General features: G+C 34.2%; 1 protein-coding gene across 1 annotated transcript; it reads left to right on the top strand.

Annotated features, from left to right (window-relative positions):
• The first annotated feature begins 8,076 nt into the window (after window positions 1-8,076).
• LOC145255811 (polymerase delta-interacting protein 2-like) lies at window positions 8,077-54,887 on the top strand. Its single transcript, XM_080114508.1, has 11 exons — window positions 8,077-8,232; window positions 14,253-14,316; window positions 17,972-18,069; window positions 21,816-21,915; window positions 29,331-29,400; window positions 34,845-34,952; window positions 36,426-36,562; window positions 44,332-44,358; window positions 45,802-45,927; window positions 48,733-48,812; window positions 54,624-54,887. The coding sequence occupies exons 1-11, from the start codon at window positions 8,111-8,113 to the stop codon at window positions 54,739-54,741; spliced, it is 1,050 nt and encodes a 349-aa protein (XP_079970634.1). The 5' UTR covers window positions 8,077-8,110; the 3' UTR covers window positions 54,742-54,887.
• The last annotated feature ends 7,441 nt before the right edge of the window (window positions 54,888-62,328 follow it).

Below are 62,328 nucleotides of genomic sequence, written 5' to 3'. Positions count from 1 at the left end.
ATACTGTGAGCTTCTGATTTTTGCCCCTCAACTACTACTCTTATGAACCTATCAGAAAGAAATGATTAAATGAGATTTCTCGTCTTCTTATTCTACAAGTCACATAGTTGGAAGGATGCTGGTGTTGTTCATCCAAGGCCTGTGACGGTGGCAAAGCTCTTGCAGGATGGTAGTTGCTGCAGCATCTCTTGATGTCCGTATAGAGATTACGATTGACATTGCTCTGTCTTTGATATTGCCGCTTGACAAATTTGTGATGGAGCGATTCCAAACATCCTGCAGACAGATGGCAGCTTTGGGATGTAGCAAGCTTTCCCATGGCATCTCTGTTAATCTTTCAAGAGACTGTTTACTGCACTCAATGCAATACACTACGCTCAATGCAAAATAAATAAATAAAATAAAATAAAATAAATAAAAATACTACGGTAAATGTGGATGAGTGTAAAAAATCTTTTCATAATCAATCAAAATGGCTGACTTTTAAAATTTTGACATTCGAATAGAAAATAAAGCAAAATTTTACCCTTGCTACCAAAAAATTAAAAGTGAGATATGATTAGTTTTATACGTCAAACCATAAAAAAATATTTTTAAATAAAATATTTTATACTTTAGAAAAAGGTTCATTCTATTACATAAATATAACACAAAAATGATTGTCTAGTTCTTAAAATGTGTTATTGGTTACCTAGTTCTTGACCATATAGCATAAGACAGAACGAATAACCATTTTTTTTTTGTATTGTCATGATATTGAAATCTATCAATATCGTATTAATAAAAATAAATAAATTTAATGGCTAAAATCCCAAGACACAAAGGAATTGAAATAATCAAGTAAACCGTTACCATAACAGCAACGGCAACATTGAAGAGAAAAACAATAATAAAAAAAGAAGAAGAAAAGAAAAAAATGCTGATATATTTAAAATTCAGAAAAAAAAAAAAACGTGTTCAGCGTTTTCTTTCAGAAAAAGTTAACCGTTAAGAAATTAAAAACGCTAATCAGTTGCAGTGAAGGTCTTGAGAACGATAGACATCTATGCGACTCCACAAGAAGTATAAAAAGGAAAAACATATTTGTTGTCAACCAGCATAAAACTAAAGATTGGTTTATCGTTCACTCTTTTGATTTGTCAATTATAAAGACATATTGGATCACTTTAAGAGAACTATTAAATACGAAAACTCAGAGATTTCGCTAGTGCTTGATAAAAAGAAAGTATATCACCTGAAAGTGTTGGAATTTTTTTTGTACCAATAATGGTGCATCCCCTCTGTTTACATTTATTATTGTTTATCTGGTTCTTATATATGATTTTTTGTATTTTGTGTCCATCATGATTTTTAGTTTCGTATATTTTCGGTTTGTACGAAACTCCCTTTAATTTGGAGAAAAGAGAAATGCTAGCTCTGTAATGACGTCATGAGCTCAGCGTGTATTTCGTCCTCTTTTGAAATTCTGCTGACCTGGAGAGTGAACGTGTTCATTGCCCGGTGCTGAAAATGGAATTTTGATGAGCCTCCTTGAAAGAAGTAAACCCGGCAAGAAATTAATACCCGGCTGTGACGAGACAGGCTTCTGGAAACTACGTGACTATGGCTCTGCACATATTTTAGGAGGAGTGGAATTAAAGAAAATACCTTTTACGTGACAAGATATTATGGAATTTCCTATCCGGACAAGCGACGAGGTCTTGCTCCTGTAATACCTGTGTGTCTACGGTTTTCATGCAACATGGAGGGAAGGAAAATTCTAAAAGAACTTAAAACAAAAAAAAGAAAAAGGCACGTGCCTGACAGGCTTTCAATTGTGAGTACGCTCCTAAAATTAATTTCATATGCGAGTGTGATTAGGAGATACTACTATTTTGTATATTCTTGTTGTATTCGTTAATGGATACACACAACTTCTTTATAAGAACCAGCAGTGTTGTTATTTTTTCATTACATGTTACTTTTTTCATATGCTACCTTGGCGCTTAAGTTTAATGCCCACTAAGGGAAAAATTTGCAACTTATTGTAAATAAAGTTTCTTCTTCGTTTCAAATCAAGACCTTTATATTTGATTCTTTACCCCCTCCCCCTCTTTTGTTTCATGCTTTTTTTTTCAGCCTAGTTACTTTAGCGTCGAATTTATCTGGAAGCAGGATAAATTCCGACAAAAGAAAGCAAAACGAGGAAAATAAACAAATAGCAAATCAACCAGAGTAACCTCCCTTGATATATTTTAAAGAGACATAAAAGAAAAATAATGATGAAAGGGACTCAACTCTGTAAATTATCTTTGTTATAAACCCGTTTTTTTTTTCTCTCTATTCTTTGTTGAGAGTTTGGTATGCGAGACATATACATATACAAAAAAAAAAAAAAGAGACAAGAGAAAGAAAAAAAAGGAAAAAGATGTGGCTTATGAACTTAAATATATATTATCATCTTTTGAAATTTGTATATACTACTCATTCGTTCTTTGATTCTGTTCATTAAAATAAAACAAAAAGAAAAAAGGAATATATATATATATATATATATATGTTGAATTGATTATCTTTTCATGTTTATTTATTTATTTGCCGACTATTATACATTCATTTCAATTGATGCCAGATGTGGATCAGAATGTTGATGATGTAAAGAGAGAAGCTTGGTTTTAGATGCATTAAAAGTAACCAGCCACTCCTTACCCCATTGTACTACGTGCTCAAGATCAGAGGAGAGAGAATTGGAGAGAACTTGGTCGTTTACTGTCTTAGATGTGCTACCATAAATGGTAGTGTCGTCAGCATAGATGTCTACAAATGATGTAAGGATGTGATTTGGAAGATCATTAATATAGATCAGGAAAAGAGTTGGGCCAGGATGGATCCCTGCGGGACACCGGCATTAATACTGTGAGCTTCTGATTTTTGCCCCTCAACTACTACTCTTATGAACCTATCAGAAAGAAATGATTAAATGCGATTTCTCGTCTTCTTATTCTATTTATTTATTTGCCGACTATTATACTCATCTTTTATAGTCGTTGTTTTACAGCATTTCAGCCAGGTTGTTAACAGCGATGATGATAATGTTATATTAGGAACCAGACAAACAATAGAGATTTAAATTTTAAATGATTAATTTCTCAATTTTTTATTTATAAAAACAAACTTAACGAGAAAGCAAAAACAAACTAAAGTGTTCAAAGTTCGCAAGGATGTGAGAATGTTCAGGAAAGAAGTTTTTTATCGTAAAGTTAATGTTTGTAACTTCTTAGGAGAGAAAAGTCGGGCGCTAATATGAAATTGTGATGAAATAAGAAATGCAAGTGTTAATTCTTGCTGTTGGTGCTTCCATGTGGAGAAGTTGATGAATGATGAAACCACTGTCAAAAATTTTCCCCACTCTTTATCTGTGCCTAAATCAAAATGTAGATTACATGAACAAAGCTTCTTTCTTAGAACTGCACGCCTGTGGAACTCTGTTCCGTCTGCTTGCTTCCCACCTGACTACAACCTGGATGTCTTCAAGTCCAACGTAAACAAATTCCTGATGAACCGCCCCCTTAAGCAGACATTTTTATTAAACCCCCACACTAACGTACTGTACATGCAATAACTCTTATCCCTGAGTGACTTCCGGGCCTTGATAAGTGGTGATCACCTTGTAAAAAAAAAAAAAAGATGCGCATGAAAGTGGTTTTTTACGTCGGGAAGGAATCTGACGGAGCTGATAATTACCCCATGCCGGTGACTGACTGTCTCTGGGCTCGACGTCTGTTTGTCGCGAAGGCTGACGTTTTTATAGTCATGCCACGGATGTAGTAAGAAGCAAAGAGAGAGTTTTTAATCGCTGGCTTGAGTTTGCTTTTTGATTGTTTGTTTTTTGTGCTTTAATGTGTTGTAGTGAATCGTCTGTTTGGTGTATGTATGCATGTTTTATATCGATTTTAATCTGAGAAAGTTGTGAATGTAATCTAGTTGGTGTTGTATTGTTGCAGTGTTTCGTGTAATAGTTATTTGCGTTTATATGCTGCCTGAGTTGCGTTTACTGCGATGTTTGTGATTTGTATTTTGGTTTTTCTTTTGCTGTGCGGCCTTATCTGGCGGCTTTCTTGGTTGAGGTGATGTGATTCTATTGATGTATGTATATGAAAAAATGGGCTTTGAAGTTGTCGTGTGTATCTAGTGAGTTCATTTGCATTGCATCGACAAACGGATTTTTCTTAGCGTCGCCTTTATTGTCACTGTCGCAGCTGCTGCTGCTGCTGCCTTTCTGGTTTATTCATGTAAATATGGAGGGATATGCGAATATAGCAATAATAGTCCGCGAATAAATAAATAAAATATACAAATTACTCATCACAAAAGAATTCCAATAATTAAATGACATTTTTTTGTAGTTCCAAAGTGGCCGAAATTTAATATATATTTTTTTACTAAGTAGGCTGGACATTGTAGGAAGTCACCTATTGTAGGAGTGTGAGTCAGCGTCCACTAATTCAGAATCGGGAGCTATTAATTTTTAAGACCGAGGTTGGAGGTGCAGGAATCTCTAGAAGTCGAAAGTAGTAGCGTATCCGTGGGACCGTTAAAGGTAAATTTAACGAGATCTCCAATTAACAGAAGGAGGTTTTCACCAAATTACATCCTCATAAATGCGAATAACCCCAGAAAATAACGACACTTGACAAAGAGCTTGAGATCGCTGTATTGATATGAAATAATAACATTTATTTACGTGTTAGAAAAATATTAATTCAAATCGCTCCAACAGGCAAGGCGGGTTGAGCAATACCATTCCTCAATTATTGGGCATTTGCACACGACCTCCTTGGCCGCATATCAATCTCTGACTGCCGGGTACCAATACCCGTTACTGGAAGTGACGTCACCAGAGGAATGACGTCATGAGATAGTCCATTAATTCCATGGAGAGGTGTCTCCAACACGTAGCTAAATGAGAATCTTGCGAGAATGACATGAAGACTACTGATTTTTATGAACAGAGTGTCACACGTGGCGTGAGATGAATGTGGTTATTTTCTGAGAGGTAAACAGTCATTAAACCATGTAAGTGAAATGCGAAAAATTAGTTTGAAATAACATTATTAAAAAGAAGATTCAATAATTCAATAATATTTGTTTCAATTTTTTTAATTTATTTATTTATCTGATTTATATATGGTTCCTTTTTCAACTGTAAATGGTATATTTATAAAAAAAACAAAATAAATAAATATTATTGGATTATTATTATTATTTATTTATTTGCTTACTAATTATATAACAGTTATATCCCATAGAATTAGTGAATCTCTTGAAAAAGGCTTCCTTTCTAGGGCAATTGCTCTTGACATATCAAAGGCCTTTGATAAGGTATGGCATAAAGGCCTACTTTACAAGATTTCCAGCTACGGTATTACTGGAAATGTTTTCTCAATTATTAAATCATTTTTCTCTGATAGGTTCATAAGAGTTGTGGCTGATGGGCAGAAATCAGAAGCTCTTAGTATTAATGCTGGAGTCCCTTAGGGGTCTATCCTGGGCCCAACTCTCTTTCTGATCTACATCAATGATCTCCCAAAACACATACTTAAGTCATTTGTTGACATCTATGCTGATGACACGACCATCTATGGCAACACACAAAGGCCGTAAATGACAAAGTTCTCTCTGATCTCGAACGCGTGGTACAGTGAGGGAAGAGGTGGCTGGTTACTTTTAATGCATCTAAAACCAAACTCCTATCTTTACATCATCAACGCTCTGATCCCCATCTGGCGTCAATTGAAATGGATGGCTCTTGTCTTGGGGAGGCTCCATGTTTTGACAAGCTTTTGGGTTTGACCTTTACTCCTAATCTGAAATAGAACATGTGCATCAAGTCTGTTGCCAAGGTCACTGGGAAAATGGTGGGATCCTTCTACCGCTCCAGAAAATATCTCACTGCTGATGCAATTCCCTATCTATATAAAAGCCAAGTACATCCAAGGATGGAGTACTTCTGCCATATCTGGGCAGGGGCTGCTAAAAACAGCCTATCCTCTCTTGGCAGAGTACAAAATAGACTTGGTGGCTTAGTGGGGATGCCCTTTTCTCTTCCCTGCAACCTCTCTCCCACAGAAGAGACGTTGCGAGCCTGTCTTTGTTTTATCGTTATTTCCATGGCAAGTGCTCGTCTGAGCTCCAGTCTTCAAAAACGCTGAGGATACTCTACTACTTGGATGTGGTGATTTTCTACAATGAGTGTTGGAGAGAAAAACTGATTTGATTTTTCATGGCAAATCTTTATATAGAGACATTCTGGAATGTTCCAGCCAGTTTGCTGTAACTCTACGTACAGAACGTAATATTGTTCCTTAATTAATATCTCTATGCACAGAACGTAACATAGTTCCTTAATTAATATATATATATTTTTTTTTTACATGGAGGTCACCATTTATCAAGACCTGGAAGCCACTCAGGGATAAGGGTTAATATATGTGCAGGTGAGCAAATCACGATGTTGTGTGCTTGCGTGTTCTTCATATGCAGCATGCGTATTGAAAATGGTGATTGCTATGAAAGTGTCTCTGCCGAAGATTTGTTCCGGACGTACGTAGCGGTTGCTACAACTACTAATATATATATATATATATATATATATATATATATATATATATATATATATATATATATTAATATTAAATGCGACGCTCGCGGTTTGTTTACAAACAATCGTTTGAGCACTTTACAAGTAGCGGACGGATGTTTATTTAAATAGACATTCGAACAGATTAGTTGCGGGCACCGCTTCCGTGGTGAAGGGGTAGAACTGCCGACTGTCATCACAACGGTTCTAGGTTCGATCCTCAGCTTCGGATAGGTGCTAGTCTAGCGGCACTGATGAGTTGTGATACAACGAAACAGGACTGTATGTCGATGACTACAAATATATTTTATAAAGCCCCCCTCTTTGGGTTGAGCACTGTCGTAAATAATCTCACTCGCTACTTAATTTGGCAGAAAAATGCGACGCTCGTGGTTTGTTTACAAACAATCGTTTGAGCACTTTACAAGTAGCAGACGAATGTTTATTTAAATAGACATTCGGACAGATAAGTTGCGGGCACCACTTCTGTGGTGAAGGGGTAGAACTACCGACTGTCATCACGACGGTTCTAGGTTCGATCCTCAGCTTCGGATAGGTGCTAGTCTAGCGGCACTGATGAGTTGTGATACAACGAAACAGGACTGTATGTCGATGACTACAAATATATTTTATATATATATATATTTTTTTTTTTTTCTTGTATTACAACCCTATAATTTTGTTGTGTTACCAACTTGAACTTAGGTTTAGTGTTGGAGTTAAAGTGCGTGTTTTTTTGTTTTTTTCTCCCCAAGATTCTGCGTTTTTTTTTTCTGCTGAAAATGTACAGCGAAGGGGTGGGTGTTTAGTTCTCTCTCTCACTGCAAAAAGATCAGAAAGTGGGGTTCAGGAGTCAGCGCCCGCTAAAGAGAGGCACTCTGACCTGCAAAACGTGCCTGGACAGTCCCGTCGGCATTTCCCGGTGAGGGTGCCCCACTGCCCCAGGCTATTAGCAATAAACTAACCCCTGCTCAAAGAGAGAAGACAAAGCCTGGGAGGGTGAACCTCTTAGAACTGCACAGAACTAAACTCAAAATCGACAGTGACCTGACCTGATCATTACAAGAATGGTCTGATCTCGATTTTAGGGACCCCCAAGCCCAGGATAAGGAAACTAAGAACGTTCTCATGCACTTCTGTCATATAAAAGAACCGACCAAACTATTCTTGCTCTTACACGTGTTAAGCAGTAATTAAAGAACCATTTTGTGTGATAAATTAACCTTTGCACCTCCTTCCTCCTTCAAAAGAAATTATACAAAAGAATTGGTGTAGGTATAGAGATCACCTTGACTTCGTTAAAATTAAACACATAAATAAAATAAATATTACTCATTTTATAAATAAGAAAAAAAACAACAACATAATTTAAAAATCTTCAAAATGTTTTGGATAGCATTTGTTTAGAATTTAAATTAAAAAACCAAACAAACATTTGTTCAATTTATTAAGCGCGGACTTAACATTTCACCTCGATCCTGACTTTTCAAGATGGCAGCGGCCGTCGTAAGGCGATATATAATTTCGCCGATCGCTTTACGAAGGAGATTTGTCTATGAAAAAACTTATAACAAGATTATCCCTTCTACACATTGCCAGTGTTTTAGTTCAAGGTAAATTATAATTATATATTAACAGTTTGTTTGCAATTGATATAAGTGAAAATTACCATCTACACAAAAAAAAAATGTGTTTTTTGTTGTTTTAAAGTTCCTAACGAACGAATATTGTGTTTTACATTTTTGTTTATTTAAATAACATTATCTCCTCTTGGTTATGTTATTTTAGTATTTCTATAGGAGGGGTTACCATATCGACCTGACTTTTTCACATTGCGATTTACGGAATAAATCTGAAATAATAGAAGTAGTATACGATTTGGAAACCGCGAAAAAAAAAAAATGGAGAAGGCAGACGACACTTATGAATGCAAAAATGGTGAGGTTAGAATTGGTTTTTGATCCACCACCACCATCCTCCACAACGCACAGACATAAAAAGTTAGGGTTTGTATTACTGCACACATAGATTCGAAAAAGTCGTTAAAAAACAAATATATAACAAATAAATGTTACCAAAGGCAAGATAAGTTACTTTTCTAGATATTTTTTAGTGTTTTTATTTAATGTAACATGTTTATTCAGCTCGAAAAACATACAGTGTTTACCGATGTATTGGAAAGTTAAAAATGGCAACGAACACCCTCTTTGACACGGTAAGTTTGGGAAAAGAAGTAAAATAAAAAAAAAACTAGACTAAATACTGTTAAAACCCCGCCGAATATATGTCAGCCTATGTCACGGTAACATATATTCAGCGAGTTTCTAACAGTATTTTGTATAGTTTTTATTTTTAACTCCTACAAAATGCTTAATATTTGTGCAATATTTTCAAATCGGTTTTAATCTGGCGATAAAATAGCTGGCAAGAGCCATGTTTATATTAAAACTTAACATTTAAAATAAAATTTAAACACAATTAAAAAAAATCTATGTTGTAACAGAACATTTTGAAATAATGGAATTTTAATCGTTTTAATATTTAAAAAATTAATGTTTACGAAGTTTCTTTTTCTTGGCAATTCAACCGATTATAGTATATATTAATTCGAAAAAACGCTATTTAAAAAAAAAACATTAAATTTATATGATTTTTTTAAGTGCAACTTCAAGGTAAATTTTTGTTCAATACATGTATTTAAATTTAAAAAAAAAATGAAGTTTTACTTATTTGAACTCTTATGTTTCATAAATAGAAATTTTGATAGATTTAAATATTTTGTTCAAATTTCGAAAAAATAAATATGGTGGGTGGGGGGGGGTACACGTACTAAAAAAAAATATTTTCCCTCATATATTTTACAGAAACTGCATTTCATATATAATTTCATCCTAAAATGGTTTAAGTATCGTAAATTTCACAAAAATCTGACCATTAGTTGATTTTTGCTAGATTTATTAAACACGGGTATGTTTTCACGTTCGAAATGCTTACTACATGGGAACGTTATTTTTAACGCGTTAATTATGTAAACACGATTTTCGTCTCGCAATTTCATTATTTTCCTACAATGAAAAAGTTAAAATAAAATTATTACTAGTTTATTTTGTCCTTTTAAATGGTGCAAAAGTTATATTGATAATATTAATTTATAAAGTTACATCGTTTTACATATGGGGGAGGGTAATTCTGTGGTGAGTTTTGGAGGTGCCTAGTGCACTAGTACTATAATCTGTAATATGATTTTTGTAATCTATGATAATCGTCGGAAAAAAAAGAAACCTCAAAAAAAAGGGGGTGGGGTGAAAAAAACCCCCAAAAAACAAGCATTTTTAGAGGGTGGGCACTTTTATAGGTCTGCCAAAAAACTTTATTTCATGAAGTTCTGAATTGTTTAAAACTTATTAACTTCAGTTATTGTTTGTTATAACATTAAGTGAAAAAAAACTTTTGGCGGACCTGAACAAACTTTCCCCCTGCCGTATATAATTAATTCCTTTTCACGTTTTCTTATTTTATTCTGCAGATTATCGTTGATCCGAGACTTTCGTATTAGCAGGAAAATTTTTTTTAAAGTTTATTTAATGACTTTTAACGTAGGGATCACTTTTCAATTATAACATTCTAGTAAATCGATACTCCACTTAGTGGGGCCCTGTCGGTGGGGCATTAGAATACGCCGACTGCCCCCCTGCAGAGGGTAAAAGTCCCTCAATGGGGGTTCTGGATATGACCTTAAACTATATCCAGTGGTGAGGCCCCAGCTTGTGGGCTTTGGGGAGTGTGGAGCCACCCTTTAATTTCCATTGCTCCCAGGTCCACTCTGACCCGGAGTGGTAGTACCTGTTAGGGTCCCAACTATGGGTTAAATAGAAACCCGACGTGAAAACAACAAATATGTTCTATTAAAAAAATTTTTCTTCAAAATCTTTGGATTCTGCATTAAATAACCCGAAAAGGGTTGATATGCCGTAAAACAAAAACAACCAACCAACCAAATCCACTTAGTGGTCAATCAGCATAACTCTCCTTATTAAGGTTTCACGTGTCCACTGTGGTGTAAAATGAAATAGTTCAAATGTTTTTGTAAAAACATAAAAGGTGCTTTGGTGAAAGTGCACGGGGCGGGGGGGGGGGACCACCCGAATACTTTAAGAAATTAATTACAAGGAGATTGAAAATAAGAAAATGCCTTTTGTAATAAACACCGCCAATCTCCCCATGTTGAGAACTGATTTCGGAATAACCCCCCCCCCCCCCCACAATCCCCCATTTTTAAGAATGGCTTTCAGAATAAACACCCTTTGGAGGTGGGACAACTGGACAACCAATACACATGGACTAGGAGCTTATGCATTTTTGGTACCACGCTAGTTTTAAATAGTCTTTTCAGGTTAAATTCAAACGTTAAAATTGAAAAGTGATCCCCCACGTTGAAAGTCATTCAATAAACTTTTTTAAAAACTTTTTCCTGCTAATATGGAAGTTAAATCTCAGATCGACGATAATCCGTAGAAAAAAACTACCCCTGACAAACGACTAAGTCCCACTCCTTCACAGTAGATATCCCTAGGTGTAAGAAAACCTTTTACTCCAATGGTTTCTTCACCAGAACTGCTAGACTTTGGAACTCCCTTCCGGGATTCTGCTTTCCCAACTATACTGACATGCAGAAGTTCTCTAATCAAAAAAAAAAAGCCTGGACTGGATTCTCAGCGACACTCTCCGCTCTAACCACGTTCCATCCGGTTCTCGAGAACTCAACGGCTTGACTCTTCTCAAACATCTTAACTCCTGGCCTTCTATTATCTCATTTATGCAAATTAATGCGCGATCGAACCTGATGATTTGTCGCGCTCTCATCTACCATCGCTCGGGTTTCGAGTTTGCACATGCAGCCCACCCCCTTGACTGCAGTCACACTACAATTTCCACTTACACCCCCCTGATCTCATGATCATAAACTGGGTAGGAAAGTAGTATTCGTCTCCGCTAGACACGGCTAGCACTCCACACTCCGCTAGGCACGGCTAGCGCTCACTACTCTCCGATAAAGACAGATACTACTTAGCAAAAGTGGATCTACACGGCTAGACACAGAAATTAATTTTTAAATTTGTCATTTAAAAACGATTTTACATACAAGTCGATTAAATCGCATTGTAGTTCTTTTAACAGCGACTACTTTTTCTTCAAAAACAAAATCGACTTGAAGTGTACTTTCATCAAAATAACTGTCATTCAAAAACGACACCTTTTTTCTCCGTTTCAGCACGACACGATTTCATGTTAAATTCCATATTTAAAAATAACTTTTAAATACCTACACGTCGTTGGAATCACATTTTAAGTTCTTTTAACAGCGACGACTTTTTTCAAACGCAATAAAATCTGACTCGAATTGCACTTTCATAAAAATGAAAGTCGTTTAAAAACGACACCTTTTCTTTTCAACACAACAGGACTTCATTTTAAATTCCTTATTGAAAAGCGAATTTAATACATACAAGTCATTTGAATCGCATTTTAAGTTCTTTTAATAGCGATGACTTTTTTCAAACAATAAAATCCGACTCGAATTGTACCACTATAAAATAAATCCATCGCTTAAAAACGACACCCTTTTTCCTTGTCAGCGCAACAGGATTTCATTTTAAATTCCGCATTGAAATATGACTTCTATACATACAAGTCATCTGAATCGCATTTCAAGTTCTTTTAATAACGATGACTTTTTTTCAAACACAATAAAATCCGACTCGAATTGTACTCGAGTAAAATATTTTTCGTTTAACAATAACTTTTTTCTTTTCAAAACAACAGGATTTCCCTCTAACTTCCTCGTTGAAAAACGACTTTAATACAAACAGGTGGTCCGAATTAAATATTTAAATTCTGTTAGTGTTAACAGCGACGACTTTTTTTTTTTTTTTTTTTTTTTTTAACAAATATAAGCGAATTTCATTCCAAATTCCACGTTTAAAAAATGCTAAATTTAATACAAACAAGTAGACCAAACTGCATTCCAACACGTTCCTTTGACGACGATAGTTAAAGAAATCCCATGAATCCCACTGGGATTAACAAACAAAAAGACAAAAAAAGTCAGACTCGCTTCATATCTTCAACCTTCGCAGTTTGACACAACTCCTTCAATTCTCTCTTCGACAACGCTTTTCAATTTTTAACGCGGCTTTTAATTTTTCAGGTTCGACGCGAATCATTTAAAATTTTCCATTTCATCTCGGCCGCATTGGTTCCATATTTAAAGCCGAAATAGCTTCTAATCAAAAAAAAAGCTTGGAGTGGATTCTCCCCGACACTCTCCGCTCCAACCACGTTCCATCCGGTTCTCGAGAACTCAACGGCTCGACTCTCAAACATCTTAACTCCCGGCCTTATATTATCTCATTTATGCAAATTAATGCGCGATCGAACCTGATGGTTTGTCGCCTTCTCGTCTCCCATTGCTCGGGTTTCGAGTTCGCACATGCAGCCCACCTCCGTGACTGCAGTCACACTACAATTTCCACTACAAGTTCAAGTGTCATGTGAACAAACATCTCGCTACTCATCTCCCTTCATAAAGCCCCTGCAACTTATTTCCCCGATAGTAGCCCCCCCCCCTTCAAAGTAGTACTATGCCTTGTTTGGGGTGAAAACTGATTAAAAATTAAGAAAACGTGAAAAGGAATTAATTTTACGGCAGTAGGGAAAAGCCCAATAAGTTCTGAGGGGGGAAAGCTCGTTCAGGTCTGCCAAACTTTTAATGTCCCCTACAGTCATGTAAAAGTTCCAGCCCCTTTTTTTTTTGCCTTTTTCACTAACGAGTATGTACATCATGCACACTTTTTAGTATTTTCTTTGCTTTTAATTTGAATAAGCACCAAAAGAATAAATATAAAGTTAAATTGGTTAATGATTTGGAGTGGGTGGGTAAAGTTTACAAGTCCCTGCTTGAAAACAAAATGGATGGTTGAAATAGGTTCATGTAAAAATGGAAAATAGCTAAAGCTGAAAGGAAATACGAAACCAGCGCACTCATGAATGTGTTGTGTAATTATTTAAAATAATTATTGATATTTTTTTTTTTTTTTTTTTTTTAATGAAAGTACCCAGCATATATAGACACCTCGAACCTTCCCAAGTTAAGAACGACTTTCGGAATAAACGCTCTCCAACCTTGAAAGCCGTACTGAACATGAGGAGGTTAGAGGTGTTTATTTTAATAAAAGGAAAAAAAGGGTTTGTTTTACAATCTATGGAGATACGAAAAGGTATTCAAAAATTCAAAAGTATAACAAATGTTAGCAAAGGCAAGATAAGTTACTCTTCTACCTACCTAGAAAAGTTTTTAATGTTTCTACTCACTTTAAAATGTCAGTGAAAACATAAATTTATAACATTGGATAATAAAGGCCTTAATATCCAGAAAACTACTTGTTTGCCCCAAATTTAAATATGATATTCGTTTTCAGTATACCAAAAAACCTATAAAGGTTAATTTAACAGTGAATGTTGAGTTGCAGTAAAAGTAATAAAATAACGTCTTGTCTTTCAGGGAACTTAAAGGTAAATTAAATCGCACCCTGTTATTAATATATAATGAAACTTTTTTTTTTTTTTTTTTAAGATTGGCTGAAGTTGGTCTGTTGGAAACTCCCCGAGAACGTGGTCGTGCATATGAAACAGGACAGGTGAACAAATTTAATATCAATTAGGTGGTAAAGACCCCAGTAAATGAGCCAAATAAATGTACATCGGTTTCTTTTAGTTGACCTTTGTACTTTAGGTACAATTCTTTTTTAAACTAATCAAATAAATAAAAAATTTGAATTTGTGATGCTAAAAGTTAAAATCCCTTAAAAAAAAATATATATAAATATTAATGTAACCAGGTGGTTTTTTGTTTTTTTTCTCCCACAATCCTGCTTCATGGGATCAATTAGTGTAACCATGCAGTCTCCGGTCCCTAAACGCAGGGGCTAACCCTTAGTCCAAAACACACACTACCTTAAGTCTATGTAGCTATGTCGTTAACTGGTTGGTTGGCCATTTGTTGTCAGATGCTGTGGTTGAGTTCTTCTTGTAGGTGATCTGGTGAATGGTTGGTGTATCGCTTCTCTCAGTTCAGTCTGGACTGGTTGTGGCATCTGCTCTGTAAATAGCTGTTTTGAAATCAAAGCAATTGAATAATAATTTTCTTATGAACTAGAACAATTATTCATAAGATGTTTCCGGTTACACTTTGTGCAAAGGAAAGTTAAATTCTTCAGTTCTTAATAGTTTTAAGATGCAGGATTTTTTTCAACTTAGATTCGTTCAGATAGTATCTCAGTCAGAGGAGGAAGAGCTTTTTCACTTTGCTCTTGGGGAGATATTCAGCCATGAACAAGAGCCCAAAGCTAAAGTGTACTCTTCGACAGCTAGCAAGCAAGTTCTTTCTTCTGCCAAAACCAAACTGTGTTATCAATTTGTTGTTTCCCCTTCTCTCTAGGCCAGATTACCATTTCTTCTTCTGATCTCTATTCTTTCCTTCTCTCTTAAACCCCTTTTCCTCTTTCCTTCTCTCTTAAACCCCTTTTCCTCTTTCCTTCTCTCTTAAACCCCTTTTCCTCTTTCCTTCTCTTCTTTGTTCTAAAGCAGTCATTCCCAACGTGGGGCCCGGCAATATTTTGGTGGGACATGGGCAGGACGTGCACCCTTGTGCTTACTATACCATATTATATATTAAATATCACAAAGGGGAGGCATCAGGATTTTAGAAATGCCTAGGTGGGGCATGGTCCAAAATAGGTTATGAATCACCGTTCTAAAGAAATTTTATTATCATAGCAAATCTTCCTGTGAGGTGAGTCCCTGGCTTAATACAAGCCATATGGTTTAGCATGATCTTTTTATGTACGTCAAGGCAGACCACATGGCACCAAATGTCTACTTTACCTTGTTGAGAAATTTCTTTTTTCCTACAATATCGCAATAAAAACATATTCTATCATTTCCCCAAAATCTGGGCTCTCTTAAACCTTGTGTCAAACACCTTACTATCACACTCTTAGCCCATAAGCAAGGTAATTTGGTATTGCCCGATGCATGCACCAGTGTTAAATTAAAATCAAAGGTCATTATTCCTTGTTAAAATAAAATGTATTTATTCAAATTTATAATTTAAATCTAAATTGTATAATTGTAGAGAATGAAGTGGTTTTCAAATGAGAATTTAGGGCACTTGAAGTGTAGACAACCTGAAAAATAGAATTTTCGATTTTGATAGAGACAATGATTTGTTTGTTTATTAAAATATTGTTTGTTTTTATTTTTATTTATTTTTTTTTTAAATGTACCAAAAAATAAATACTTAGTACCCCCCCCCCATTTTTTTCTCCAAATCGTTCTCTACATTAAAAATTGAACTTGTGATGAAAAGCAAAACAACTGATGCTTATTATTTATTTATGTATAATTTACGCATGTCAACCGGAAGAAACCGGTGTGCAGCCGAACTCATCTTTCATTTAGCTCATTTACTGGGGTCTTTAAAACCTATTTGATCCTTTCTTTTTCCTTTTTTATGTATCTCCTCGTCGCATAATGTCTGAAGTTTAGGTTAGAAAAGAAGAAATCAGGGTAATAGTGCAGAGAGTGATCCGGACGTAAATAATGTTATTTAAAAAGCCATTCTTAACATGGGGAGGGTGTTTTGTACCTATTCTATACTTTAATCTTACAATTGAATAAAAAAATATATCATAAAACTTTTAATTAAACTTGGAAATACGATTTTAAAAAATAGCGCGGATCACTCTCTGCACTAGCACCGAAATCAGAATTTTATATTTTAGAAGCAGGACTCCCTGACGTTGCCTGGAGCAAAAGTGTAACATTTCTGTATTTCTGCAGTTTATGGACAGTGAAGTAGGATTTTCAACTTAAATTGCACTTTTACGATATCATATATTAAATTGTTAGGTGAATAGTTATCAAAGCTCTACCCCTCTTCCATGTTAAAAATGGCTTTCTAAATGTTATCTCAGCAATGTTTGTAAGGCGAAGAAGTACTTGTATTTCTATTAAAACTTCTCTCTTCCCCCTCCCCTCTCTCTTCTCAATCCTATCTTCTCCATTCAGCCCCCTCATCTCTAACTGCACATGGATGCACATGTATATAGAGAAAACTCTCCTTAATATAATAAATTCTTGGAGGAATGAGTTGACATTTTCTTTTCAAATTAATGCATGAAATGGCTGATAAACCAACCTTCTGACAAAACCTGGCCCAAGAATAAATATTTTTTTTTTGTAATTTTAGATATTATTCATCCTGGGCAACACCAATCATGAATATACCAACTTTGTAGTTGTTAGTTTTAGGGCTTTAGCTGGACATGTCCCTCCATACCTAGACAACTGCCTTTTATATAATGGACTAGCAGGGCTACACGGCAATGCCCGGGAACATGCAAATAGGAGGGTTTAAGAGATAAACTTTGCGCTTCTTCGTTATAATAGTGAAATTTGGAATATTAAATTTCAAGTAAAACCAATGGTATCTATTTAATTATTGTCGCAGTAATGAACATATCCAAAAATTATGAAAAACGATAATGTAGAAAATTAATTATTAATGAAAGCTGTTTTCAAATTCAATTAGCATTAAAGTTTTGCTAATGTAACAGTGCGTATGTGAAAATCAGCAGCAGCCGAAGGATAGCTGGCTAGTGAAAATATTTGCAGCAGCAGCAGCCGTTAAAGCACATATGCAAATTAGTAAGTGTGCACGACCTTGTGTCACAAGATAAAGAGAACCCCCCCCCACGTCATTGAGGAGAGAAACAATTTGCATGCCACGGAAGATAGACGTGTAAATATGAGGACGAGAAAGTGCTAGCTAGTGCCAGCATCAAGTGGCAGGGACAGAGACTTTTAAAAAGCACACGTGTGGGAAAAAACTTTGGAAAAATAATGAAATGCATTATTTTGGAAGAAGCATAAATAAATGCATTTTATTTGCACTTTAAAAAAAAAATGCAGTTGCATTTTTATTTGTTTCTTGTTTTAGTTGATTGTTCCTTTGCGATGGTACCAGACAACGTGTGGGTCCGAAAGGTTTGAAAAATAACGACACAGTTAAAAAGTAACGACCACGTTACACTAAGAGTTTCAAAGTTTTCTGAAAATAATTACTTGCTTTGTTAGGATTCCACATCTCCCGTTCGCTAATTGTCTTTGAAAATTATTTTCATTGATAATTAGTTTTCTAGCTTATCGTTTTACGTGATTTTTTTTAATATGTTCGTTTCTGTGACATGACAAATAAATACCATTTTCTATTGTATTTCTTTCTTCTCACAGCTTTTTCTTCACAAAGTTTTTGGCTATAGAGGAATTGTGTTGTTTCCATGGCTAGCAAGAGTTTACGATCGTGATGCGGGAACAAAGATCGAGGAAAAGTAAGTGGAAAAAAAAGAAAAAAACTAAGTCTGAATTTAAAAAAAAAATTTTTTTAATTATTTCTGAAAAAGTATTGTCCTGCTTTTCAGTTTTGATATTATCATCACTGATAATGCTATAAGTCGACAGGAGCTGCTTATAAAAATTGTTTAGTTTTGTTAGTTTTATGAACATAGTTTAAAAGGTGCCTTAAATAAGTTTCTGGACTTTTTTTTCATATAGTACACACATGAAACTCTAGTCCCCTTCGAAGTAATCTCCTCCAGCTGCAATGCACGTGTACCATTCCAACAACTTCTGGAAGGCCCCATGGTAGTCCTCTTGTGTGGTCTTGTCAATGACTTGTGTCGCAGACTCTTTGATTTTCTCAGTTGTCTCATAATGACAGCCTCCTAAGGTTTTCTTTGAGCTTAGGGAATAACCAAAAGTCACAGGGAGCAAGGTTTGGACTATAGGGAGGGTGAGGAACTATCTTGATGCCCATCTTGGTCAAATAGTCTTTGACAAGGATGGAGTTACTCTTTGGACAAACTTTGTGCAAATCTTCCGCATCTTCAGTTCCTTGTGAATAATTGGGTATATAGTTTCCACACTGACTTTAAACTGTGCACTTATTTTTTCTATAGACACATGACGGTTCTTATCCATGAAATTCTTTATTTGACAAATCAATTCTGGTGTTATGACCTCCTTACTCCTCCCACAACTCATATTACCTCACAAATTTCTTGACTTCCTTTGAATCTCTTCTGCCACTCAAAAATTGATGCCTGATTCATGCAAGATGGTCCAAAAGCAGTCGGAAACATTCCACACGTTTCTGTGGTATTTTTTTCAGTTTAAAACAATTTTATTGCATGTATTATTATTCATCGGACTACTGTTCTCATCTTGAGTGTGATTTTCACAACGTTTCGGTCGATATAACCTCCGACCTTCTTCAGGTATATCTTGTCAAACTTGGGAATGTTTCTGTCGAACTCGAGAATTTGGATGGAATTTCGAGCGGAACCCTTTATTTACTTCACGGGGTTAGCTTGCTCTTTTTCCGTCGGCCATGACTGGATAGAGGTCCTAAGTAATTCGCAAATGTCTATTTCAGTGGCTCTCACTGGGGATTGAACCTTCAAGTGAATATCACTTTTACAATTGATTTTCCCAGTACTCTAACCACGACGCCATGGGTCTTTGCAGACAATTCTAGTACAAATTTTAGGAGCCTTAAACCTACTTTTTATTTCTAGTTATAAGTATCACAATTTATTACTAATTATTATTATATATTAATGTATATCAACCTCTATACTTATTAGTTGTATAAATGTTTTTACTTATTACTTGTATATATATTATCTATTGTTTATAATTACTGGTTCCCATATCGTATTGAATTCTATACTAGGTCTACTTAGCAGTTGGTTATTCCCCAGCATATGTGCTGCTTCTTTAAGGTGTCTTACTCTCCACCGTTCATCTCTATGATTTTTACTTCGTCCCATAATGGTAGATGGTTTCCCTTTTCTTTCCAGATATGGTCAGCTATACCTGACTTTTCAGTCTCTCAACGTACTACGGCTTTTCGATGTTCTTCTAACCGTACTTTCAACGGACGACACGTTTCACCTCTGTATAGTTTTCCACATTTACGTGGGATTTCATATACACAGTCCTTAGTCATGATTGTTTTTGTAGGGGGCTTGACTCTCAGAAGCTGATTCCGGAGAGTTGAATCACTCCTGAATACTGTCTTGATTTTATATGGATTACATATTTGTTGAAGTTTTTCAGACAAGCCCTTCATATATGGTATACAAACTGTGGTGAGTTTCTGAGTCGTGTCCTTTGTTTTTGGTCCAGATTTCTTGGAGCTGATGTCATGCTCTCTGGATGGTTGATTCGGTGGAGGTTTTCTCTTAAACTGTCCATCTCCTCTTGATATGCACTGATGTTACTACATATTGCTTTTGCTCTGTGTTGTAAGCAACGGATGATTCCTTTCTTTACATTATATGGATGGTGGGAGTTGTAGTTTAGATACTGTCCAGTGAAAGTTGGCTTTTGGTATACAGATGACATAAACCCCTGACCTGTGCGAGTTATCAGCATATCTAGGAACGATAATTTATTGTTATTTTCTTTTTCCATCGTGAACATAGTTGGATGGATCAAGTTCACATGGTCTAGTAACGTTTAAACATCTTCCTGATGGGGCCAGAGTATGAAGGTGTCATCTACATATCGTAACGTGTCGTCTGTTGAAAGTATGGTTAGAAGAACATCGAAAAGCCGTAGTATATATATACAAGTAATAAGTATAGAGATAGATATGCATTAATATATAGTAATAATTAGTAATAAATGGTGATATTTACAACTAGAAATAAAAATAGGGTTAAGGCTCCTAAAATTCGTACTAGAATTGTCCGCAAGGACCCGTGGCGCCGTGGTTAGAGTACTGGGAAAATCAATTGTAAAAGTGACCTCCTGAAGGTTGAAGGTTCAATCCTTAGTTTGGGAGACTAGGAATTACTTAGGATCTCTTTCCAGTCATGGCTGACGGAACAAGAGCACGCTACTCCCGTGAAGTAAATAAAGGGTTCTACTCGAAATTCAGTCCAAATTTCCGAGTTCGACAAGATACACCTGAAGAAGGTCGGAGGTTATATCGACCGAAACGTTGTGAAAATCACACTCAAGATGAGAACAATAGTCCGATGAATAAAAATACATATAACCAATCCTCGTCTCAAAAATTCAGAAACATAATTTTATTGCATATCGTTTTTCTAAAATGTCCTCACGTCTAGATTGCATTTTTGAAATTCACCAGCTATGACAGTCTGGCTTTAGTAAGGTGTATTTCAATTCCTACTGTAGCTGTTCATTTGAACCTGAAATCATAAAAATTGGTCAGTTATCTCATAAGATGTATAACAATAACATGCTGAATTTTCCAAAGTCTACGACAATTTTAAATGCATGTGCAAAAAATTTTTGAAACTTGTTTAAAAAACAAAATGAAACAAAATACATGTTGCAATATTTTTAGTACAAAAAATTTGAAGGTTCTATTCTGCTATCGACCAATTAGAAACCGGAATCACTCCATAAAACATATTGGATCTTTTAGAATTCCCATACATAATTTTTCATGTCTTTTGTAATCTTTTTAATTGAAGACTTCTACTCTTTTTTTCATTTCGAAAACTGAAATAGCTTACTACTCCCCCCCCCAATAAATTAATACAGTTTGTCGTTCTTTTATAAAATGTTGGCTCCTTCAAGAAATATTATTTTCACAGGTACTCAACTTTTAAACTTTGATTCTAGTAATAAATGACTTTCTAGCTGCCAATTTAAAAATAAGATTCTACATTTTTAGGCAATTACATATGTGGAAAAAAACAGGACAAGAAAAAAAAAAGTAGCAATTTAGGATGGGAGAGATCAGTTTAGCATATAAATTTAACATAAAATGGTTGTTAATGCCTTGGCCATTCTTTTTAGAACAGTTAGCGCTCAAAATAAAGTCAAAAATATCCAAACGTGTGAAGTACAAAAATAGTCATCTCTTCCTTAGTTTGTCAGATTAAAATTTTTTTATTTTTTTTAATGGAGGCTATTATTGAGTTATTTTTAATTTTTTTCATGTACAATAATGCTAATAAATCCTAGTCTAGAATCGTATAGCATCTTATATCCTTTCATGATACATAATTGTTATTTTTACTTTTTCCTTTCACAGACCTCTAGATGATGACACAACAGTTGTTGGCAAAGAGGTCAAAGGTCGCACACATCTGTATTATTTAGTTCTTGTTGACTCCAGAGATTCTCCCCATATTGTGAGTATAAAACATTGAATTTCATGTCACTTGTTTTTTGTTTTAAATCTTACCTGTAATCAAGTGCTATTCCAATCGCTTTTTTTTTTTTTTTTCCAAATAGGGCACATTGCCACAGAAACGTTAGCAGGGTTCACATAGGTTTGAAAAGTCCTTGAATTTGATTTTTGCTTTGAAAAGGCCTTATTTCTATTATTACCTTGAAAAATCCATGAAAATATGGAAAATGTCTGGAAAAGACCTTGAAAATCATTCTTTATGCCCAGCAAAAATTTGTGTCGAAATATTAAAAATAAAATTGAAATAAATACTATTAAATTATTTTTAAGTATTCATAAAAATACCATTAAAATATTTTTCAAATATCTCCATATGTAATATTTTGGTTGCAGAAATTCCCCTCTGGGCCGAAGTACGATAGGTTTGCAACAAAAGATGCCAAATACAAATGTATTATGCCATTCTAAATTTTTGAGATGAGATGTGAATGATTGTTATTTTGATTAATTCTCATCTTGAGTGTTATTAGCACAATGTTTCGGTCGTTGCAACCTGCAACCTTCTTCGGGTGTTGAAAACAAGCTTCTTTTCTCCACTAAGGAAAAGAGGGTTGGCTCTGCATTACAAGAATTCGAACTGTGGGTTTGAGGGTGGGTCTGTAGATCATAAAGGTTCAATCTTCAGGGGTCACTAAGATGTTTTTTTAAAGGCTTTCCTATGACTCAATTTTTCAGGATATCAATACATTAGTAAAATATTTTGTGAAATAGGATCGATACCCATGCATTTTTTATTTTTTATTTTTTTTTAAATGCACAATACAGGGGGTGGGGGGCAAGTCCAAGGGAAAAAAAGTTTCTGTTTTTGTGAAGTTACAAATATATTAAGTCTAGACTATTAGTCACTATCTTATGTAACTTTAGAACGACATTATAGACACATTTATTCATCATAATAAGATCCTACATTTCATCCTAGGAGCAACATCATCACAATCGCATCATCTTTAGACAAAGTAGTTCCTATTTTCCCCTCTAAATCTAAAGTCCTCCAACCAACCCCAGTCATCACCGGGAAGAAATATACACATTATACCTATATTGTCCTGGCACCCTTCGTAACTGGATCATAAACTCATAGACATACCAATTCTTGATTCAAAAATAATTTCTCCCTTCTAAAATTCCATCACTTCTCATTGCCTGAGGGCTGACAAATAGATTATTCTAGAATACATACACATCTTATTACAAAAATGAACATGCCAGACCTTTTCAAATATGATGGCTATCTCTACACAAGGCAATCATTAAAAAAAAGATTAAACCAAATAAAACCATAATAACCATGCATAATTAGAAATTTAAGTACTGATACACTTAGTTATCTATGCACACATAATTACCATGCAACTACCCCCACCTCAAAAAAAAAAAACTCCTGAAACAAAAAACATAACATTAACGGGTACCAGTGTTTACTTTATTGCTTTCTGAGCGGCTTATCAAGCCTAACATACATCGTGTTTGGTTTGATAAGCCGCTCGGAAAAGTAAAAGTATTTTTTTTTTTTTTTTTTTTTTTTTTTTTTACTTTGCTTTATAATAGTATACTATAATATAGGGTGCTTCCTTTTTTACTTTTTCTCTATACCTATGTACACATTTACAGTTATCCCCCCCCAATAAAATCCAACCATGAACCCATTATTTTATGCAGGTAGGTTAAAAACTTAATTACTTTGCCTATGAGACCACTTCTTTGTTATGTTTGCTTTTAGAGCAGTTCTTTTTTGTAAAGATACATTCTTATATTAGCTCCACCTCCACACTTTTCTTTAAAATGACGACTTTTATAGATTTTCCACTATGCTGATTAAGAAAATCTCATTCATATTTGGCAGATACAAGTAGTTTTCGAGACATAAAGTCCTGTATCGTGCATATGCTTGGACGAAGAACAAATCCAATTCTATCCGATCATCACTGCCAATCCCCAATTTTTTTGTTGGTTCATAGTATTTGCGCATGGGATTCCTGACAGCGATTATCAAGGTTAAATTTGAGGCAAATGTTTTGTCAACCAAACACTCCACTCAGAAAATGGGGTGTCTATTCTGAAAGCCGTTAAGATGAGGAGGTTGGGGGTTGGGTAACAACAATAACAATCGTAGTTTAATTTTTTACGAGGTGGGGGGGGGGGCATGCTTCAACCGGACAATGCCAGTTAATGGGTTCTGCTAGTTAAAAATAAAATAGAAATACACTGTTCTGAAATTACATTGTATTATTGTAGATACAGGAGTTACGTTCCTTTATCATGAAACTATCTTATGTTTTCCAAATAATAACCTCAGTTAGCTCATGAGAAAGGGATATAACTCTTGTAGCCACAATATCAAAAATTAAAAATTTAAAAGTGAAACTAAGACAGCATAGACCAATTAACAATGGGGAAAAATAGTCAGGGAATGTAAATATGATTGTTGACAGGCATATTGTTTTTGTATGTAAATGAAAATGACTTTTCCTGTTGTCAATTAAGACTTTTGGTTTATTATTTCCAAAATATTTGAAATTTAAAAATTATTTCCAAAATATTTGAAATTTAAAAATTATTTCCAAAATATTTGAAATTTAAAAATTATTTCCAGATATTTGAAATTTAAAAATTATTTCCAGATATTTGAAATTAAAAAATTATTTCCAGATATTCGAAATTTAAAAATTTTTTCCAGATATTTGAAATTTAAAAATTATTTCCAGATATTTGAAATTTAAAAATTATTTCCAGATATTTGAAATTTAAAAATTATTTGCAGATATTCGAAATTTAAAAATTATTTGCAGATATTTGAAATGTAAAAATTATTTGCAGATATTTGAAATGTAAAAATTATTTGCAGATATTTGAAATGGAAAAATTATTTGCAGATATTTGAAATGGAAAAATTATTTGCAGATATTTGAAATGGAAAAATTATTTGCAGATATTTGAAATGGAAAAATTATTTGCAGATATTTGAAATGGAAAAATTATTTGCAGATATTTGAAATGGAAAAATTATTTGCAGATATTTGAAATGTAAAAATTATTTGCAGATATTTGAAATGTAAAAATTATTTGCAGATATTTGAAATGTAAAAATTATTTGCAGATATTTGAAATGTAAAAATTATTTGCAGATATTTGAAATGTAAAAATTATTTGCAGATATTTGAAATGTAAAAATTATTTGCAGATATTTGAAATGTAAAAATTATTTGCAGATATTTGAAATGTAAAAATTATTTGCAGATATTTGAAATGTAAAAATTATTTGCAGATATGAGAAATGGAAAAATTATTTGCAGATATTTTAAATGGAAAAATTATTTGCAGATATTTGAAATGGAAAAATTATTTGCAGATATTTGAAATGTAAAAATTATTTGCAGATATTTGAAATGTAAAAATTATTTGCAGATATTTGAAATGTAAAAATTATTTGCAGATATTTGAAATGTAAAAATTATTTGCAGATATTTGAAATGTAAAAATTATTTGCAGATATTTGAAATGTAAAAATTATTTGCAGATATTTGAAATGTAAAAATTATTTGCAGATATTTGAAATGTAAAAATTATTTGCAGATATTTGAAATGTAAAAATTATTTGCAGATATTTGAAATGTAAAAATTATTTGCAGATATTTGAAATGTAAAAATTATTTGCAGATATTTGAAATGTAAAAATTATTTGCAGATATTTGAAATGTAAAAATTATTTGCAGATATTTGAAATGTAAAAATTATTTGCAGATATTTGAAATGTAAAAATTATTTGCAGATATTTGAAATGTAAAAATTATTTGCAGATATTTGAAATGTAAAAATTATTTGCAGATATTTGAAATGTAAAAATTATTTGCAGATATTTGAAATGTAAAAATTATTTGCAGATATTTGAAATGGAAAAATTATTTGCAGATATTTGAAATGGAAAAATTATTTGCAGATATTTGAAATGGAAAAATTATTTGCAGATATTTGAAATGGAAAAATTATTTGCAGATATTTGAAATGGAAAAATTATTTGCAGATATTTGAAATGGAAAAATTATTTGCAGATATTTGAAATTTAAGAATTATTTGCAGATATTTGAAATGGAAAAATTATTTGCAGATATTTGAAATTTAAGAATTATTTGCAGATATTTGAAATTTAAGAATTATTTGCAGATATTTGAAATTTAAGAATTATTTGCAGATATTTGAAATTTAAGAATTATTTGCAGATATTTGAAATTTAAGAATTATTTGCAGATATTTGAAATTTAAGAATTATTTGCAGATATTTGAAATTTAAGAATTATTTGCAGATATTTGAAATTTAAGAATTATTTGCAGATATTTGAAATTTAAGAATTATTTGCAGATATTTGAAATTTAAGAATTATTTGCAGATATTTGAAATTTAAGAATTATTTGCAGATATTTGAAATTTAAGAATTATTTGCAGATATTTGAAATTTAAGAATTATTTGCAGATATTTGAAATTTAAGAATTATTTGCAGATATTTGAAATTTAAGAATTATTTGCAGATATTTGAAATTTAAGAATTATTTCCAGATATTTGAAATTTAAGAATTATTTCCAGATATTTGAAATTTAAAAGTAAAACTAATGCAGCATAGATCAATCAACAAATATGATTTTTGACTGGCATATTGTTTTGTATGTAAATTAAAATGATTTTTTCTGTTGTCAATTAAGTATTTCATTGTTTATGTATCAAATTTTGTTTTCAAAACTTAAATTTTGTCTGCAGAAGGCTTTGAAAAAATTTGAAAATGGGCATTAAAAATCTTTATGAACCCCGGTTAGGGGTTAGTAAGAATTAAGGTTAGATTTTATAAGGGCATCTAAGTACAGATTTGTTCACCAAAATGGTCCATCTATAGCCTTGAACCCCTGCAGTGGCATAGGCCATTTACAACTTTGTCAATACTTTTGTAGCGAAGAGTTCTTTTTTTTCAAGGTAAAGGTACTGGTGTAATGCCTCCTCGAGGAGGTGGTTAAGGACTCTTATTTCTCTGGATTCTCTGCACGTGTCATCTAGACTCCTCGGAGGTTGTTACATAAATCTGGTATGCTGAAAGCGAATATCGAAGTGGCAGGCAGGAAGAAAGACAAACAATTGTAGTCTATCTACAAAAGCTTAATTTTCACAAAATTATGTACAAAATGTTTTTACAATTCTCATTCAGATTTTGTAAGTTCTTTTCAAAGTCTCAACTCTCTTCACAGACAGCGACAGACGGATGGATGAGGTGGGGAGGGGTCACATCTCTTCTCGGACTCAACAAGCAATCTGCTTTGAAACTCTTCACTCACTCTGCGACTCAACTCTCCACACTCTTCTCAGCTCTGATTAATTTTCGCACAACAGTCGTATATATAGTAAGGTATGTGGATCGGGGTGGAAATTCTCCCCAACCAATAAGATTTCGCCACGAAATCTCAAGCCCCGGGTCTCTGGGTGGGAACCATTCCCACACCTGAAATCCTCTCACGATTTTCAAGGACAGACGTCAATTCTGACATCCGACCCTGGGTTCATTTAAGGCCAGACAAGGTTCTAAGTGAAATTTCCTGTTGTCAACTTTTAGTCGTAAAAATATATTTCTCTGGTTTTCAAACAATATCTATTTTGACATGAAATAAAATATATATATTTATCTTCTCTATCTTAAATCCTTGGGTTATCTGGCGTCACCCGGGAATACAAAGCTACGCTGCTCAATGGGGGATTACGTTACACTGGCCTCACGCCCAACCTTCCCAGAACGTACATACAGCACCTAGCCTTCTCAAATGGTCACCTATCTGGTACTGGCCAGGCTCAACGTTACTTAATTTTTGTGATCTGGCAAGAACCGGTGTGTCAACATGATTGTGTTGTACTAACAAAATGTTTACATTACATTTAAATTTCTGCTTGTTGCCAACAAAATGGAAAAGAATTCCAAACGCAAACTGTTTAAGGAAAAAAGTCATTAAGTAAAAACGCTTTCTGGCATCTGGGAACCTCTGCAGTGAAGGGGTGGGATTTTGCTGATGAGTTGGTCAGGAGTGTTTATATTAAAGGGGCACACATGCAGTAAGTTCATTGGAGCACATACTATTGAAGTAGTTATAAAACCAGCACATCGATACAATATTGCGGCGATGAGACAGAGGCTGGTGTTAGTAGACAGTGTGGCACCTGTTAATTTAGAGGCGATAAATCTTAAATAATATAACAAAATTATAACAAAGTACAAGGAAATAAAATAAAATATACAAATGTAAAATTTAAAAAAAAAAAAAAAAAAAATTTCAGATTTTAATCATATAAAATTATATTACTGATAGTCATTACTCCAGAAAAAATAAGTTGCTTTCCTTGGATTGAAATAAATTTATTTTTTATATATTCAAAAATAGTGAATATTCTTTTTGTGAAAAATAAGATTTTTAATGCGAGGTATAATTATTTTCTACAATTAGATATAACGCAATTTTATGAGTTCCAAATTTCTGCGACTATTGATCAGAATTTAACAAATGAAGGCTTGTTGGGAAGGTAATTAACTGAATTGTATTGTAGGCTATGGGACATTTGCCCTTAACGTTGCATATTAAGGGGATCATCCATCATCCAGAACCTATTTTGTGGCACTTTTTTACAGCCATAAAATATTTCAATTATACTCATTTGTTTTCCTAGTTTTGCATATGAATCACGGAATATTTAATATTTCTCCAAAACCTTTGGCCTTGATGTAGGAGAGACTAGAACTTGCTTCTATGTTTTCAAAATATCTGAAATAACAGCAAAGGGAAACTTGATTCCAAATATTTCTCATATCATATCTCTCCTTTTTGGTTTTCATAGATAAAGTAAATTTCACAGTGTATAAGGATTATTTGATACTGGAGATATTCATAATCGTAACCTATTTCCAAAAGAGGGGAGATATATGAGAAATATTTGGAATCAAGTCTCCTCTTGCTGTTATTTCAGATCATTTGAAACCATATCAGCAAGTTTTAGTCTGCCCTCCATCAAGGTCAGAGGTTTTGGGGAAATATAGATATATCTATATTTGTTGCCAAATTGAATATTGAAATTTCATATCTTTGATTCTCTGGGACGAAAATGCATGGAAGTTTGCAAGCTTTTTAAAGATTATAATCTATGGTTAAAATTTTATGACAATTTGTAAAAAAAAGAACCTATATTTCAACATGCCTAAATTTGTCTACATTTGTATATATAGTGTCCTGGTAGGCTGCATCGGTTGTTTCCTCTGTGGCTTTGCCAGGCCACTAATATATATATCTCTTTCCATTCTATGCACTTTCTTCTGTAAACCTTTTCCTTTTTCAGAGAGCTCAAACTGAGGCTGTAACATTTCTTGGAAACCAGGAGAATAGTCGGGCTTTATATGCCATTTCCGGTATGTAATTTTATCGATAAGTTTTCTTTTTAAAACATATTTCATCTTGTTTATATTGACTTTACTATGACTGGGTAAAGGTCTTAAGTAGTTTGTCATCATATGTTCTGTATCACTTAGAACTGATTATAACTTAGCACTTATATCATTTATGCCATAAATTCTTGCTGAGAGAATGAGAGAAAGCTACCCTCTTGGGTGAAATAAAGGATTCTATTTTTAAATTCTGTGCAAATTCTAGAGTTCGACGAGATGTATGTGAAGAACAGAGTTCGCATAAACTTGAAAAATCCTTGAATTTTGACTTTTGCCTTGAAAAGGCCTTATTTTTATTATAACTTTGAAAAATCCTTGAAAATGTTTTTAAAGGCTTTGGAAATTGTATTCTTTATGTCCTGTAAAAATTTGTGACTAAATATTAAAAACAAAATCGAAATAAATCTCCCTCTATTTTTGATTTCAATGATTCAATTTGGGGAGGGGGTGGGGAATAATGTGGACGCCATAAATAAAATGGTCCCCCATCACTCTTCTAAAAACTTTCCTTTAGTGGATAAGACTCTACAATTACAACCCCCTCCCTCTCCCCATGTGATAACTAAAAATAAAGCTGGACAGCCCCCCACCCTCAAAAAAAAAAAAAAAAAAAATGGACAAAATAGTAGTGATCGTGGTTGGAAATTTAAAAGCCATAAAGAAAATATTCGAGATGAAATGAAAAGCATTTAAAACTATGTAAAACGCACACAAAAAAAAAAAAATGATGCCAGTAGTTTGCAAAGTAACTTTTATTCGCTATAACATGTATTTAGTGTATATTTAAATTTTTACCAATTTTTAGAATCACTGTGGATTATAAAACATCTCAAATTTTGTTTTGAAAACTTGAATTTTGTCTGGAGAAGGCCTTGAAAATGGACTTTGAAAATTTTTACGAACCCTGAAGAAGGTCCAATATTACAATTGGCTGAAATGTTTCAAGAATAATATCTAAGATGAGAACAGTAGTCCAAATTATCAATCCTCATCTCAAAAATTCTTGAACATATTTTTTTTTAATTTTTTTTTAACAACACAGACCAGTATTTGTCCGATCCGACTAAAAAAGTTTTGTATCTATCTTGTCTTAATAAAGCTATTAATCTCTTACTATTATATAAAAGGAATTTTGTAAGTTCGTTCCGTATAGACTCCAAAATGGATGGGCCGATTTTTAGGAAATTTCACATGAAAGTACTTTCTGTGCCTGGCAGTGTTCTTAGATAAGTGTTGTATCAGAATGTCTTCAATAATCGAAATGATTTGATGGAAGAGAGTTAACATCTTACACAGCCTAACATCACAAGTGCATTTGAGAAGTTTTATTACCACACAAACCGAAAGGTCCAATATATAAAATCTACAGTAGGTTTTTTGGATATGACAGGGGTGTGTTCGAAATGAATGTTTGTGCTTAAAACACAATTACACCGTGATACTGACTTTTGCATTTTAAACTTTTATTCAAGCCATCTATAAATATAAAAGCGAAAGTATGTATGTATGTGTGCAGTTTTTCTGTATGTCCGCAAAAGGCCTTTTTCGTCGGCCTTCTCGCTTGGCTTGCTCCTTAAACTTTTTATATCACGTCTAAATTATAACTACGACATAAGAATGGGGGTCGTGGTTATCTTTAATTTTTCCCGACTTTTACTAGCTATTTTCGATCGCTGCGTCTTCGAAAAGCGAATGATGGGGCAGGAGAAACAGTAACTGACTTGCAGCGCAAAACTAGGTCAAACATCACGCCACTTCCTCGCACCTGTATATTTCACTTTATAAACCTGAACTTAACACGATTGTCAATTCCTCTCCTCTCATGGCCGAGATGGTTAGGTGCCGGGCTTTTTTTTTTTCCCTTTCGTTTCCACCTTTGCATCAAGATTTCGGGGTTCAATCTTACCTTCCTACTAAAACTTAAAAAAAAAAATTTTTTTTTTTTTTAACATGCACACCCCTGCTAGTTACATATAAAAAATGATTTTATAAAATCAACAGTGGGTTCTCTACAGTGCAATGTAGAATACAATGTATTTATGGACTAAGTCACTGAGGGACGTGAAGCTTCTTCCCGGTGCACCACGATGGGTCCCCAACTAGAGCAGACAATCAATAATGTAATTGAAAAATAGGCGATTTCACCGATTTCGTTGACAATAAGATATGGGAGTGTGAAACGCTCATTGATGATGATTATATCCTGGGTAACATTGGGTCTCCTTGCTGCTAGTTACAAATATAAGGGAGGCTCATCTTTACTCAAGATACTAATAAAAAAATGTACAAAAACTTTAAAATAAAAGGTGACGCGAAGATTTCCTTTTCATTATAGAAGGATGTAAGATAGGGCGCCACTCTTTTCACCTGGAGTATTCCACTTACCCTTGATACCTTATAATGCTGAATATTTACAAAAGGGCATCATGTAACTTTTTTTATTTTTGATTTTTGTTTGTTTTTTTGTTTAAGTCTTTTTTTTTTTTTTTTTTTTTTACATAGGCATCACCACATTATCAAGGCCCAGAGGCCACTCAAGGATAAGGGTTAAAGAGTGTACAGTAGAAATTGGACAATATAGTAATTATTAGTAATGAAAATTTGGTAAATTTGATAACTTATATGGAACGGCTCATCAAGAACTTATTTACTTTAGACTTGAACACAACCATATTGTAGTCAGCCGGAAAGCAGGAAAACGGAAGACAATTCCACAGGCGTGCAGTTCTAAGAAAGAAGCTTTGTTCATGGAATCTACGTTTAGGTTTAGGCACAGATAAAGAGTGGGGGGAATTATTGATAGTGTTTACAACTAGACGAGTGTTTCTTGTGAAAGTTTGGCGAGGGGGAACCATAGATTGAAGCTCAGTCGAACACTTTCCATGAAAATAACGATACATCAGAGACAAACTCGCAACATCTCTTCTGTGAGATAGAGGTTGCAAGGAGGAGAAAAGGACATCTCCTACGAGGCTACGAAGTCTATTTTGAACTCTATCAAGGCAGGACAAGTCCTTTCTAGCAGCTCCTGCCCAAATGTGGCAACAGTATTCCATCCTTGGACGTACCTGACTCTTATATAGATAGAGAATAGCATCAGCAGTGAGATATTTACTGGATCGATAGAAAGATCCCACCATTTTCCCAGCGGCCTTGGCAACAGATTTGATGTACGTGTTCCATTTAAGATCAGGAGTAATGGTCAAGCCCAAAAGCTTGTCAAAACTTGAGGCCTCCAGAAGACGAGAGCCATTCATTTCAATTGATGCCAAATGTGGATTAGAATGTTGATGATGTAAGGAGAGAAGCTTGGTTTTAGATGCATTAAAAGTAACCAGCCACTCCTTTCCCCATTGTACTACGTGCTCAAGATCAGAGGAGAGAGAATTGGAGACTTTGGTATGACTTGTTTGAACCCTGGCCTCTCACCCCATTAGTGCATGTTCTTATAACGATATAAAGACTTGTCTGAGAACGTCCCTAAAAGACTTTGACATCAGCCCCCAGTCTTGGGAGAGTCGCGCTGCTAAACGTTCGGCCTGGCGTTGCGTCATCAGCCTAGGAGCCGACAGGGCAGAGAATCAACACATGACACACGACCAGCAGAAGCGCAAGAGGAGGAAGGAGAGAGCTGCCGGTTCACAGCCTGCCGATACCGCCTTCACGTGTCCAGAGTGTGGAAGAGTCTGCCGAGCACGGATTGGCCTCATCAGCCATCTCAGGACCCACAAACCCCTGACGCCGAGCTGATTGATACCTTGGTCATCGTCGACTTCGACGGACGAGCAAGAAGAAGAAGATGCTTAGCGAATTAAAAAATTTTTATATATCTATCTATACTCCTATAAATTCGTTTTTCTTTTGTGTGTATCGATATTCATATTAAAACCCTCTTTTCTATTTATTTGGGTTGTGGAATTGCATTCACTAGCAAAAGATCTATTTAATTTTCATATTCTTTTAAACATTCATTTTAATTAATTCCCTATTAGTTTCTTCGGTTTTCTTATGGGATAATCATCTTAGTTAACTATTATGTGTAATTATATTCATGCAGATATCCTACATGATTTATACTTGCGTAATATTTGCCATGACGGATAGGAACTTTGAATCTCCTAATTGCATTCTGACGAAGGCCAGAGAAATAGTTGGCCGAAACGTCGTGAAAAACAGCAACCAATAAAGATGAAAACAACAACTAATAAAAAGATGAGGATACTAGTCCGAAATAAAAATAAATTAATATATATATAATGCTCATCTCAAAAATGAATTAATATATATATAATGCTCATCTCAAAAATGAATTAATATATATATATAATGCTCATCTCAAAAATGAATTTCAATTACGGAATAATATATATACCAATCGGTACGGTCCGACCATGGAAGATCAGATAATAAATAAACGTGGATTTATAAGATCAAAGAATCCAACCTTGATCGACCATGGCCCGTGGCGCAGTTGATAGACGTTGGATCTCTACGGTTCCAGATGGAAATTGTCTGAAGATAGCGGTTTCAATTCTACCAAAGCCGGCCAGAGGTTTACTTGGCCAAAACGTGGTGAGACAACAACTACGGATGGCAGTGATTGCTTCAATCACAGTTAGGAGATTCGAAGTTCCTATCCGTCGCGGTTACCACCTGACGAAGGCCATTGGAATAGTTGGCCGAAACGTCGTGAAAAAACAAAAACCAATGAAGATGAAAACAACTAATAAAGATGAGAATAATAGTCCGAAATAAAAATAAATTAATATACTTTTTGCTATTTGTTTCAAAGTAAATAAATGCTTAAAATTTTTTGGAAATTTTGCACAAACACTAGTGATGGTATATATAAATTTTTGCTAGAACGGATTTTCCGGGATAATGCTGGTTGTTCCCCTAAGGGCCATTATAGGGGTAAAATTGCCCCAAAATTGTTCATCTGTTCATTTGTTCACACTTTTCTCAATAACCATGCCTTGGATTTTTCTGAAATTTTGCACAAACATTAGTCATGGTGAAAGTAAATTTTTTCATCACGGAGGGGGACTTTGCATGCTTGTAGTATATTTATTTTTTTTGGCTATTGTAAAAAAAAAAAAAAAAAAAAAAAAAAAAAAAATATGTCTGAACATCCACTCCTGATTCTGTTTTGAATAAACAGATTCCTGCAAAACTTCTTGGCTAAAATATAAATGTTACTCTGGGATGAAACAAAAAAAAACATCTGACATCAGCGTTTTATAAATCTTGATCCCGACTCTTCCATAAAAATTAGAAATAAGGAGTCTGCTAAAATAAATCTTATCAGCTAATTTAGCTTAAAATAATCCGAACTTATCTTTTCTCTTTCCTTCAAAAAATTGTTGACGCTGATTTAATCAATTAATTTTTCTTTTCTTTAATTGTAGGTTTGGATTATCTGGCCCATGAAGACATTCTTCCATATTCATCAAACGAGAGGCATCCAATACACCATGAATTATTTAACAAATTTCTCATGCACGACCCTGGTGGCTGTAAGTGTATTAGTTTACTAATTTGACCAGGCTCAACATTGCTTAGCTTAGATCTCTGAAGTTAAGCAATGTTGAGCATGGTCAGTACCAGTTGGGTGACCATGTATGACTACTAGTCACTGTATGTAGGAAGGTTGCAACACCTCTCTCCAAGAATTGCAAAGACCTAATGTCATCATTTCCCCCTGTTGAAGATATACATATGACTGGGGACTATTTGTGAATTTTATATACCCATGACACTTCTGCCTTTGTAGGAAGCTAGTTCAACTTTTTCAGTGAAATGATAGGCTAGTCCTTTTAGAGATACCATTGTCAGCTGCCTTTTTGGCTTATTTAAGAATTTATTTTTCCATAAAGAAAAATACAAACTATTCACTAGTTCTGTGCTGCATCACATTCAGAATGGTGAAACAGGATACCCTGTGGTGGTGACGAATCGAATATGTTAGCTAGTTTAGCTATGCAGTTTGTATATTGTATAGCTAAACCAAATCGATACAGATGAAATATTTGACAGATAATGGAAGGTTTGTAACAAAATAATCGAAAAAAAAATTAGATATTTGAAACAAATATAAGGTTAATTCAAGACAAGTTAAACATTTGGAGCAAATAGAAAAAAATAATAAATCATAGGATGATGTTGGACAAAGATACAATAAATATAATCATTGCCATTTTTTGTGGACTCACTGAGGGTACTTACACCGGGTCACCTATCAGAGATTACTCGATGATATTAACTGGCGTTTTCCCCTCGAATCTGTTTGGCAACAAATCTCCCCAGATGTCCAGTATTCTCCACCGCTTTCGATAATTTTTGCAAATCAATTTAGGTTATCGCAACAGCCGTTTACCAGCAGGCAACAGGGTTAATATAAAAGAGCCGCAGAAACGAAACGAATATGCAGAACTTTCTTGTTGGTTATTATGGCGTGTAGTTTTCTTGCTTGCATGAGTTTATCTGTTTTGTGTCTCCGTGTCTCAAAATTATTATTATTTACGAATCCCCAATGTTTTAGGCGGCTTCAGACTTTTGCTAAATAATAATAAAATGGAAAATAATAAATCATGGGATGATTTTGACAAAATCACAAAAGACACAATCGAGAGCGTTAGGGTTAGGGAATAAAGAACAACTCGATTGGGTAAATACAAATTAAGGCGAATCAGTCGGGTCAGGAAGCGCGCATGGGCGAATCATTTTATAATAGGTTAAGTACTGCAGAAAAACAATTTGGCATTGCGATGGAGACATGAAAGTGAAATAAAAGATAAACACAACTTCTTAAACGTTAACCGCACGATGTATTTTGGAGGTTGGAAGTATTTTTAAAATTACAGAGCTTCATCGTCGTCCTCGACAATTTTTGTGAACCATTTTTATCTCCTTCAAATGAAGGATTCATCAATTTCTTTTTACAAAATAACTTTTACATTTTTTTTTTATGCTCATTACTTTCCTTGCAGGCCCTGCATTCATCGCTCGGGATACATTGCGTGCTTGGCAGGAGAAGAACCATCCATGGTTACAATTGTCAGATGTCCACAGAGAAATCACAGAGAATATTAGAGTTACTGTTATACCGTTCTATATTGGAAGCAGAGTAAGGCACCATTTTTAAAAAAAATTTTTATCTCATATTTATGGTGTTTTGAAAATCTATTTTTCTCTCTCTCTCTCATATATATATATATATCTCTACTTCATTTACTCACATAAAATTAATATACGAAAGTATAAATTTATGCGTAAACTTTAAGTATTTACTTCAAAAGTGCTCAATACGTAGGTAGAGCTAGTTAGTAATTTATAAAATATATATGGCGATTCTGGTGCTACCAGATCAGGCTGCCCTGTGGCTTCCTGAGACGAAATGCACCTACATTGACGTTTTTTTGTTTTCTGATCTTTTTTGTAAAACTTAATTATGTTCTGCAAAACCAAAAACAAAAACAACAGCCTATTCCCCCCCCCCCTTTTTATTTTATTTTTTCCTACCTTACTCCCGGTCCTGGATATGACCTTAAACTACATCCGATGGTGAGGTCCAGCTTACGGGCTTGGGGAGTGTGGAGCCACCTCTTAATTGCCATTGCTCCCAGGTCCACCCTGACCCGGAGTGGTAGTACCTGTTAGGGTCCCAACTATGGGTTAAATAGAAACAGATTTTAAAAAGGAAAAGAAACAACAAAAAAAGAAAAAAAGAAAACAAATATATTCTATTAAATTATCTATTTATTTATTTATTTTTTTGCCCTGTCGGTAGGGCATGAGAACAAACCGACTGTCCCCCTGCAGAGGGTAAAAATCCCTCAATGGGGCAACCAGTTAGCCGTGGGTTGCTACCCATAAAGTCTTAGGACGTGATCCTGGTGATTGAGCGAACCTAAACCAGGATACATAGAAGTTTAGGCACCGCAACACATTACTTTGGCCCTTACTTCGATTAGACGGGCGGTCGGAGAGGCCCGATCCGACCAATCGGCCAGTCACGCCAAGCCCCACCATATATTGCCCATTCCAAAAACCCACTACTAATACAACACATCCCCCCTCTCCCACAAATAACCCTACTCCCTAATATATGATGGAAAGCGGTGGCTGAGGGTCAATCGATTAGGTGTGAATATCGATGACGAGGCTGTAAACCCCTCAGGATTGCTACAGATCCCATAGCAATATCAAGAGAGAACAGATAATCATTATGATACCACCAAAGTCGGTTATATCATCATTGTATCTCTGTAGAGGCTGGGCGAATGGGTTTCCCCCCAGGCTCTTCCCAAATAGGACTCCGAGGTGGGTGGGGAACAAAGATGACGAAAAAAGAAAACAAAATATATGGCTTATTCCTCCCAAAAACCACCCAACCAGAACCCACTCTGATGTCTCTGACATCAGTAGCTCTGACGAAGAGACGATAAAACCAAGGAACTCAACATTCGTAGTAATAGAATCAATGGAGGAAACTCCTTTGAGCAAACTATCACCTTTTAAAATTGAAAAAAATCTTAAAACTCTAAAACCAAAGTCTATTAAAAAACAATTTAACGGCAGCCTACTAATAGAAACCCATAACGAAGAACAAACTAAAGAAATATTGAAACTAAAATTATTTGAAAACATTAAAGTCAAATGCTACAGACATCCAACCCTAAATACCTGCAAAGGAGTAATGAAAAGCCACGAACTTGCACTTTGTCCCTTGGAGGAAATCCGGACAAACTTACAGAAACAGAATGTGTTAGATGTTCGCAGAGTTCAAATTAAAAAAAACGGTGATAAAATCGATACCAATACATATATACTAACTTTCGATTCCCTCACCATACCCAAAGAAGTGAAAGTCGGATATATGAAAATAAATGTAGAAATTTATATTCCAAACCCCCTCCAATGCTTCAAGTGCCAGAAGTTTGGACACCATCAAGATCGGTGCACACGATTACCAGTGTGTGGAAGATGTGGAGAAAGTGGCCCACACATTGACTGCAGAAAAGATTTCAAGTGTGCCAACTGCCTGGGAAACCATGGTGCTGGCTCTAGATATTGCGAAATATGGAAAAGAGAAAAAGAAGTGACCAAACTAAAACATATAAAGAATATATCCTACCCAGAGGCCAGGAAAATCATCGAAACTAAAACATATGCAGATGCAACAAAAAAAACTAATCCAATCAACAATCAAAATGGTCATATACATGTAACGGATACAACTGACAAGAAAATTGATGTCCTAAGCAAACTAATAAAGGAAATGAAAGAACTATTAGAAGAAATGAGGAAAATGAATAGTGCAATGTCTGCAACCAATCCAAGGATAATATTAAGTAAAGACACTACTGAACCACAAAAAGAAACAAAACCACAAACCATTTCTACAAAAACAACCGAACAACCATCAAACACATCACAAGCCAGAAAAGAATCAAAAATCCCCCCCAGACAAAAAAAAAAACAAACAAAAACAGGAAAAGAAAGATCCCGATCTATATCTCGAACAGGGACTCCGACAGAAAATAGATTTGAGGGATTGGAGACGATGGAAGTTGAACACAATTCCAAATGATGAACAAAATATTACAATGGAATATCAGAGGGATAAAAGCAAACCAAAATGAACTCACATTATTAATAACAAATATGAGCCCAGCACTTGTCTGTCTACAGGAGACCTTTCTGAAAGAAAATAATACCATCAACATAAAACACTACACATCTTACAACTACATAAATAAAGATACGGACAGAGCTTCTGGAGGCACATCAATACTTGTGAAGAATGAAGTCCTTCAAAGACAAATAAATATAAACACAAACTTGCAAGCAATTGCAGTTTCAGTGACTCTACATAGAACTATAACACTTTGCTCAATATACATCCCTCCAAAAGATACAATCAACGAAACTGAGATAACTCAATTAATAAAACAACTCCCTAAACCCTTTTTTCTACTAGGAGATCTCAACAGTCACAATGTAATATGGGGAAGTAAAGAAACAAATAAAAAAGGAAAAGAAATAGAAAACATAATAAATAAAAATAATCTATGCCTCCTTAATAATCAAAACTACACCTATATGTACCCAGCAACAGGTACTTTCACCGCCATTGACCTTACCTTATGTGATCCTTCCATATATATGGACTATGACTGGAAAGTACACAATGACACCTGTGGGAGTGATCATTTCCCAATCATCCTGGAAAGTCTAAGTACTAGCACTGAACAAAAAACATCCAAATGGAACCTACATAAAGCGGATTGGGAAGACTTCCAGGAACAGTGCAAAAACCAATTAATTATCGAAAAGAATGATGAAGATGACCATTTGAACTACTTCATTAAAACACTGACAAACATAGCAAATAATACCATACCGAAAACAACCAAAACCAACAATCACAACAAACCTTGGTTCACAAAAGAATGCAGAAAAGCCATCAGAGCTCGACGAGCTGCCTTGAGAAAATTCGAAAAGTATCCAACAAGCGAAAATCTGGATTTCTTCAAAAACAACAGAGCAAAAGCCAGACGAATCATAAAGGAATCCAAAAGAACAACCTGGAGAAATTATATATCCAAAATTAATGTGAACACCAAGGCGAAAACAGTTTGGAACATGATGAGGAAAATAGAAGGAAAGTGTAGTAGTACACCAATATCCCACATCTCTAAAGGCAACAAAATATACACCGATCAAAAAGACATTTCCAATAACCTGGCCGATAATTTATCAAAAATTTCATCATGTGACAGACAAACAGAGAAATTCAAAAAGATTAGAGAAAAGGAAGAGAAAAAGAAAATTCTATTTAAATCACAAAATACTGAAAAATACAACCAACCTCTTACCTTGCCTGAATTAAAAGAATCGCTAACCAAATCCCATGACACAGCTACAGGGCCCGATGAAATTCCATATGAAATCCTCAAAAAACTTCCAGAAACCTCAATGAAATACCTACTTGAAATTTTCAATATTATATGGTCCAGTGGAAACGTACCCGAGACCTGGAAAGAGGCCACAATAATACCAATCCCCAAATCTGAAAACTCAAACATCCAATCCCAATCAAGTAACGTCTCAGATCCATTGAATTTAAGCCAATAGCTCTAACAAGCTGCATTTGTAAGACCATGGAAAGGATTATAAACAAAAGACTAATCTGGTTCCTGGAAACAGAGAATCTTATTACAGAATTTCAAACAGGATTCAGGAAAAACCGAAGTTCAATAGACCACATAGTCAGACTTGAAACCTTCATCAGAGAAGCCTTTGTAAGGAAGGAACATTTAACAGCAGTGTTTTTTGACATGGAAAAAGCCTACGATACTGTGTGGAAGTACGGTGTTACAAGGGATCTGAAGGCGCTTGGACTAAAAGGCAGAATGCCAATTTTTATTGAAAATTTTTTAAAAAATAGACGGTTCAGAATAAAGGTTGGCACAGCTCTCTCGGACTTGAAAGAACAAGAGAATGGAGTACCTCAAGGGAGTATACTGTCAGTGACCCTGTTCAGTATCCGAATTAACAACATTGTAAAAAACCTTAACCCTGGGGTAGATTGCTCCCTATATGTGGATGACTTCCTAATATGCTGTAGATCTAGATATATATCTATAATAGAAAGGAAGCTTCAATTGTGCTTAAACAAAGTAATGAGATGGACGGAAGAGAATGGATTTAGATTCTCCAAAAGAAAAACGAAATGCATGCATTTCTGCAAACTAAAGAACATGCATAATGATCCTGTCCTAACCATGGAAGGAATGCCCATACCCGTTACTGACCAGTACAAATTCTTAGGGATTTTATTTGACAAAAAGTTAACATTCATCCCACACATAAACTATCTGAAAAAAAAATGTAACAAAGCTGTAAATCTTTTGAGAGTGGTAGCACATACCGATTGGGGTGCAGACAGGGAAACACTCCTTAAACTTTACAGAGCACTAGTCTGCTCAAAGCTAGACTACGGTTGTTTCATATATGGATCAACCCGAACATCATATATAAAAAGCCTAGACCCTATTCACCATACTGGCCTAAGATTGGCCCTAGGAGCATACAGAACTTCCCCCGTGAACAGTCTATACACGGAAGCACACGAACCCCCACTAGATCTAAGGCGAGAAAAGTTAGCCCTTCAATATTTACTGAAACTGAAGTCTTGCCCAAACAACCCTGCATACCAATGTACCTTCTATCCTAAATATGAAGAACTCTTTAACATGAGAAGAAAAACTATCAAAACGTTCGGGCTCCGAATGAAGGAAAGCATTGAAGAATTGAAAATTCCAATCTCCAGCATTCACAACTTCATACTGCCTAAAACACCCCCATGGACCATGAAACAAGTTGAAATAAAACTCAACCTAAACAAAAAGTCCAAATCTACCACAAACCCTATTGAATACCACGACAAACTTCAACATTTAAAATTACAATATTCAGACTACACCTTTATCTACACAGACGGGTCTAAAAGCAACAATCACACTGGATGTGCAGCAACGTACCATAAAACCACAATGAAGAGAAATCTTCAAAATGAAGCATCTATATTCACTGCAGAGACTATAGCTATCGATCTAGCACTCAACATAATTTCAGAGGAAACCACCAAAAACTTCATCATTCTCACAGATTCTCTATCAGTCCTATTATCTATACAAAATCAAAAACAAGAAAATCCACTAACAACAAAATTAATAGAAAAAAATCAATATCCTTTCAACTACTAAAAACATTATTCTTGTCTGGATCCCCAGCCATGTGGGGATCAAAGGCAATGACAGGGCAGATATAGCTGCAAAAAGATCTTCTCACCTTCCAACTGACAATTTTAAGATTCCACATACTGATCTTAGACCTCAGATAAAAGCATACATACAGGAAAAATGGCAACTGCGGTGGAGTCAGCAAGAGGGCAACAAATTATACTCAATCAAACCTGAACTTAAGGAACGATGTCCGGACATCAAGAGATCACGCCGAGAAGATGTGATACTGACTCGGCTGCGCATAGGGCACACCAACTTTACTCATTCTTATATACTAAATGGAGAATCGGCGCCAGAGTGCATCCCATGCCAGGAGACACTCACAGTAAAACATATCCTAGTTGGGTGTGATGACCTTGCCCCAACTAGAAAATTATATTATACAGAAAGCAATATGGAAGACCTTTTTGAAAAGGTCAACTCAGCAAATATTCTAGCATACCTAAGGAAAGTAAATTTATATAAGAAAATTTAAGGAAATTTAAAGTCACCCAAATATACACATCCATGTATAAATACAACATTTAATTTCTTAGTTCAATTTTATAAAAAAAGGGAGGAAAGGCTGAAAAAGTCATTCCCCCCCCCCCTCCCAATAAAAAAAGTTAAAAAAAAAAAAAAAGGACTCCGGCATTAAATGACCACATAGGTTGATATGCCGTAAACCAATCAATCAATCAATCAATATATGGCGATTAAGCTACACTTAATATTCCGCGTTTCATCCACTCTAGGATTCTTCAGACTGAAAAATCCTAGAGTGGATGAAACGTGGAATATTCAGTGTAGCTTAATCGCCATATATATTTTATAAATTAGTATATATATATCTCTACACTTATATAAATGCAACTTTGTCTATGTGTGTGAGTTTGTTCCTTATAGACTCCGAAACGGCCGAACAGATTTTCTTTAAAATTTACAGAACTTTGGTGTATGCCTGGGAGTCCTGTCGGCATAAGAGGAAATACAGAAGCTGACAAACTAGCTAAAGAAGCAACAAAGCTGATGCCTTCAAACAGAAAAATCCCATACACGGATAGGAAAAATAAAATAAACTACTACATAAAAACGAAATGGCAAAAACTATGGGACGAACAACTAAACAACAAACTTAAAGAAATACACCCAAATGTTGGGCAAGAGAGAATCATAATACCAATACGAAAAGTAGACACTATATTCACCAGAATCTGAATTGGTCATTCAAGACTAACACATGAATACCTTCTGAAAGCAGAAAGTATCCCTCAATGCAGAATCTGCCAACAACCACTAACCATTAAACACATATTAATGAAATGTAAAAAATATGAAAATATTCGTACGAAATATTTCAAAGAACAAAACCTTAAAACAATATTTGAAAAAGAAACACCTAACAAAATATTAGATTTCCTGAGAAAAATTAAACTTTGGGAACTTATTTGAAAATCAAGCAAACCACTGCCCAAAGTCTCAAATGAAGAATATTCTCTTCACCTTTCATGGCATGAAATGACCTGTAGGGTTGATGTGCCGTTAAACAAAAACTTACCTACCTACCTAGCCAAATATGCATCTCAGGACTGGTATTAGCGATGCATATTGTTAATTCCATGAAGAACTTTTTTACCCAAATTACCAAATTCAGCAATAATAAAATAATATAATAATAAATAAATAATAAAATAATAATAAAATAATAATATAATAAATAAATAATAAAATAATAATAAAATAATAAAAATAATATAATAATAAAATATAATAAAATAATAAAATATAATAAAATAATAAAAATAATTATAAAATAACAAAAATAATAATAAAATAATAAAAATAATAATAATAAAATAAAAATAATATAATAATAATAATAAAAAAAATAATATAATAATAATAAAATAAAAATAATAATAATATAATATAATAATAATAATAATATAAATAAATAATAAAAAATAATAAAAAAAATAAAAAATAATGAAAATAACAAATAATGAAAATAAAAAAAATAATAAAAATAATTTGAAAAATGTTGATGTGCCATATATAAACAATTTTTTGTTTAAAATATTTTTAATTTTTTTTAATTTTACAGGAGTCCCAACAGACTAATGTTTTCTGGGTAAGTATTTTGGAAAATCAAGCTTATAATTACTAGAGCTATGACAACAGCATATTCTTCTCATTGTTTTGACTCTCGAGCATATATCCGACACAGACACAGTTAATTAACCGAGAACCATATCACTCTTTATAAAAACATATAAGATATCAATGGATATATACCTGAGAATCAAAACAAGGAAAAGAATATGCTGTTGTCATAGCTCTAATTATAATGGAGCTTTGGTGTCTGTCACTGAATCTCAAGTGTATTGTTCAGTTTGTGAAAAGGGAGTTGGTTTTGTAATAGTTGTAAGTATTGGGTTCACAATTGGAATTACTGGTTGAGTGTACAAGAAGTGTTAGGCAATGGAGATGAATGTTGAAGCTGAAATGTTTTAAAACTCTAAAACTTTGAATTTGTGCCTTTTTATATAACTAGTGGGAGTATCCGGCATTGTCCTGGTGTGTAGAGGTTTTATGGTAAGGGTATTCATCAATGGAGTCTTAAAAAAAAAATGTTTCAAACAAAAAAAAAAAAAAAATTAACCAATTAATCAACCCCTTAAAAAAAATTGTAAACAGCGACTACCTGTGCAAGTGCAAAAAAAAGAAAATAGTAAGCAGGCAAGCAGGTTCGAACCTGCGACACTAAGAGGAGAAGGAAGTGAAAAAACAAAAGGTGACATACGACGTCGTCACCGTTCAAATTAAGCTTAGCCATTGCAAGGCGTATGATGACTTTGCAAAAAATATTGACGAAAAAAAGTGATCCCTCCTTGTAGAAAACGGCCCAGTCGACGGTGAAAGAATGAATGTTTTTGGCCAATTTTGGGATATTTGTCGTCCAAGAGACTGAGCTTTCAAATGATACCAATTTTGTCGTTGGTCGCGTGTATCAGAAGTTTTAACGATACATACAAGCATACACGCACTCTAACAGACATTACATTTGAGATTTAGATTATAGATATAGATTTAAATTTTATTAAAATTGGATATATGTATTTGAAGTGACTATTTAACAGTTTTTGTTTTTATTGCTATTCGAACTAGTAGAAACTATCATCTTGAATGAGCTTCACACTTAGTGGACCTCGACCCCCCCCCTCCACTTTCAGATTTTTTTTATCGCCAAAATAATATCTATTAAAAAACTCAGACTATTTTGTTGCTGAGGCTGAAATCGGTTGTATCTATGCATGTAGACGTGCACATTTAAAGCATATCATTTAGTTGCAGCAAAATAAAGACTGTTGGACATTTATGTATGGAGTTTGGTGGACAAGTTGGGTTCAAATTTAATATGGTTTGATTTCCAAAATATATTTTGCATTTTTTTTTATTTTTATTTATTTTTTTTAAATTTAATTCCATGGGTGGGATTAAATTCAGATAAGCCTGTAAATTTCTTTTCTGTTTTCTTTGTATCCCAAATAAAAATGTTTTTTTTTTTTTTTAGTGGCGTTATTGTGTACGATTAGAGAATTTAGGAGATGACACTGTACAGCTTCGAGAACGTCATTGGCGAATATTTAGTTTGTCCGGCACTCTGGAGACAGTACGCGGACGTGGAGTAGTTGGTCAGGTTTGTATAACTTTTTTTTTCTTTTTTTTTTTTTTTTTTTTTTTTTTTTTCTACAAAAATAAATTCTGTTTGGAATTGGTTTGTAACAAAAAAGATTTTAATTGTGCGTAAATATTTCTTTTGAGTTCATTCAAAGTAACATCCCTATCCCCTCCATAGCCTTGAGCCCCAGGAGGGTGCATAGGCCATCCACAAGTTTGTAGATGCTTTTGTAATGAGGAGTTCTTTTTTTGGGGTAAGGGTGCTAACCCCACACCCAACCTTCTCAGATGGTACATACAGCACTTAACCTTCTCAAATGGTCACCCATCTGGTACTGGCCAGGCTCAACGTTGCTTAACTTTGGTCATCTGGCAAGAACTGTTGTGTCAACGTGATTGTGTCTTACATTATTCAAAGTAACAGCAAATCATTTATCTTTTGTGGGTCTTCATGGAATTACCTAGTAGTACCCCCCTCGATGTGAGTGCTCCTGACAAACCCGACAAGCAGCAAAGTCCCACCCCTACTCAATAGAGATCTGTAGATGCCAGAAATGCTTCTACTCAAATAGTTTCTTTCTTTAGACTACCACCCTTTATAACTAACAAAAATGATAGAAAATACTGTTAGAAACCAACCCGATCTATGTTAGCGTGACATAGATTGGGTTGGTTTCTAACAGTATTTTGTATAATTTTTTTAGTTATCAAGTCATTTTCAAAACTTTGAATGTTATGAGTCGAGTGCATGCCCATTTTTCTTGCTCTCACGTAAACGCTAGACACATTGTTTTTCAAACCGATTAAACATTTTCAAGTGAGCTAAAACCACTAAAAAAATTGTCCAGGTAGATCGTTTGCCTGGTTCCCACCTGGATGTCTTCAAGTCCAACATAAACAAATTCCTGATGAACCGCCCCCTTAAGTAAGACTTTATCAAATCTCAACAGTAACGTACTGTAGTCGCAATAACCCTTATCCCCGAGTGGCTTCCGGGCCTTGATAAGTGGTGACCACCATGTAAAAAAAAAAAAAAAAATTTGTTTATGTATTTGATTTTCTTTTTACCACTTTTTCGAAAGACTATGGATAGTAAAACATACCCTTATAATTCTCTTCTGGGTCTCTGCTTCCCTGACTGAACTGACATGCAGAAGTTCAAGTATAATGTACCTATTTACTATGCCTCCCCACGGGACAGAGTTAGACACCAGGGTCGTTTTTTAACGCGGAGAAAAGGTACAAAAATAAAAATTGTCTCAGTCGTGAAGGATTTCTCCTCCACCGAAAGAGAACAAAAAATAGAAGTGCAGCATCTGAAGAACAGATGGTATTTATTTGCTCCCCCACCGAGCAAATTAGGCACAAGGCCAATTTTTAATGTGAGGAGTGAAGGGAGGGGGAAGGGAAAAAGGGGACCAGCTCCCGAGAGTTGGGAAATGGGAGCTGGTTAAAGGTCAGGCATGTGGGGTTGCCCCCACATCTGGTCTTTGCTAGTCATAGCTAGTCATAGCTTGCAGTATCTGCCGGAACAGATACTACACTTTGATCTTATCCCGAAGTTCAAGTATAATGTAAACGGACATCTTGTTGCTCGACTCCCTACCTAGTATCTCTGCAAATTATGTCCCAGATAGTAGCTCCCTATATCAAAGTGGCACTGTGCCTTGTTTGGGATGAAATTGCAATTAAAATTAAAAAAGAGATTAAAATTATCCTTGAAACCCGTATCATCAGATCTTGCAACTTGCACCATAAGATAGACGTCATTAAAAACTAACAATTCCTGAAAATTGGAACATGTAAATTCAAGCAGTTACTGATTTAGAACATTTTCTTGGCAAATGTTGCCTGGACGACATTTTAATAATTACATTTTCCTGAATATATATATTTTTTTTTCTTTTAATTTTATTTTGTTCAAGCTGAGGATGGGTCATCCTACTGGATGCCAGACATTCACATGCTATCTTGTATACTCCAACCAAGAGATCTTTTTAAGATTCTAACCGTCCCGTTAACTGCAATCGTTTGCATCTTCTCTTGCTCTTTATTCAATAGGTATATTTACCAAGTATTTTTTTTATTCTTTTTTCGCAAGTCCAGTTGTTCCTATAATTACTGGAATGATGAAGATCTTCCTAAGATTCCAATTTCTTTTCATGCTGCACACAAGACTTTATTTTGCCATCCCCTCCTTAGCTTTGTTTAACCCAGCATCATTTGACATTTTCCATCTTACGTTTCTGAATTTTTTGAGACGTAGATTGATAATTTGGATCTGTGATGTAACAGCCAAAGTACTAGGTAAAATTCAGTTGTAACTTGCAATCGTCTGGAGGTTAAAAGTTCAATCCTCAACTGTGGCAGTATGAAAAATATAACTGTGACTTAAGATTGCTACCCCCTCGATTGTAGCTGATGGAATGGGAGCATGCAACCCCTGTGGATTAAATAAAGGGTTCCGTTTGAAATTCGGTGCAGATTCCCAAGTTAGACAGAAAGGTTCGACAAGATAAACCTAAATAAGGTTGGAGGTTACATCAGCCGAAACGTAAAGATCACATTCAAGGTGAGAACAGTATTCAGAATAACTCGAATAAAATGAATTTTCCATCTTATTTCTTTTTTATTGACTTCACTCATCAAAAGGTTATTTCATGCAAATGATTTATGAATAATTATCTTTTTTTAAATTTTTATTTTATTTTATTTTATTTATTTATTTATTTATTTATTTTTTTTTTGCTGCATTATTTTTGATGGAGGCTATATCTCATTTGAGTATCAATTTTTCTTTTCCCTACTCTGTATTTTCCTGTAGGAACCCATTCTTTCCAATGAACAACCCGCTTTCCAGTATAGCAGTCATGTTTCTCTGCAGGCCCCCAGTGGTCATATGTGGTAAGTTGCCCTATATGCCCACCCCAAAGATGTTTATCCTCAAAGATTACTTTGTTTCAGACAAAATAGCGGTAGTTTAATTCATCTTATTTTTAAATTTTTTTTTTTTTTTTTAATTTTTTTTAATTTTTTTTTAAATTAATTTTTTTTAAAATTAATTTTTTTTTTTTTTTATTACACTTAGTGCATTTTGTCTTCATGACTGCTCTGGTGATTTTATCTCTGAACCCATGTTTAGCTTTCTTTTTGCAAAACTCCATGTTCTACAAAGTCAAAAGAAATTTTCTTCTATAAAACCACCAAACTAGAAGGGTTGATTTGCCATAAAACAAAACAACTAAACCAAACCACCACGATAAATAAATATTTGAATATAAATATATATATATATATATATATATACTCTGTTCCGTCTGCCTGCTTCCCTCCGGACTACAACTTGGATGTCTTCAAGTCTAATGTTAACAAATTCCTAATGAACCGCCCTCCCCCTAATTAAACACTTCATCAAATCTCCTCACTAACGTAATGTACTTGCAATAACCCTTATCCCTGAGTGGCTTCCGGGCCTTGATAAGTGGTGATCACTGTGTAAAAAAAAAAAAAAAAAAAAAAAAAATATATATAAATATATATAATCCAAAAAGGGTTGATATGCCGTAAAATAAAGCAATCAGACCATGTTTAGCTTTCATGACAATCTTGGTTACTTTACAGACAATACTAATACTTCGAGTTGGCTTCTGCTTATGTTCCCTTGATTATATGCAGAATGAATTGCTTACATTAGTGTTACACACAGAGGAATAGATATTTAATCATATCTTTATTGAAATCGACCCATCCTGCATCTGACTATATTAGATATTATTTATACTTGCATCCTTCATTAATCCAACATTCTAAATAGTTGTTCATAATGTTCGGATTCGGGTTAGGGTTGACATCCTAAATTCGACATTGCCTTATGTTTCACAAGTTCGTAGTTGATTCCTTAAATTCAGCTTTGCTTTGTATAAAAACCAGTCGACCTTGAGTTGCCTTCCAGTCATCTTGTAACATTTACTTGTTTTGTCTTTTAGTACTCACATTCTGTGAGCTATGTTTCTTACAAAGAGGGAAGGATTGACGTTTTCTGTGTTGAATCTATTCCGATTGAATTTATCCACTTTATCTCCACTTCCCACCTCCTGAAATCTTTTCACTCTTCACTGATTCTGGTCTTTGTTAGTGGTCACCATTTGACCACCCAGAAGTTGACTACACGAGATATCCACTGTTCATTTAAAGAGGTTTATCTACTGTTAATCTTGGACACCATTACACCTTTTGTCGATGAAGTTAAAAACAAGAGCATTCAAATTAAAAGCTAAGGCAATTAATTTTCAATTAATTTAAAATTAAGTTTTAAATTTTATCAATTTTTTTTTTTTTTAACGAGGAGTAAAAGACATGTAACAAGGTAAATATAAGACAACGTTAATTGATGCGAAATGCTGTATTATCAAAGCTGCTCAAAATTATGGAGATTGGCATGCCATAGCAAGGGCAAATAGCTCTAATGAAACTACAGTGGGTTGTCGAGGGTGAAAAAAAGCATCAGAACGAAGTCACGAGGTAGAGCCAAAAATAAATTTAAAAAAAAGAAGTTTTTGTCTTGTCACAAGGATTATTTAATAAAACTTGACAATTTTTGTCAAGTTACATCAAATATTTATGTGAAAAATTACAGAATCACTCGAATCCAGAAACAGCAATGAAAATAAATGTATTTACGATCAAATGACATTTTGATGGAGCTTGTTGGTGTAAACACACCTGCTAATATAAATCTAAAAAGATTTTTTTTTTTCTTTTAGAAAAACTTAGTTTACTTCAGAACATAAAATTTTTAGCAATTACAAACTGATTTATTAAATACTAGCCGGGGGGGGGGTACCCGTCATTGCTCGGGTGTTTGGAGGTAAATCAAAATTCCAGAGGTTGGGGGCTTAAAATGAAAAAAAAAAAAAAATGTTTTGGTAGTTGAGTATGAGGATCGCACCCGAACCCTTGAGGCGAAGTTGGAAATTAAAGTGTGAAAAAAAAAAACGTGCGACGTTAACCATTGGGCCACCGCGCGTTACTAACAGAAACACATTTGAATTTATTTAATTAATTAGATTTGGCAGGTGCACGTTTTAACGACTTAATAAGGTCAACTTTGACTGCGGGATAGTATTTCCTTTTCTGCGGGAACGCTTTTTTATTTTTATTTTCCCAAGATGTTGGGGGGTGGGGACCAGCTGCCCTTGTTCAATTTGAATAGTAATTGTTAAAATATTTCCACATTGATCAAATCTGATTGCTTTCCAACATTTCCGGCTATCGCCGGAAAATACCACCAGAATTAGTGTCACTTTTATTATAGGAAAAAGCCTAATCCACATGTGGCGAGCGACAAATGTTGAATATTTATCTTCCCGAAGTCGAGCAAATTAAATAGACAGGCGAGCTCCATTGTTAACTCAGAGATATTATGATTTCTATGTGATATAAAAAGTTTTAAGAAGTTGTGAGCCGACCGACTGCTTCTCTGAAAAAAGCCTTTCTTGGACATGCAAAAAAAGCGAACATACATACACACACACATTTTCGCTTTTATATATATCGACTAGCCTGGGTGCCTGGCATTGCCCAGGTGTTTGGAAGTGTGTGTTGAGCAAAACAAAAAAAAAAAAGTGGTAGTAGGCAAGCATGCTTGAACCCATACCGCGAAGGAGAAAAAAAATGTGACGTCTTTGCTGTTGCGTCCGCCGCCAAATCAGAAGTGGCAAAGGTTTAAATTAAGGTTAATCAGTCGAAAAGAGGGGATGACTTTTGAAAATATCGGCGAAAAAAGCGACCTCTGCCTGTAGAGAAAAGTACCCAGTTGAGGTTGAAGGAATTAATGTTTTTAGCCAATTTTTTAATATATGTCGTCCGAAGGGACGAACTTCAAAATGATACCGATCTCGTGAAAATCTGTCGCCTCTGTTGAAAGTTTTGGGCAGACATACAAACGTACATACATACATACATTTAAACAGACAGACGAGATTTATATTATAGATGTTCTGTTTAATACTGGAATGTCGATCTCTATGTGGTGAACTATGCGGAATATCAATACCCAATTCAAAAGGACCAAATATACATTGTGTTACATTGTACGGCAGTCAAGGTGTTGCCTATCTATATATCTATGAAAGTGAGAATGTGTGAGGGAACTTTTCAACCTATATACTGAACAAATTTTTGATGTACACACTTTAAATTTGGTTTATGGGGTATTCAGACATATAGATAATTTTGTAATCGGGGTTTCATCTGGAAAAAGGGCTGCTAAGGGATTAAAATTTAAAACTTAGTACTTGGGAGTCATCGGATTTTTATATGTTTGTCAACTGTTTCATGACTGTGCATGCGTGAATCATTCACATTATGTTAAGGATAAGTAGGCTTGAAAACACTTTTTAAAGATCATGTGAAGCAGGCCTAATGATTATCGTACTTGACTCCCTGTTTTGTTTTATTTTTTTTTTCTTATTAAAAGTGAACTGTTTAGAAAAAAACATAATACTCAAATGCACATGTCTGAGTTTTTTTTTTGTTTTTTTTTCACTTAACGGAATTTAACGTTACATTTAATATCAGGAAATGTAGGGTACATTTTCTAGTTATGAAGGCTGTATTAAAAAGAACAACTTCATTCAATGGAGGGAACCAGCACTTGAACATTTGGCTAAGACAATGAATTTAAACAAAGTGATGGTTGTCATAGATAATGCTCCATCTCGTTCTTCTATAGAAAATTCGGGTTTGTATTACTGTACACATAGATTCGAAAAAGTTGTCAAAAAAACAAATATATAACAAATAAATGTTATCAAAGGCAAGATAAGTTACTTTTCTACCAAACTGGATATATTTTTCGTGTTTTTATTCAATGTAACATGTTTATTCAGATCGAAAACCATACAGTGTTTACCGATGTATTGGAACATTCAAGATGGCGTCTGATTCTCTCTTTAACACGGTAAGTGTGGGAAAAGATGTTATAAATAAAAAAACGGATAAAATACTGTTAAAAACTTGCTCAATATATGTTACCGTGACATAGGTTGACATATATTCGGCGGGTTTTTAATAGTATTTTGTATAGTTTTTTATTTATAACACCTTTTTCCATACTTACGGTGTTAAAGAGGGTGTGAGACGCCATCTTGAATTTTCGAATACATCGGTAAACACTATGTTTTTCGATCTGAATAAACATTTTACATTGAATAAAAACACAAAAAATATATCCAGTTTGGTAGAAAAGTAACTTATCTTGCTTTTGATAACATTTATTTGTTATATATTTGTTTTTTGACAACTTTTTCGAATCTGTGTACAGTAATACAAACCCGAAAATTCTTTGCCAACAAATCTCCAAGATATTACAATTCTTCGGTTGGGGGTCATATAATGCACCATTATCTCCAAGAGAATTTTTTTTGGTCTTTCGCTCAAAATCAAAAAGAGATAATGTTGGAAATGTTAGTTGATATAATGACAAATCCTCCTATTGTCCTAACAACATTACAATACCAGTTAAATCACGTAAAAAGCTAGCAATCACCCAAGCTAATAATTTGCTTCGTGCGATGTAAGTTCAGCTGTAATTGCCAAAAAAGATTTGTTGTATGAAGAATGATTATAAAAAAATAAATTTCTGTATCATTTTTTTCATACTTATTTGGTCATTTACTATTAAAAAAAAAAGATCTCTCATATTCAATCGGAATTGGATTAATGAAAATTTATGGAAATAAAGCTTTATGAATAAAAAATTTAAATATGTAGGAAAAATTCAAAAATATAAAAATTTTGTAAAATTAAAAATTTGAAATACATGATTTTTGTCTGCAAAAATCTGTATTTTTAAATTGAATGGTTTTTAATTTGATCAACAAAAGGTGAAGTTCAGTCAGATACTTATTTCATATCGGTACTTGTATAGTTTAATGAAGACATTCAATAATAAAAAAAATAGTTATATTGTACGTATTCGATATGGAATGAAGTTCTGAAAAAAATTTCACTTAATTTGATCAAGTAGTTTTTTTTTTTTTTTTTTTTGTTACAAAGGAAAATCAAATTTTAATGAAGTCGATCGTACACTAAGGGAGATAATTCCATCACCGCTTAAAGTTTGTCAAAATTTGACGAGATTTTGAAACATGGGCAGAAAAAAAACCTAGATTATATATATATATATATATATATATATTTTTTTTTCACTTATTTTAAAGTTTGTCCTTTTTTTTTTTTTTTAATCCCTTTTCATTTTGTCGTTTGTTAATCCAATTTTTGTTTAAAGACCCCCCCCCTTTGTGTGTGTGTGTGTGAAATAGTCAAAATGGTGGGAAACAATCGACCTCTGTAAAAAAAAAAAAAAAAAAAAAAAAAAACACATTTCATCAAATTAGGTGAAATTTTTTTTTTCAGATGACTTCATTCCATAATTTTTTTTTTTTTTTTCAATATCTTCATTTATTTAATGTCTTAGTTAAACTGTACAAGTATCTTTATTTCAAACACAGAAAACATGTCTTGGATGTGCTCCTTTTTGGCCAAGCATCTGCCACATGCAACATCTGCCAATCATAAACACCAAACCATGCAGTGCATGTTTACATTAGCAAGCCAAGTTATTTTGAATTTTCTATTTTTTCCTTTTATACTGTGAACTTATACTTCAGTTTTCATTATTTAAAAAAAAAATTGTTTACTTTCTTTTTCCAGGGGAACTTATAAAATGGAACGAAGAGATGGTACATCATTTGAATGTCGGATTCCCCCATTTTCCTTGGAGAGTAAATCGGATGATGCCAACAACCCCCACGGCCTCCTCGGAAGTTGACTCCACCTTTATCAATAGATTATGTGGTTGGGCTATCCTTCGATTATTAGAAGGCCAACAGGGGGATCAAGGGTTGGGGGTGGAAATTCTCTGGCATTTTCTTTTACCAGTTTAGACCAATTTAATAAAATTAAAATTTCATTGTTTCTCTTGTTTTCATTGATTTTTTTTTTTTTTTTTTTTTTTTTTTTTTTTTAATATCATGCCTCAATCAAATGATCAGGGGCATTTTTATACACTCTGAATTGGGATCAGCCAGTGTTATTATCTACCGCAAGCTTTGTTTTTAGGCTATCAAGGGCAGTGTGACATGCATTGTCCCCTTGAAAACGTACATGCTTTCTCATTAAATGGACTGGTGGCTTGGTGATATCTGAAAAATTTTTAATAATGAAGTCCCTCACTTGGCTCACAGCAGTTGGAGTCAAAATCGACTTTATAGATTTGAATTTGTCTAGATCTGACTGTATATCCCCCTCACTAATTTTTAACCTCAAATGCTGTATTTTTTTTTTTTTTTTTTTTTTTTTTTTTTTAAACTCACATTTTACAGCTTTATTTAATCTGAGATTGTTTGCACAAACTACTCAGTACCTTATCTATGTGTTTTAAATGGTCTTCCATTGGATTGGGGAATATTAACATATCTAAATACGGTAACGCAAATCTCTGTTGCCCATGTAATACTATCGACATAAATTCCTGCAAGACTCTGGGAGCGTTCGCAAGTCTGACCGGCGTCACATTAAAGTGAAATAAACCCCGGTGGCAGGCAAATGCAGTTTTCTCTTTATTGTTTTGCCAACCCAGTAACCCAACTAAATCTAATTTCAAAGTATTTTGCTAACCGAAGCGAGGCCCATATCTTGTCAATAATCGATAATGTTAGGCTGTTCTTCTTCGTGGTTTTAATTGGAGCCTTAAAATCTACACAGAACCTCCTACTACCATCTTTCTTTTTCCGCTAAAACTATTAGGAAACTAATACTAGAATTACACTTGGTTAAAAAAACAGAAATACAAAAAAATCTTTATGATGTACGTACTCTGCATAGAACGAAGATGTCATCTTCAAAAAAAATTGTGCAAATAGATCAAGTAGTTTTTAAAAAAATTTTTTTTTTAAACAAAGAAAATCAAATTTTACTACTAAGCGAGTCATGCTTTTATCAGCTATGATAAAATAAAGGGGAGACAACTCAATTTGAAGCATCTACAACAAAATTAGCCTTATACTGAATACAATTTAGTATTGAAATCGCTAAAAATCATTAATTTTGATTTTCTTAGTTACAAAAAGAAAAAAAACCCACTTAATAAAGTTATGTGATTTTTGGAATATAATGCTTTCATTCTGTGACGAGTATGTACGTCAAAGATTTTTCTGCATTTTTATTTAGGTTATAGTACAAAGATGGGGTCTGAAAATCCAGCCTCATTCCGAGTTGGGGGGAAAAGTGGGCCTGTCTCCGGTGTCAAGAGAAAATAAACGCAGCAAAAAAAATAAAGAGGTTTTGAAGTTTATCAGTTTGCGTTTGTGTTTAATAGATATGGGTTTCTTTCAACTGATTTTTCCAAACAAATTATACGTATTTTAAAGAAAACCCTGTTTTCGCTGCATACAAGAAAAAAAGGTGCTTATACATTGTCCTATTTTTTTTTTTTTAAATAGTATTTTAAAGTTTTACGATCTTTTAAATTATTAGGTGAAAGTACAGAAAAATGACAGAACACCCTCCCCTCTCTCTTCAGTGAAGTCTTTAGATGCAAGAGAGATGATAAAAATTGAGCAAAGTGAATGATCTGTTCACTTCAGTTTTTCTGTCCTTGGTAAGTGAAGGAGAAATCCTTCTAGACTGATGCAGTTTTTAGTTCTGTCCCAATTTAGAATGTTTCGTAATTCGTGAGCCAGTCGTGGGGAGTAAAGTAATTAGGTACAAATAGTTTTTTTTTTTTTTTTTTTTAATATAGTTATTTTTTACTTATGCACTTATGTTACTGTATTGAAATATTATTTAGAAAGCCAGGAGGAGAGGAAGGTGTTTTGTAATTTTTTGCAGTGTTTATTCAACGGAGTTAGGTTCTCCCTCGATACTGGTTACAGACCCACCTTTCCCCAAACTCAGAACGAGGTTGGGTTTTCAAACCCCATCTTTGTATCACAAGATTTTATTTATATATTTATTTCACAGAAGTGCCAGTAAATAAGGTATATCACAAAAAACCGTCTGAAGGGATGAAAAAACTTCATTATTGAGCGTACAGAACAAAACTAAAAACAAACACCAAAAATGGATGAGAATAACACCGTCATGCTGAGTTATCTCCCTTGACCCATATCCGGTTATAACTCAATACTGGTCATTTTAAATCCCGGGATTTCCACTGTGTTCTTTTTTGTTTGCCTGGATACAGCTTCGTAACACTATTATAGGTCACCTTTCCTGGGATTGACTTATTGTTCTTTTGATTGCCCGAACCTCTCCTTAACAAAGGTCCACAATGTCTTTGACATTCACTGCCATACAAAGCCTATGTGAACAATTGGAAGCCTTAGACCGCTCACTGTAAACATGGTTGGCCTTGCGCTTACAATGCTGCTCTTCTATAAGATCCATATTTTTTTTTTTTTTTTTTTTAATTACATTTTCACCCTAAACAAGGCACATTGCCACTTTGGTGTAGGGAGCTACTATCAGGGGCAGCAACTACTGGGGCACTATGTTAGGATTTGGGCAGCAAGATGTCGATTCACGTTGCACTTGAACTTCTGCATGTCAGTACAGTTAGGGAAGCAGGAACCTGGAATGGAATTCCAGAGTCTAGCGGTTCTGGGGAAGAAACTACTGGAGTAGAAAGATCTTTTACATCTAGGGATCTCTACTGCGTGGGGGTGAGATTTAGCTGCCTGTCGGGTTTGTCGAGGGTGTCTACGTCATGGAGGCACAAGTGTCTGCAGTTCGTCAGAGCATTCACCATTAAAATACTTGTAGAACAGGCAGAGGGATGCAACGTTTCGTCGATGGGACAGAGGCTGAAGCTTAGATGCCAATTCAGGGCCTATCAGATTGGCGACTCTTTTTTGAACCTTGTCAAGGAGCAAGAGACTAGTAGCAGACGCACCAGCCCAAATGTGCAACAATACTCCATACATGGGCGAATGGTGGCCTTATAGAGGTACAGGATACTTTCAGGTGTCAGTAGTTTTCTAGCACGGTAGAGAGAGCCTACCTTTTTCGCAGCGGCCCTGGCAATGTTTTCAATATAATTGTTCCAACTCCTGTTTCCTGTGAACGTTAGGCCAAGCAGTTTGAAAGATGTACTCTCAGACAGGGAGTCAATGGCCATTGCTATTGGTGGCAGAGAAGGTTTCTTGTAATTATTGAAGGAAACCAGTTTAGTCTTGGCAGCATTGAATGTGACCATCCATTTATGTCCCCATTCCACTACAGATTGGAGGTCATCCTCTAGTGTTTTTGCCATTTCTTTAGATATGTGTTCATTTGTTTTCCTGTCATGCCTGTTATAGAGTGTAGTGTCATCAGCATATATACCTATCTCAGAGGCAGTTTTGTCGGGGAGGTCATTAATAAATATTAGGAACAATAGAGGTCCAAGGATAGACCCCTGAGGCACTCCCGCATTTATATCACACTGTTTAGATGTACGACCGGATGGATGCGTTCATTGGTAAACTGGTCCCTGTGAAACATGATCTCTGGGGGCAATCTGAGTGATCCAAACTTACAGTTCTGCGTGGAACATGCTATAGAGAGCAAGACTATGGAGATCTGCGAACCAATGATCTCAACTCTGTCTCAACGTTGCTTGACTAATTTAGGAGTGCTGGATGAAGTAGGCGCAACCAAGTAAGGACTATTAGATTTAATGTAGGAGTGACTTCTTCGTCTTCTGTGGGAATATTGTCATGATGGCGTATATTGGTGTCAGAGTTTAGTAAGGAATCATCAATGAAGACCGCAAGTCTCTGAAATAACACTTCTGTGCATTCGTCCAGTTCAAGCCTTATGGAATCAAAGTCCAAGAAGTGAGAGCCACTAGTCTGGAAGCCTTAGGGTTTGCTAAACATTTGTTAATGACATTGAGTTCTTAATAATGACACTCCATGATATGCTGGGGCAGTAATTTGCCATCTGTCCCAACATCATCTCCACAATATTATTTTTTTTTTGAATAGTGATGAGTCTGTTGACCTCAGGTATTTCCATACCATCATTTGTGAAGCCCTTTTTTTTTGTTTTATTTCACTTCAGTCGAAGTTCTCAGAAATCAAGGGGCCCACAACCAGGGGCTAACACTTGAACTCTATATGAGATACATAGATATTCGAATGTTCCATTAAAGTTCTTTATCTCTCAAGCACTGAGTTAGTAAAGAAATTAGGAACATAATTTTCCTCTCCCCAATTAACCATTTTTATACGTTGCAGTATATCTTTCATGTTGGTATCTTGGTCTTACTGGATTCCAGGACAAGAATTTATCTAGTCTGGTGGAGTATCCAGCTTCGTGCTATTACTTGAGGTAATATCACTTTGTGTCGATGAGCGCATGACTTTTTTTTTTCCAGTTTATCTCAAGGAATGGGGCATAGTTGTCATCAAGAGACATACAATATATAAGGTTATTTCTCCACGTCTCAAAGGAAGCACTGCTTAGGGGCAGGGCATGTGCAGACATACTGAATGAGATATACTTGAACAACTGGATAAGAGGAGCTTCGATAGTCCGGTCTCGTCATAATAATCCCTTCAGGTGGTCGCCCAATTGGTTGGTAGGTAATATTCCTTATATATTTATTCCTAAAAAAAACAAAAAAACAAAAAAAACTTTTCTTTCTTTTTTTTTTTTTTTCTCCTTCGGCATAGCGAATGAGGGTAAATAAACCGCCGCCATTACGCCAGTAAAAAGGTATATCACACGAAACCATTTGAAGGGACGAAGAGACTTTATTTTCGAGCATACAGAACGAAACTCCAAATATAACTGAAAACGTAAACACCAAAATTGGATGAGAGTAATACAGTCATGCTGAGTTATCTCCCTTGACCGACACGCAGTCATAATTCAATACTGACGAAATGTAATTTTAAAATACTACGGTCATCAAAATTCATTTAAATATTTGTTTTTGCTATGTATATTTTTAATTACTCTTTTTGCTTCCCCTCCTCTCGCCATTATATTTTCGAATTATATTCTCTTAAAGAGATCAACACGCACTACAAATGAAACTATGTTCACTTTCACTGCAATAAAACATATAACAAAATAATGTAGTTTTATGGCTTTCAAGGGAGACAACTTTTAATAAGAATTAATTCCCTTGCTTACCAAGATTTTTAATCATTTCGAAAATAAAACGTGTATCTCTATATTTCGATTGTATTTTATTTTTATTTTATCTTTACTCTATTTTACTCTTATTCCTATATTTTTTCTCTCTACTTTCGGTATTTTTATATTTTTTACGCCTTTCTCTACGTATCTTTCTATATTTTTGTGTATAACTCCATATGCCCTATTTTTTTTTTTTTTTTTTAATCTCTATTATAACTACCCTTCCTTTTTGGTTGTTTATTTTCTTTATGGAATATACTTCCAAAATAAACTATTAAAGCTGTTTTAAAAAATAATAGAAATATTATGTTTTATTTAAAAAAAAAAAAAATCAGTGTTTACAAAGTGCCCGCGCGCGTTTATGGAGCCATGCTTTTTTATGTAATGAAATCAATTGAATTTTACGAGTTAATTTTTTTTCAATTTTTTAAATTTAAAAATCTATCAAAATTTTTCTAATGGTTCAATTTTTACGATATTTTCAGGTTCATTGTGAAATTTTATGCTCTTTCCAATAAACAGAATAAAATATTCTAGACAAGCATTTTTTAATCTCCCCCCCCCATTTTGAAATGTCTATTCAAATGAAAATAATTAATTTTCTCACCTCAAATTTATATATCACAAATCGAAGATAAGCTAATTTAAAACAAAAAAGAACAGTTATTTGCAAATTTACCTGTAAAGTCCAAAGTTTAAAACTCATTTTTTTAAACCACGTTGAATTTTTTTTTTTTTTTTAAGTGAAACCTTATGATTTTGTTATATTGTTCAGAAAATTTCGTAGAATTACAACAATTTTTTTAATTTCATTTAATGTGATTTTTTTTTTTTAGATATTAAAAAAAAAACAAATTCATTCCATAAAGAAGAAATAAAATATATTAAATCAAAAACTCATGTATTTCTTTGAGGAAAGAAAAAAAATCAAAAATTCGTCGAGTGTTTTTTTTTTTTTTTACAGGCAAAGTCTGATAAGTAAAATGTGACTATTTTTTACCTACGGTGGCCCATATTTACTAACTTCCGTTTACAGCCAGCAATAGAACGGGAGATTAATTCTGGCGCTTAAGGCCACCAAAGTTCTCAACTGGAAGAAAAGGCGGCGTTTGTCTCCCTTTATTGCAGTTGTGAAACATCTCATGTCGCAGTATATTTTTTATAATGGCTTAAAAAAGTATTTTATTTAAAAAGGACATGGAATATAAAATATAAATATGGATAAATTCTTAACAATGAAGAATGGAAGTACCCACTGAACAGTATTTTTTATAGGTAAGTGATTTTTTAGAATTTATATATATTTTTATATTCAAAGTAAGTTAAAATTTGTTGATTTTCTTTAAATCTTTTTTTTTTTAAAGAAAACCGATTTAAAAAAAAACAAATATTGCATAATTTGCTATTAAACCTTTTATTTTTTTAAAATTTGGTCTTTGCTCCTTTAATTGAAAAAAAAATTAGGGTTTGAATTACATTTTTCAAGTAGTTATAAGCTTCGAAAGATAGGAGGTCGAATTATTCAAGTTTTTATCACACATTTTTAATGGCAATTTCTGACACTGCTAGTGGACGGCTCAACAAGGATTTGTTTACATTGTAATCGGCCAGGAAGCAGACCAGTAGAACAGTGCTCCACAAACTGGTAGTTTAAGGAAAGAATCTTTGTTCATGGAATCTGCGTTTAGATTAGACATAGACAGAGAGTGGGTAAAATTGTTGATAGTTGTTGTAGATAGTTGAGTGCTTTTTGTCAAAGTTTGACAAAGGATGATCATAGATTTGAGGCCAGGCGAGCACTTTCCATGAAAATAATGATATAGCAAAGACAGACTTGCAGTAACATCTGCACTGCTTCAGTATACGTATATTGTATTTATATTTCATTTCTAAGCTAATATCCTTATGCCAGCTTTTTTTGTATATATAACCCTGGCTTTTTTCTCCTTTCTGATGAGAAGCATTAGGTTTCGAAATGTCATGGCTGGAAAAGGGTTTCTTTCTTTTTGCCGTATTGATTTGATGATGTAATAAAGTTTTATTTAGCTTTAAATTTTCACTCCTTATTTTTTTTCATATTGATTGCTTCACTTATCCGCGTAGAGCTTTTTGTATATTGGCAGTTTTTATTTTATTTTTATCAATTTTATTTATTACTTGTTTATTACTGTTGTGTCTGTATCAATAACAACACGAACGCAGAAAGTAAAGGTAAAACAAATATATT

Source organism: Euprymna scolopes, chromosome 31, assembly GCF_053919585.1.
Source record: "Euprymna scolopes isolate OS-2025 chromosome 31, ASM5391958v1, whole genome shotgun sequence".
Classification (NCBI taxonomy): domain Eukaryota; kingdom Metazoa; phylum Mollusca; class Cephalopoda; order Sepiida; family Sepiolidae; genus Euprymna; species Euprymna scolopes.
This window is presented reverse-complemented; position numbering and strand designations above follow the sequence as displayed.

What these genes read in the sequence shown, in the direction of transcription:
- LOC145255811 (XM_080114508.1), top strand. Translation starts at nt 8,111, where the DNA reads ATGGCAGCGGCCGTCGTAAGGCGATATATAATTTCGCCGATCGCTTTA. An exon ending in TGCCAGTGTTTTAGTTCAAG is followed by an intron (nt 8,233 to 14,252) that starts GTAAATTATAAT and finishes TTTTTTTTTAAG; the next exon opens with ATTGGCTGAAGTTGGTCTGT. An exon ending in GACGTGGAGTAGTTGGTCAG is followed by an intron (nt 45,928 to 48,732) that starts GTTTGTATAACT and finishes ATTTTCCTGTAG; the next exon opens with GAACCCATTCTTTCCAATGA.